We start from the raw sequence: 71,405 nt of genomic DNA, 5'->3' as shown, positions 1-71,405 counted from the left end.
ATAAATGTTGTTATAAGCACATGCTGTACCTATGTAGACCGATGCTGAAATATTAAATTTAACTAAGGGCAATGTGCAAATACTGCAACAATTTGTTGTTTTGTTAAATTAAATGTTTGTGATATAATTATCCAAGTAAAATAATTACGCAGCAAAATTACGAAAATATTTATTTCTAACACGTTTTTTTTTTCACTTACTACAGAAAATCTGATAGTTCTGAGAGTTATACATAGTACTGCGGATATCCTGTTAATTTATTATCTTTGGAGCGAATGAAATTGATAGTGTGGTTAAAGGAAATATTTATTTAAAATGTAATGCACTACAGAGTTTTCTCTACTATAATATGTTAAATTTATTGTTATAAAGAAAAAAAAATTCTTTCTTCACAGTAACTTTATATGTTTGCCATTCGATATGATTAATACCCCCCCCTTTCCCCCTAAATCGGTTACTTAGACAGTACTGTATTTCCAGAATATTTTAATTAACATTTTTTAAAAAAAAAAGTTAAGGTCTTTTTTAGAACAATAATGTTAGTCTCAAAAACAAACATGCATCTAAAAAAGTCACAAAACAATAGTAGTTCAATATGTACACGTGTCGGCGGTGGTATTTGAAATTGGCAGAGAGTATGTTTCAAATTCAAGTGTTAATGCCCAATGTATTTTATTCATTTATTATTTAAATGTTGGAATCAAATCTAGAAATGATAAAAATAAATGTTATAACTTGTTGGAAATACTCGCACTTCGCCTTCGATGTGACGAAACTTTCACACCTGCACAGTGTCGAATGATTTTGATTGACAGGACAAGCACGTGGACTTCTCGTGTGAACTTGAAGCAGGAAAATAAAAACGAGTATGACTGTCAAACAAATGGATATGATTTGTTGATTAAAAAAAAAGTTACTTTCACTGTCTGATATATTTAGAAAAAAAAAATCAGAGTTTTTGTTTGATATAGGTACAAACATTTAGTGAAACCTGAAAGGAGGGGGGGGGGGGGCTAAAACGGAATCTCTCTCTTGCTCTCTCTCTCATTTGTCTGTTTAATAAACACTATAACAGCATATTACTTAAATATCAAGTTCTGAAAATTGAATTTATAACAAATAATATGAATATGCATCTTTGTATTATCTTGTCCGAGTATAATCACGGCCATCTACAGATACATGTAGAAGTCTGCTCAATGAATCATTATGAAAAATAGAAATGACACAATATATTATTGTATTAAACATTTAAAATACGAGCGTATAAAAGCAAAACGTCCACTGACCTTTGTAATTATTTTTTTTTTCATTACTTTACACGAAATCGCCTTGACACGGAGATATATGAATGGACGTTACAACCGCTTTAATTCATTCTGTAAGTCAGAAGTTTTCTCTGATTTATCAAATAAGAATAAACATTTTTATTTTCCAACTAAAAAACACATCTTTTATACTTCAGCGTTCGGCAACAATTACAATGTTTTAATGCGATAAAAATCGTGTGATTAAAAACTTAATGTGCATGCATCGTCTTTCAATTTTGGAGAATTTATTTTATTGACTTATTTATTCATTCATTTATTGGTGTACTTATTTATTATTTATTTATTTATTTATTTATTTTTTGGGGGCACCTAACATTATAATACAATAAAATAGTTTCAATGCAAGGAAAACATCAGAGGCATTCCGAATATATCGTTCATCTTGCGTTCACCGTTCGTTCACCGTTCACTTTGCGTTCGCGTTTGCGCTCCGTTCGCGTTCTGCGTTCGCTCGATCACCGTTCACCGTTCACACATCGTTCACCAAGTTGCGTTCAGCGTTCACACATCGTTCACTCACCGTTCGCTCTGCGTTCGTTCACCGTTCGTTCAGCGTTCGCTCACCGTTCAAGTGGGTAAGTAGAACGTTTCAGGGACTGTAATACTTTACAGAATACTTATGTTTCAAATACATGTACAGACTTCTACCGTAAAGGCAAAAAGCGTGGGGGTCCAGAATTGGCGGGTACTACGTTTATATATTTGGTGCAGAAATTAAAACATGCATATTAATAAGATAAAACAGTCGGTTATTGGTCAGCTGTAAGGTCACATTAGGTCACCTAACCGGAAACACGTGGAAATACAAAAATAAACAATGTCACATGATCTCCCAAAACAATCACACAAGACACACGACACAAACAAACGCAGCAAACGCATTCGATTGGCAATGCGCGCCAATTTTATGTACAAATTAAAACATAACATCTGTGACATTCTCCCCTGCTTGGGAAAATGGCTCCTGACATTTTATAAATATCAGATTAACGTTAATAAAACACAAAAATATACAAATTTCTATATATACAAAAGAATCGTCATAAAAACCAAAATGAAGACTATCATCGTATATACTCAAGAAACATCATAAAAACAAATTGAAGAATATCATTTCATGTGACATTCTCCCCTGAACAATGGAAAAGTTACTCACACAAAATAGACCACTGGATTAATCTAATGTGAAATCCACTCGCCATACTTGTCTGCGGGTCTTACCTGTCTGGTTGATCTACGAGGGGGTACATTGGAAGCTGGACTATTTACAAAGGAACTAGTATCACTAAATGTTGCATTACGATTCAAAGTTGAATTACCTGTAAATGCAGCACTGGGATCAGATGTAGACATAGTGTCCTGAAAATCATGAGAACCCTTTATTAGTCCCCTTCCGGTGAAACCAGAGGGGACTATAGGTTTCCTCTGAGTCTGTCCGTCCGTCTGTCTGTCTGTCTGTCCGTCTGTCTGTCCGTCCCTCTGTCTGTCTGTCAGTCTGTCCCACTTGGTTTTCTGCTCTTATTTCCTAAACGCTTGCAGATATTGAGCTGATTTTTGGTATGTGAGTGTATCTTGATGAGTTACAGATCAAGTTTGCATTTCGTTCCGCTTCATTGATTTTTGACGGAATTACGGCCTTTTCAATTTTTACGGGTTTTCCGCAATTTTCTTCTAAACGCTTGTAGATATTGAACTGATTTTTGGTATGTGGCTTTACCTTGATTAGTTATAGATCAAGTTTGCATTTCGTCCCGCTTCATTAATTTTTGACGGAATTATGGCATTTTCAATTCTTAACGGGAACCAGATTACACTTGCCGGTATTGGACTAGTATTGCTAATGCAATACTCTCAGAATGCTTGTTGTACTAGGAGTTTTCAAACGAACAATGCCAGGCCTTACCCTCCTCTGAGGAATCACATATACCTGGGAACTATCTGATGATTCTGAATCAGAAGTTGACGAGTCAGACAATGTATCAACAATATCAGAAGTGGGACTCACCTTGGGGAGTGTCATATAAGGGGTAGTCTTAAAACCTTGATCAGGAATGATCTGATTAGGGGTGGTCTGCTCAGGGGCAGGGGTAGTCCTATAACTACTCTTAGGAATGGTTTGCTCAGGGGCAGGAGTAGTCCTACTCTTAGGAATGGTTTGCTCTGTATCAGCTACCCTGGGGAGATATGAGATCGGTAATAACATGTTTCTATGCAATGTTTTCACCTTTTCTGACCCAAACTCTTTTTTAACTCTGTAAACTGGAATATCAATGTTGGGTTGACCTACTACAATGTAAGTGTCTTTGGCCCACTTATCTGCCAGTTTGTTCTTTCCTTTCAACCCAACATTTCTTACCAAAATACGGTCACCGACCTGTATTTTTGAATGTCTTACTCTTGTATCATAGTTACTAGATTTATATCGTGCATTACTCTTTTCAGCTTCCCGAAAAGCAATTTTGTATGCATATTCTAATCGTTTCTGAAGCTTCTTAGAATAATTGTCATGACTGTTAGGCTTCTCGGTAGAATCGGTATCCAAGCCTAAATATGCGTCAATAGACAGGCGCGGATGTCGCCCAAACATGAGGAAAAATGGCGAAAAACCCGTACTGTCATGTTTGCTTACATTGTACGCGTGAACTAAGGTACTTACATATGACTTCCAGTCCTCTTTCTGTTTGTCGTTCAGCGTACCGAGCATTTTAAGTAGGGTTTGGTTGAACCGTTCTACCATCCCATTACCCATAGGGTGGTAGGGCGTGGTACGTGACTGTTGTACTCCAGCTAGTTTACACAGCTCCCTGATGACATGGCTGGTAAAATTCCGACCCTGGTCGCTGTGAAGTCTGTTGGGAAAGCCATAGTGTACAATAAAATTTTCAAATAGAATTCTAGCAGTGGTCTTAGCAGTTTGATTACGAGTGGGAAAAGCTTGGGCATATCTGGTAAAATGATCAGTGATTACTAGGATGTTTTCGTAACCACCTTTGCTTTTTTCAAGAGTTAAATAGTCAATACATAATAGATCTAAAGGTTGGTATGATTTGATGTTGACAAGTTCTGTTGAGACTTTCTCTGGGGTTTTAAATTTTATACACCTGTCACAGGTTTTGATGCTTTCCATAATGTCGTGCTCGAGACCAGGCCAGTAAAATCTTTCTCTCATCAGTTGCAGAGTTCTGTCTCGGCCATGGTGCCCTAAATTGCTATGTAGTAGATGGAATACTATTTCTCTGAAAGAAGCTGGTAATACTAGTTGTTTTACATTTTCATTATTTAATATAGTGTTTCGGTATAAAATACCCTTAATTAGACACAATTTTCTTTATTCTCTCATAAATTTACTCACTTCTGGAGATTCTGCTTTTAAGGCGGTACTTGATGGAACAAAGTCACCTTGCAATAATTCTATAACTCTTTTAATGACCTTGTCACATGACTGTTCTTTTGCCCAGTCAACATTACTGAATACACATGAATCTTCTATCTGAATGGAGTCAGGGATAGGGGTGAGGGGTTCTGATATATTTGAAATGTTACCTGCTTCCCCAATGTCTTGTAAACTCACTGACATACATGTTGGAATGTTGACGGGTAGAAGTACATTTTCCACCAGTGGACAATTGTCTCTCTGGATAGTGTAGGAATTACAAATTGTCTTCACCATTTCTGGAACTATCTCTTCAGTGTCCTGCGGTCTTCTCGATAAACCATCTGCATCACTGTTATTGGCTCCTTTTCGATAGTGTAAAGAAAGGTTGTAGTTGTTCAATGCAGCTAGCCATCTATGACCTGTTGCATCCAGCTTTGCAGAGGTAAGAATATAAGTAAGGGGATTATTGTCCGTTATAACTTGGAAGGTATTTCCATAAAGGTAATCGTGGAACTTTTCTGTAACTGCCCACTTCAAGGAGAGAAATTCCAACTTGTGGGCTGGGTAATGTCTTTCGCTGTTTTTGAGTCCCCTGCTGGCGTATGCAATCACTCTCTTCTGTCCATTCTGGTCTTGGTAGAGGACAGCTCCAAGTCCTGTTGTTGATGCGTCATTGTGCAAAATGAATGGTGACTGAAAATCTGCAAATGCAAGGATCGGTGGGGATGTTAACTTACCTTTAATGTCCTGAAAAGCTCTCTCTTCCTGGTCTTTCCATTTCCATGGAGTTGGTTTGTTCTTTGTCTTACCTTTAATCTGTTTATTTGTAGGATGTCCTTTCAGTAAGTCGTTTAATGGTTTCACCACTTTGGAATAGTTCTGGACATATCTCCTGTAGTAACCTGCAAAATCGAGGAATGTCCTGAGAGTCTTGATGTTGTGAGGTCTTGGCCAGGTTGAAATTGCCTTGGTCTTCTCAGGATCAGTGGCTACACCTTCCTCACTTACCACATGGCCTAAATATGTCACGCTGTGCTTAAAGAACTCACACTTTTTAGCCTTAAGTTTTAAACAATTTTTTTCCAGTCTTTAGAACACTGCAGTCAGTCTGTCAAGATGTTCGTCAAAAGTTTGTGAGAAAACACTAAACAGTCTCTTAAATTTAACTCACCCATACAGCGTTCCATCAGCCGTTGGAATGTGTCTCAATCCAGACCAAAATTTTGATCTTAACATTGAATCTTTTGCTATTACATATACAAGTCCAAGTCTAACAGCTTTTGAAACAGTTTGTTCTAATCTTGAACCATAAGCAACAATGCTCTCACCTTCTTTTTGATGATCACTGTAGAAGTTTTGCATGATGTTCTCTGCAGTGCTGACATTTCCGTAAAAGTCTTCCAGCTTCATTAGGATGTTGTCGACACTAGCAAACTCTCCGAGAGGAATTAGCATCTCTCTGGCTAACCCTTTTAAAGAACTTCTAACAGAATGTAACAGAACATGTTCAGGTAATTGATTTTTCAAACACCTAACTTCATAAGACCATACATCAAAACTTGCTTCACCTTTTTGCAGTGGTTCACTTCCACTAAATGTGGGAAGTTTAACAGAGTTAGGGTTGGGAATTTGACACAGAGTAGAATTTGGGTTCTGATACAGAGCAGATGGGCTAAAATACCTTGGTGAAAGTAAAGATTCTTTGGATCTAAATTTAGGAATAGCTCCTTCACCAAAGTTGAGTTGGACCTTAGGTGTACTAGTGGGGAGATGTTGAAATGTAACACCTGTAGGGGGTTCCTTATTGAGTAATCTGTCATACTCTTCTTTTGTCAAAACTCTCAAATGTTGCTCACTGTTAATTTGATCAATGAGATCTTGCAATTCCTTCTTACCCTTATCATCTTTTGCTCCTGCAGTATTTGACATTTTGATTTCAATTTGCAAATAATGAAAACTAATTTCCAGCAAAATAAAAGCAAATAGCACGTTGCGCATTTATCAACATTAGATGCACATACACACTATCACCCACATGCAGACTCAAAATATATACACAGTGACATTGATAACTGAGAATACAAATACCTGATTCAGTCCAAGCTTAGTCTCCAAGAGTCCATGTCGTGCAGTTGATGGATTAGTAATACCTGTAAAGTGATTGTCGCTATGCGCAGGGGAAAAAATGGGATGGGGAGAGGGAGGCACGTTGAACACAAACATGTACAACATTCAACAAAAAATCGGAAAATACATTGACAGTACACAACACATAGAAATGAACACCACAATGCACGATGAAATCGACAGCGCGTTCAAAATGACAGCCAACAAAAAAACATCTATTAGGTAATCACAGATTACGAAGCTCACCTCGACGAAGGTTATCTATAAGTAAGGCAAATCTCACATCATATTTTTTCTAGTTAGTGTACATCCCAAGATCAATATCTATACAAGTTTGGTTTAGGAAGGACTTATAATTGCTTGGAAATAAACCTGCTCAAAAAACTTTTAACCTGTTTACTAATCAAGAAAATTTTGGTCAGTTCCAACATCCAAAGCAAATCTGGAAGTTTTCATCCTTAGATGCACCATCCATGCAAGTTTAATCAAAACATGCCATAATCTTATATAGCTACTCCAAAAACATTACCCTGGTCACTCATCTGGAAAATGTAGGTCAGATTCAGAATCCAAAACCAAGTCTGAACGTGTCCATCCTAAGATAAATCGTCCATGCTAATTTGATTAAAATATGGCTAAAATTCACTCATCTGGAAAATCTAGGTCAGATTCAGCATCCGAAGCAAGTGTGGTAGTGTCCATCCCTAGATGCATCATCCATGCAAGTTTGGTTCAGGTAGGGCTTATAGTTTCTTTGGAATGGATCTGCTCCAAAAACTTTAACCTGGTCACTCCTAGGTCAGATCCAGCATCCGAAGCAAGTGTGGTAGTGTTCATCCCTAGATGCATCATCCATGCAAGTTTGGTCCAGGTAGGGCTTATAATTACTTGGGAATGGATCTGCTCCAAAAACTTTAACCTGGTCACTCATCTGGAAAATCTAGGTCAGATTCAGCATCCGAAGCAATTGTGGTAGTGTTCATCCCTAGATGCATCATCCATGCAAGTTTGGTTCAGGTAGGGCTTAAAGTTACTTGGGGATGGACCTGCTCCAAAAACTTTAACCTGGTCACTCATCTGGAAAATCTAGGTCAGATCATGCATCCGAAGCAAGTGTGGTAGTGTCCATCCCTAGATGCATCATCCATGCAAGTTTGGTTCAGGTAGGGCTTATAGTTACTTGGGAATGGACCTGCTCCAAAAACTTTAACCTGGTTACTCATCTGGAAAATCTAGGTCAGATTCAGCATCCGATGCAAGTGTGGTAGTGTCCATCCCTATATGCATCATCCATGCAAGTTTGGTTCAGGTAGGGCTTAAAGTTACTTGGGGATGGACCTGCTCCAAAAACTTTAACCTGGTCACTCATCTGGAAAATCTAGGTTAGATTCAGCATCCGAAGCAAGTGTGGTAGTGTCCATCCCTAGATGCATCATCCATGCAAGTTTGGTCCAGGTAGGGCTTATAGTTACTTGGGAATGGACCTGCTCCAAAAACTTTAACCTGGTCACTCATCTGGAAAATCTAGGTCAGATCATGCATCCGAAGCAAGTGTGGTAGTGTCCATCCCTAGATGCATCATTCATGCAAGTTTGGTTCAGGTAGGGCTTATAGTTACTTGGGAATGGATCTGCTCCAAAAACTTTAACCTGGTTACTCATCTGGAAAATCTAGGTCAGATTCAGCATCCGATGCAAGTGTGGTAGTGTCCATCCCTATATGCATCATCCATGCAAGTTTGGTTCAGGTAGGGCTTATAGTTACTTGGGAATGGATCTGCTCCAAAAACTTTAACCTGGTTACTCATCTGGAAAATCTAGGTCAGATTCAGCATCCAAAGCAAGTGTGGTAGTGTCCATCCCTAGATGCATCATCCATGCAAGTTTGGTTCAGGTAGGGCTTATAGTTACTTGGGAATGGACCTGCTCTAAAAACATTTAACCTGGTCACTCATCTGGAAAATCTAGGTTAGATTCAGTATCCGAAGCAAGTGTGGTAGTGTCCATCCCTAGATGCATCATTCATGCAAGTTTGGTTCAGGTAGGGCTTATAGTTACTTGGGAATGGATCTGCTCCAAAAACTTTAACCTGGTTACTCATCTGGAAAATCTAGGTCAGATTCAGCATCCGATGCAAGTGTGGTAGTGTCCATCCCTATATGCATCATCCATGCAAGTTTGGTTCAGGTAGGGCTTATAGTTACTTGGGAATGGATCTGCTCCAAAAACTTTAACCTGGTTACTCATCTGGAAAATCTAGGTCAGATTCAGCATCCAAAGCAAGTGTGGTAGTGTCCATCCCTAGATGCATCATCCATGCAAGTTTGGTTCAGGTAGGGCTTATAGTTACTTGGGAATGGACCTGCTCTAAAAACATTTAACCTGGTCACTCATCTGGAAAATCTAGGTTAGATTCAGTATCCGAAGCAAGTCTGGTAGTGTCCATCCCTAGATGCATCATCCATGCAAGTTTGGTTCAGGTAGGGCTTATAATTACTTGGGAATGGATCTGCTCCAAAAACTTTAACCTGGTCACTCATCTGGAAAAACTAGGTCAGATCCAGCATCCGAAGCAAGTGTGGTAGTGTCCATCCCTAGATGCATCATCCATGCAAGTTTGGTCCAGGTAGGGCTTATAGTTACTTGGGAATGGACCTGCTCCTAAAACTTTAACCTGGTCACTCATCTGGAAAATCTAGGTCAGATCATGCATCCGAAGCAAGTCTGGTAGTGTCCATCCCTAGATGCATCATCCATGCAAGTTTGGTCCAGGTAGGGCTTTTAGTAACTTGGGAATGGGACTTGCTCCTAAAACTTTAACCGGGACGCCGACGCTAACGCCGACGCCAACGCCGGGGGTATAGCATAAGCTCATCTCGACTTCGTCGAGGTGAGCTAAAAATGGATCAAACAGAAACACCTGACAAAAACACGTTTTTCTGTATTACGAAAGTACAAAACGAAACAACCCGTGACGTCACAATTACAGGAATATCGAGCCCGATCTCTTTCACACTTCAATTCTCGCACCTTGCGCACTAGCACCGGCCGGTATACTCACACGCATTACAAAACAGAACAAATACAAATACATAAAGACAAACATATGAACAAGCACATAGACAAACACAAAACAATGATGTGCACACTTGATTTTGTTTTGTTTTCTTTTTTTTTTTTATTAAATGTTGACGTTGATGAGCTCAAATGACAATCGATCTGCAGAGATAATGGTCCACCGCACTAACGTCCACAGGAGATATACATGCGCTGCGCTTCACAGTATAGGTCAAAACAATGGACAGGCAGTATTGTTCGGTTAGCTGACTGAGTACAGTTCACCACACACGCATATTACGATTCCCACCAATTTAGTGAATGGTTTTCTCCGCACTGTTTAACAAGCGGTATTCACTTCTAATAATTAAAGTACTCTAGTGAAGAGCGAGAAAAAAATATGTAGGCCTACTTGAATTGGACGGAATTCCATTCTTGAAGAGTGTAGCTGTTTCAAAACGTCACAGAAACACTGGCTTGGCCCTGGGCGTTGGCAGCTAGTCCTGGACCCTGGTTTATTTCAGCACAAACCAACGTTGGGCGTCATTGTCACCGGGTCTTTTGTAGGAAAAATCCAACACTGGATTCGGCACAACTATATTTATTACTGTGCTTATAACAAAAAACATACAGAGTATAAATTAAACACTCTCACAACACAATACACACACAAAACGAATACTTTACATTTAACATCAGACATTAACAACACATAAATTATATGATTGTTCGCTGTCGGGATTAATTAATAAAAGTAAATTATAAAATACATTTATATAATAATTATAATAAAGGTAAACAGAAAGCTTACCAGGAATCCAGTTAAATTAACTCCAAGTAATACTTTACAGAATACTTATGTTTCAAATACATGTACAGACTTCTACCGTAAAGGCAAAAAGCGTGGGGGTCCAGAATTGGCGGGTACTACGTTTATATATTTGGTGCAGAAATTAAAACATGCATATTAATAAGATAAAACAGTCGGTTATTGGTCAGCTGTAAGGTCACATTAGGTCACCTAACCGGAAACACGTGGAAATACAAAAATAAACAATGTCACATGATCTCCCAAAACAATCACACAAGACACACGACACAAACAAACGCAGCAAACGCATTCGATTGGCAATGCGCGCCAATTTTATGTACAAATTAAAACATAACATCTGTGACAGTCGGATACCCACGGGTTATGATGAGTAAAAGACGAGGTCACCCGTGGGTATCCGATTATGGTCCCCTGTTCAAATGACAATAGACATTATCCAGAACAATTTGTTATAATATACAAGTTATGACCTTGAACTTTGACTCCACCTCAAAATCAGCGTTATTTTTGGTAATAGATTGTATGGAACAGGAAATGAATCGGGAGTCATTTCATACCGTAAAGGAACTTGTGACATTGACCTTTATGATAGGGTCTATCTTATTTTAAAGAGAGTCTTCGCCTTAATTTTCATTGTCAAAGCTTGAAGATAACTAGTTATCTGAAAACCAGTTTATGTAATATACGTATGAACTGACCATGGTCTCTCACCATTCGACCTCGATATCAGTATGTAGGTATTTTCTTTAAGTAATAGGAAATAATGACATTTCATTGCAAAAGCTAAATCATTGAGCAACTAAATTAAGCTGTTACCTGTATATACTGTTCAAAGTATAAATTTGTGACTTTTACCTTTGGTCTCATTATCAAAATAAGGCTTTCTTATCCGGAGTAGAAAAAAATTCATCAGCTTAGATTTCATTTACAAAGGCTGTATGAGAATTGAAGTTATTATCAAGAAATCATTTTAGGCAAATATGGATTTGACCTTAAATCAATAGGGGTCTTGATTCATCACCATAGGTAAGTTTCATTGCAAACGCTAAACCAAACTAAAGTTATCTGGAAACCATTAGTGTATAGGTTATTCAAACAGAGTTGTATAGGTTATTCACACAGGGTTACAGTGTATATGTTATTCAAACAGGGTTTTAGTGTATAGATTATTCAAACAGGGTTATAGTGTACATATAGGTTATTTAAACAGGGTTTTAGTATATAGGTTATTAAAAAACAAAACTGTTTTGGGTTAGTTAGTATACAATGCATGGAATGTCTTAATTGTAAATTCTGACAGGGGAGAAAATATTAGCCGATGCGAATTTTCATCCAAACATTGCCATACACTAAATTCTAATTGTGCTCACAAAATTTTCTCTGAATTCACATACAATATAAATAAATAACAGTGATTGTCAAACATGTAAAATACAATACACTGTGTATTGAGCAAATTTGATAATGTTTGTACGTATATGACCTTTTATGACAGATGTACAATAAACTGTAATTGCATCAAAACAGGATCTCTTTCCAATGACCGCATTTCTTTAACCTTTGTCTAATCGTTCATGTCCGCAAGTCCTTTGATCATACTTATATTCTATAAAAATATGAATATGTAGTAGTGTTTTGTGAAATTATTTTTTTTTCAGCCTTATAAAACTATACAGTAACTTCGGGACGAAGCTTCTGCACGTGGTGCTGGTGGTGGTGGTGGTGGGGGGGGGGGGGCTGTAGTGACAGTATAAACTTAAAATAACTCGTTAGAGAACTATAGCTTTTTCTATAGTGATGCGGTATAGATTGTATACTCCGCTTCAGACAGGTCAAGCTGCAGCGAGCCTGTATAGCCCCTGAATGGGTGTTTTCTTTACGTCCTATTCTTTTGCACATTATTTTTATATATTTTTTAGGGGGAGGGGGATGGCACTTTTGCATCCTTTTCCCCTGGCATTGCAATTTCTGATTTTCAGAAACAGTAATAATTATTTATCTTGAAAGTTATTGAATTTCTAGCATCAGTTAATATTGCATAATTTATAATTATTACAGTCCTTTAAGAACAGTTTAAATAAGTGTTTATGAAGAATAAAAAATACAGGGTGTACATATATTTTATCGTAATGAACTATGGAGATAACGAACCGTATTCAAGCTCAAAAGTCCATTGAAACAATACAAATCGGGAGCAGAGCAAACACGGACTTCTAAAAAACATCAGAGGTGGGATCGGGTGCCATGGAGGAGTAATTAGCATCCCCTGTCGACCGGTCACACCCGCCGTGTGCTTATTGTCATGATCGGGCAAGCGAAAAAATCTCTAGACAATTCGGTGTTTAATTAAATAATGGCCTAACAATTAGTATGAAAAACGTCAGTCAGCATTCGACTTAACGATCGATAGATTGTATTTGCTGACAAGGTCATTGTATCGACCATAGAACTTCCGAAATGATGACTTTAAATGAATGTTGATATCCTTGTTTCATCAACTTTAAATAGCTTGCCTCGTTTTAGAAATTGTTCGACCGTGGAGCATGCTCTTGCGTATCGAATCAACTGGGAGATATAATCCCCATATGTAGGTGATAAGGGTATATTGCTACGTAAGTAAGGGAACTTGATGATAGAAAAGTTGCAGTGCTCAGTTTACTTTAAAGTTTTGTTGTAGGTTACCATCAACGTCATTTTCTAGAAAAATATCCAAATATGAAACAGATGTGACATACTCTCTGGTATCCTTTAATTTCAAGTTCACTGGGATAGATCGAGTCGAAATATGAATGGAAGTAACTATTGTTTATTGATAATCTACATGTCGAGTTGAAGGCCACAGCAAGTGTCTTCTTCTCATGTACAAGTTTTTGAATAAATTCTGCTTCATATTATCGAATACAAAAATAGGTCTGCTAATAACGGGGCGCAATTGGTACCCATGGGTATTGCGAGAGATTGTTAGAAGACCTCTGATCTCCAAAAACTATACATAGATATTGTCAAACTCTAGCATCTTTTTTAAGGAAGCGATTGCATGGCGTCACGTGATCGACTCATGTGATGTTTAAAAAAAGAAGATTTACGGTAACCATTTCCGGAATAAGGAGCGTGATTATGATTACGCCCATGACAAAAGGTCTTCGTGGCAATATTTTTAAAACGGAGAAAGAATAAGATAGGCCCTAAAGATGTGATGTTGCAGGGTGTTGGTGAGCGTCGACGCAGATTTTTTTTTTATCCATGTGTTTGTTCGTTTTGACACGTCTAGCCTTTGTCGTAGTTCTGAACGCTGTAATCTATTTCATAAATAAATTCAATTCATACCTGGATCTTTACGTCCTCTAGTTTTAATTAAAATACTAGAATTTTATTTGAGATCGGTTTTTTTACTATAGGATTTACATCTATGAATAGATAATCATTTCCTAGAGGCTTCAGACGGCGTGATTTTCTCAGTGATTATAATGAATATAGGCCTATATGGAAGCATAAACGAATGCGATTTTCATATATACGTGTATACACCAGTTTCAGGTTGCATGCTGGACATGAACGTATTTTAAAAAAATATCGCAGAGAAAATCGTTTTCCTTTGTAAAATCTTCTCAAGCATTTTCAACGCTTACATCGACCATGTACATTGTAAACATTGAATCATCGGCACATATATTGCGTAAACATTTGTTGTAGTAAATTGTTTTATGCGTCGTATTTGGTAAAAAAAAATAGAAACTCAACACACTTCTTCTGAAAAGAAAAGAAAGGTTTCTTTTTGCAAGTTTTCACAAATCTATTAAAAAATACGCTTGTAAGAATGACAGACGAAATTAAGAGAGGTTAACTCTGACAATCGAGGAACTGTGGAGGTACCAGGTATACCAGAGAAAGAAAATTATTTTGAGCATAACGTTATACATTTTTAAAAAAATCAACTCATCATGCTCACGGAAATATATTTGAAAAATTAATTTAATTTTTGAAAATTCACGAGGACATGAACAAAGACGCTTCACCTCAGCATATTTCTTGAACCGCGTGATCATGAAGCGCAAATTTATAAATGTCATTCAACCATTATTTTGGAAACAAAACAGTTTGCACTAGGCCTATAGTTTTGACGTCAAGTGTGGCATTATGACGTCACAATGGAGATATGTAGGCTTACCTAGTTCATGAGAAAATGAACTGTTTTCTAACTTGCAATGAATGTGTAGGAAAAATATTTGCAAATGTAAATATTACATAGCAAATCAATAAAATTTGTCAAATAAGATAATAGCTAGGATTTATTTTATATACGGTATATGTCACAGCCGTAATTTATTTGTTACTCCTTTTTAATAATAACAATGAAAACAGCTGTTGGGTTCGATTTATATATTTTTCAATTTCATGGTAAGACTAAAAAGGTGACCTGTAACAATAAAAGTAATGAAACTAAATGAATACACTCTCATACCTATACATTCACACATTAAATTACTTTAATATATTTTAGCTTTTCTGTTCTAATTATCTTCAAGTGGATAATTACTTTATAATATATTTAATTTATCTAGAGCAACGGTGGTAAAATTTCTTACCGAATAGACAGTTGATTTGTCCACATTATAAAATGATAGACTTAGTGGAGTAGGAGAGGAATTCTTCCTTACTCCTGGCTGTCCTAGGGTGGAGTGAATTAGTTGGGGTATTTGGCGCCAAGCATGCGCACCTAATACCAAACTAGTAAAACCACTCACACACTTCTCACTCTAAAATATCAACCAATCATACAACTCCAAGCCTCACCCATTCTGACACAAACACCTTTGACCTTTCACACTCCTAAATCCACCAATGAGCATTCAACCCCATGAATATGAATGAGATATTTTATGAATGAACACATAGTAAATTCCAGAGGACTGTAACTTACTATGATTTATAGATGAAAATGATGATGAAGATAATGAAATGATGATTAGTGATTAGGTCATTAAATATTCAATCATACATATAATATTTATTAGAATAATAATTTATTCACCCTGTGACAGTATAGATTGCAGATACAAGTTTTCTGAAATAATCTACTCATTCAATGTGTTCAAATGACTACCCCCCCCCCTCCCTTTCCGATTCCACGTCACAGTGCAGCGACCTCAATGAGTGTTCAGAGCATGAACAATTTGGCCCTTGGACCATTGTGCACTGGTTTAGAATGTATATATTTATATTGAAATAATAACAGAATGAATATTTTGGAGATGGAAAAATAAAAAAAATGTGCATATTGTTGTTTTTGTGTACATGATACTTATATCATTCTGCTATCATTCTGCTCTACGTATAAAATGAGCAACCACTACAAGATTTTCAGAAAAAAAATATTTAATTAATCTGTACGTATTGTTTTTTTTTTTTTTTTTTTTTTTTTTTTTTTTTAATAATCTTTCAATTAACAGATTATGCATATTAAAGGTTCAGCAACAAACCATCAGATTAAAATTTATGAAGTTTTTAAATATTTTAGGAAGGGGGGGTATTGAAATGCATGTAGCTTAAAAAAGAATGTGATGACCCCACTTCATATTTTAACCGTAAGTCACTTATAATATTTGTTACGAAATATATCAATTTTAGGAAAATTCATTGGGCAATTTTTTGCCAAGACGTTGAAAACTGCTCTTGGGGGTGAAAATATTACTGCAAATTTACAATGACTACTCCCCAAAGCAACTGTGGCATTACTATATCTATCAATAGTTTCCGATACAATTTTTATTTTCAATGAATATATAGCATATTATTTAACATCTGGTGAAAATTATTTAATTTGTTTCAATTTTGATACCTGTATGGCATACTTAAAATTTCACTACATAAATATCAAAATATTGAAATACGGTGGTTACCATTGCAACCATATCTTCTTTATAACCCTGATGACCATGGTTGACATTTTCATATTATGATACCATTAACGTAAGGCAAATTATATGTAAAAATGAGAAAAATTCATAGAGCGGATTTTTTTCATGGACCCTTGCAATCTCTTCCTTAATATCTACCTCAGAGTACTTGTGTGTACAATCAGAATGTTTGTTAACAAAATAATTTAGCAAATAACCAATGAAAAAAATAAGTAAATTTACGGGTTCCACTTTTATTGAAAAGCAGCTTTCTATGAGGCCAAAAAGCATGGACTATAATCTATTGTGGGGAATGGTTGTATAAAGTTTTGAAAAGTCGTACGTTTTGACGTTATTGATTTTGGTAAAATTTTATTTCAAATTTTCTAAAAGTTCCTTGGAGTTTTTAAGTATCCACATCTGATTGACACCTCTTCTTGAATATATTGTTGTACTGTAATCCTAAAGTTTCTCCTTCCATGCTGTTAATATTTTAGCGAGGAGTCAAGAAAGAGGCTTGGTAGAAAGTTTACTGGAACCCTCTACGTATCTTTGTAGGGATTTTTATCAAGTGTAGGAATGCAGTATAGGTATGGTAATTCAAATACATTTTGATTGTTGGGAATACTAAAATGTTTAAAACTGAAATGTGATTTTGAAGAATTTCCTCCTTAGAAAGGGTACTATGTGTATTAGTTGGATTACCACTTGTAGAATTAAATCACATTTCCTCTAAAATACAATTAAAATGATTATAAGCCTTACAAACAAAGACAATGTTGTTATACTTTCTTTGACAGCGGGAACCAGTACATACTGATCGTATAATCTATTTAATTCTTTTTCCACTTCTGAATTACTGAAGACAGAGGGATAGATTGTTTTCATATTGCTCCTCAGTCGCTTATTGCGAGATTTCAACATCCATTTGATAGTTTTAATCCTTTTTGACAAAGTGTCGATTCAAGGTCTTCTTTTTCATAGGGGCTTGTCTTTCTGATTGTTAAATATAAAATAAATTGATAAAATTTTGAATCGACTTTCAATACACTTAAAAAGTTGTTACAATAAAGATTCTGACACTTTCAGACAAGAAACACTATCTTAAAAAAACGTACCACACCTATACACATAAACCATACAAGGGACGAAAGCTGTCATGTTGGAAAAATACCACACCCAATTCAGCACCTATTTTTGGATTCTAAAGCATTAATTTATTTCTTTTTTATGGTTTTATCCCCTATAGTGATGATTTTCCTAAATGTTGATGTGTCTGTCAGTCATCACCACGCGTTCAATCAATAGAAAACGGACACAACTTCTTCGATTTGGAGGCTCATCTCTCCAAATCGACTTAGAAAGAATGTTTAACTCCGGACACGACATCAGTCCGGACTTTTGCTAACCACTTTTTTGAAGATACGTGTAAACCATGTATGTCATCTGGTGGGATTTTTTTTTAATCTTTAGACATGGACCAAAGTTTACACCTGATTATCTTCTAGGTAAAAAGATATTATACCTGCAATCATGAAATCCCATAGGATAATGGTGGGATTTCTTCTCGTAACCAATACCTCATCAATATCCTATGGAAGAAAATGTATCCTATGGGATTTTTCCCATACTTACTACTTACTTATGCCTGCTACCCCTTTTGGGGCATAGGCCGCTAACAAGATTCCTCCAGGCCCCTCTATCCTGAGCAATGCTTTCTACCTCCTTCCATGCAGTTCTTGTCCATTCTTTTAACGTCTGCCTCCAGATTTTTTCCCATAGAAGCTAAAAAATCCCATTAATTATTCAGAATGGGGATAAATCTCCCATATACTCAATACAGTAGATAATCTCCCATATTTTTTTAATGTGAAATTTATCCCTTATTCATAAAAAATGGGCAAATTTTGTCCATGGGATTAAGAAACAACACTTTTACACTGAATAAAGATTTTACTGGTATTTTTTTTTTTTTAGGTTATTTAGTTTTGTGGTTCCTCTACAATTCAGGACTGATGTTGTCCGGAGTTAAATGTTGCACTATGCTTTCAACAAATAACAACATTTACAAACAACTTTATTATTTTTTTACATACAATACAAAAGCATCTGTTACAGAACGGCTTGTGGACAATTATGCATTACTATATAAACACTGCAGTATACATCAATTTTCGCACTATATATATGGATAGAGTTTTGGTATACACTGTACCAATAATTACCCATATGCCACTAATGATAACATGTGCTGTTGAAGGAAGGATTGTAGATATAAATCATTAACCCCCCACCCCTAAAAAAAGATTGACCGTCTTCACCTTTGCTCCCCTTTTTACTTTCAGACTACATATTCCATTTCTTATGCGTAAAAATCTTCGTATTAAACGTACATTTTACACGTGAATACTTCTTAATGCAACACAAGTACAAAATGCGACTAATATCACAGAAGACAAGAAGTCTGTGAGCGGTGAGTTATTGGAAACTTGTGACGGTTTAGATTTGGACGGATTGAAAGGAATAAGTTCATACGATGCCAGAGACAGAATGTCATTGAGGAATGAACTGTTTTTACGAACAAACACGGGAGGTAATCCAACAGGCGCATTCACAGTTACTGCCCCTGGATTCACATCCGTTTTATTCCATAAATAAATCCACTTATCGTTTGGAAGATAAACATTTTGTTTTTGAACATTAGGTTGAATCACTGGAGCCACTAAGATGTCTGAACCGAACATATATTGATATTTCAGATCATATGTTTTCACATCATCCGGGTACATTAGAAATAAGGGTCTTTGGACGGCTACACCGGAACTGACGTACTCATCCATGGCGGCAGATGTGTAGTTAGACAGGGCCTTATGCATGTCAACAAGGCGTTTAAACTGGCGGAGAATTATATCCGAACTATACATCTGAACGTTGTACGCTGGCTGGTTTCCTGACAACAAATTAAAAATTCATGTATAGCAAAGTTTCGTCCAAATTTCAATAATAAAGTGAAATATTAAGATAACGAACGGCAATCAAGCTCAAAAGTCCATTGAAACACTACATATTTGGAGCAGAGGAAACACGGACTTCTAAAAATTCAGAGGTTGGATGAGGTGCCATGGAGGAGTAAGCATTCCCTGCCGACCGGTCACACCCGCCGTGTACTACTTGTCATGATTTGGCAAACGAAACAGACAATTCAGTGTTTAAATATCGGCCTAACAATTTGTATGCAAAATCAGTAAGCATTCGACTTAATGATAGATTGTATTTGCTGACAAGGTCATTGTATCGACTATAGAATTTGCGAAATATTAACCTTAAACAAAACTGTTGATATTTTTGTTTTATCAACTTGTCAATTGATTGCCTCGTTTTAGAAATTGTTCCTACGTAGATTATGCTCTTGCGTATCGAATCATCTGAGAGATATATATAAACTCCATATGCAGGTGACAATGGTTTATTATTAAATAAGGGAAAAGTTGGTTATCACGTTTATCATAAAATTTTGTTGTAAGGTTACCATTAACATCTTTTTCTAGTAAAATATCCAAATATGAAACAGATGTGACAGAATCTGATATATCTTTTAAGGGAAGTTGACGATTAAGAAGTTGAAGTCATCACGTTTTCATAAAGTTTTGTTGTTAGGTTACCATTAACGTCTTTTTCTGGTAAAATTACTAAATATGAAACAGATGTGTTAGACTCTGTGGTATCTTTTATTTCGAGTTCAAAGGGATATACCGAATCAACATAAGAATGAAAATTAATAATTTTATTGTAAATTGATAAAACTTCGGAGACATATCTAAATTTTGAACTGAAGGCCACAGTAAGAGACCTTCTTTTCATGTAGAAGTTTCTTAATAAATTCTGCCTCATATGAATACAAAAATAGGTCTGCTAATAAGGGCGCAATTAGTACCTTTAGGAATTCCTACAGATTGATTTTGTTATTGGAATGATTCATTACACAACTCTATATAATAGCTCTTTACTTTCTATTTAATTCATCATGTTAAAATATCTGCATGATACAAAGTGTAAGTTTCAAAAAATACGTTAGTTAAATGTTATTTAATCACGATGCCATAAATATAGTCATACTACTAGAAGATTGTCTGCAAGAATGTCCCACAACAACAGATTCAAAACAGAAAGATGCTACACTTAAATATATAAATACCTTCGTGTGTCCTCATCACAGGGGAGAAGACGGCCATCTCTGCAGACCTTAGAAGCAGCTCTGCAGATCGCCTTAACCCCAACGCTCCAAACGTGGTATACAGACCAATGTCCATGTGAGTCATACCAATGCCACACAACCCAGAGGACAAAGCAGAGGGAATAACAGACGGAAGGCCGTCTCCTGTGCTCCAGTCAACGTTTTGGTCCCCAACCCACATTAGAGTAGTGTAGTTAGAAGTACCTTGATAATAACAGTTATAATAGAGTAAACTTGATACATTATCCAAAATACAAATTAACTATTGCAGAAGGAATTAATTGAATGCTACTTGATTATGGTGATCATGGTTATGTTCTTATGGTCAGCATGAAAATTATCATTTCAATATTTCCGTTTACCAGTATGACCAGCCCTCATCCAGAATACCACATCTTCTTCTTTTCCAGATTCTTGGACCGCTTCACGGTTTAACTTGGCCCAAAGAACAGGCCACTGGTTGTGGAATAATTCACCCGACCCTCCCTTTAATTTTGCATCGACAGGAAGATATTCTCCAAAGTCTGCCATCCATCCGCCAATCCCGAGCTGTATTATGTTTTTCTTGATAATACCTAACAGGGCAAATGGAATTGCAATCTCAATTTATCATGTGATATGTGAATTGACAGTATAAAATTAGAAATAATCCATGTGTATTTACAAAGCTGTTTGTATGGTTTCACATCTATTCATGCTTATTTAAAACATATATCATTTAAAATTTACTAATTAAAACGCATTAGTAAAGTTTAACTAATAATTGCACAAGAAGCATATGTCATGAAAGTTAAGTTCAATTTTTTTCAGAGACATCCTTACCTTTATACCAGTTGTATGCGTCAGGATTAGTTAAATCCACAATCCCACAGAAAAATTCTCCAAAATTGAACAAATATGTCTGGTCGGTCTTATTCTTCACAAGGTAACCATTGCTCTCCGCTGCCTTGAAAAGTGGGCCTTGGTTGTTAAGATTGGGATTCATGTAAACTGTTATTCGTACGCCGTCTTTTTTCAGTTCTTTGATCGTTTCGTCCAAACCTATAATTTCAACATAGTTTTTAACCTCTAGCTAAGAACTTGCCATTATTTCTTTGTCATACCATTCACTTAGTAAAACATACTAATCAACACATGTACTGGCACGTGGAATTGGCACATGCAATGGTGTAAAGCGTTCTGATTTTTTGGGAATACGCGATCAAGTGAATGTGAAAGTAATGATACTTAAATTTACTATTAAAAGTAACTGATCATCAAATATTTTGATCAGTGTAGAAGGTACCTCCTTAAATCTCTAATGAAGAGTCATTATCTATACATATCGGCCGAAAGTGTGAAATTTACCCGGTTAAATTCGATTGTTCCTCAGCTGAAGCTTCATTATGTTGTGTGTTATTGATGTAAGTTTGATTACCTGGATATCTTGTGGCGTTCCATTGCCAGTTCCAGAATACTCTTTGACCGAACGACGTGTTGATAATTCCAGACCAGTCTTGAATCCATAGACCACGGACATTCACTCCTTGAGCTTTTGCTTGCTGGTACCTTTCCATCATCTGTCAAAAAGGACAGTAAAAAAACAATCCTCAAACAGTTCCTTCATGTTCTTCCTTAAATGACGATTTTGAAACGTTCTAAAGAGAAAATAAATTGTACAGTACGAGAGAAGTCATTTGGCTTTTCAGGGATGAATTAAGTTCATAAAAACTTGCAATTTTTGTTCCTCCTTGTACGCCCATTATAATTCCATCATAAATCCAAAGGGGTAATTTTGGCATTCGTCCAAATACTGATGAAAGACTTCCAACCAAAGGTTTAAAAGAGGATGCAGATTTGAAGTAAATGTCACCAAAGTCTCCATTGATAAAGACTTCATGAGAAGTGGGGACACTGAAGTCGAACACTATGTATCTGGTAGAAGTGAAGTGAAAGTAATATTTCTTGGAGGTTATAAAGGTGGGCTGAGGAAAGTAAGTGGTGGCAAAGTTTCCCCCACCGCCGGACTGGAGGTCAGCGAAGAAGGTTGTGTTAGTGCTTTTGTCTCTTCCTACACCTGATGATATAGAACAGGAAAAATTAATATTCTGGGAAGATAGCTTTTGCATAACAAAAACTTAATAAGATATCTATATTAAATTTTCACATTAATCATAAATTGTTACATTCATTGAACATACGTGCACGTGTAAAGATTATATATCCTTGCTCAAAGATATAGCTATTCTTGTTTTTATACGTACAATGTTTTGCATTTTTGTTATTATACTTTTTAAAACACTTCATTTGTAATAGATAAGTAATCTTCAATAATTTTATATTTACGTGATAATTTTGTTTACTAAATCATTTATATTTACACCAAAATTGATTACAGTGTAAGATATGAAATATGCATCTATCATATATGATTATACTTGTAAAATCGTTGCATCTTTTGACTGATAATTTCATATAGCCTAAAATACATAAGTTCATTATGACACACTTATTGATTGGACAGTGGTTTATCTTAGATGGGAATTTCAGTTCAGTGTTTGATCCGTAAACCGAGATCGTGTTAACTCGAACTTATGAAGTTAAGTACACAGTTGTGTTTGTACTTAGAGATAAGTTATTTAGCTGCTGATTTGTAGTTAATCAATCTGTTTTTATCTCGTACAACTCCCACAATATTATTGTCAATTAGGACATCAGAATTAACTTGTATCAACGGAAAATAAATACTGTAATAGGTTAATCTGAGTAACATAAATTAAACGAGTAAGCATATCTATATTATATTATAATAAGAAATACAGATTTGGACTATAATGAAAATATTTTCAAGTTTCTTTATTCAATGAGCGAGTTAATTTAACAGACTGTTTGCATTTTTTTTCCCGATTTTTTTCTTTTTTTTTTTAGTTGCATGTTCTTAACTTTGTGTATATTTCGACAGAATAAAATATTTGACGAACAATGTGTTTTTCTTATTTTCGAAAGATTTGGCAAATATGGTAATGATAAAATTTAAAACCTCAAACAATTGTGCTTTTTTCTTCTTTTAAAATTTTTTGGCAATTCTGATAATTACAAAATTTAAAATCACAAACCTCCTATGGAACAATATAGTTAATTAACACTTTAAACTTGACATACTTTAAAAACATTTATTCCAAATACATATTCATTTAACATGTTTAAATATTTCAAATATATCAGATTAGTTTTTCTTGTTTTTCCATAATCAAAATTATACCCACCCCAACTCCCGAATTGTGGGCGGGTTAATGGGTGAAAAGCCACCTTATTTAAATGAAAATACTTTTCATCAATATACCTTGCTCTCTTGTCCATATTGGGTATGTCAGGTCATCCGATCTGAGTACTGTGAACAACTCTAGGGAGTTGTACGTCCTTTCTCTAAGATTAAGGTGAGTAAACTGCTCCCCTCCCCCATAAATTTTGTCAGTCGGAGAAGCTGCTAGTACGACCCAACTGTGTGTGTAAGTCTGTCCAGTGTTTTTGAACGATACAACCACATCCTGGTTAAGCTTGGTTTCGAACGTCACTTGAACCTGAATTGAAGTATATAGAGTTTAGTACAACGGAACCACAATTTTTACTAAATCTTTTCTTCAAAGAACTTTTACCAGAGATTTTGGTTGAATTTATTGCATTCATAATGATATAGCTACAATGGTTAATTTAATATAATGTAGACATATAGCAATGTTGATTATGCATTTATCATCAGTTAGCAAGATTTGATAATGGTACAAGTGAAAGAGTATATATAATTAATGTTACAGAATAGATCCCTCCATCCGTGAAGTTGTAGACGTCGGAGGTGGTAGTGTTTTGTATTTTGGAGAATCTCCTGAGAGCTATTCTTTCCTTTATATAGTTTCTGACATGGAAATTTCCTAGAGCTTCCAGAAATATAGTCTTTCCTTGTCCAACGTAAAACGAAGGAGATAACAATGTATGGTTCAAAACCTGGAAAGGAGAAATTAACACGTTATGGTGTATCAAAACTATATGTACTATTAACTATAAAATAAAACCAATGCTGTTGCAAACATGAACAATTAAGTTGCGAACATTTTTTCCGATATTTTTGACTGACATACTAATGTGATAGCACACGCTCTGAAAGACCAAAAAAAAAAAAAATTTTTCTGACTTTTCTATACAGGGGTCCACTGTATATACAATTGCTGGAGCAAGTAAACTGCTTATAACTGGCATACTTAACCAGGGGTGGTGCATGAAAGTTTCTTTTCCTTGCTTTGCTTTCATATTTAACTACCAAAAAATTAAAACATTCTCTCTGGTGACCTTTGAATTTTAGAAAATAGAAAATGAAGTTTTACTGTGTTTTTATCGCATTGCCAAAATTGGTCAAATAGTGCATTTTCTTTCACCAGTTACAAATCATACACTGTATGATAACATTATCACTACACACATTTATTTACACTAGGTTATATACGATCAAATCAGATTTCCTTAACCTTGAGACACATTCACAATTACAAGTTCACCTATATTTAAAACTGATTGCCTTGTCCGTCCAGGTAAAAGTTTGTTTTGCTCTCCAAATCACTTGATGTTAAATTGTTAGGTAGAAGGAATCGCCCAGGATATTTCGATTTCTATAATTTTTCTTATCCCTATAAGATTGTTTCCCCAGTACCGCTATAATTGACTATTACTTTTAAAGATGAGCATATCTTTACTATTGAAATGGGTCTCAAAGTAAAGTCTCAAAGTATCAAATATCAAAGAAAATTCTGAAGTATTTAAGTAAAATAAGCATATACAACTACCTTAACAATCTATACTTAAATTTAGTGAATTATTGTTGACTATAGTAATTTATGCTATGTTACAAATGCACTTTACGCAAAATTATGTTTGTTGAAGTCGAGTTAAACAAGTTGCAGTATTGCTTGAAAATTGCCGCAAATTTTAAATTAAGTCAATAATATTAAGGATTTGCAAAAACGCACATTGCTTCCTTCACGATGTACATTTATTCACTAATATTCTCCTACCGTGATTCTGTTGATTTGGATCTGCAGTGATCCTCCGCTGTCCGTAATTATGTACTGCTTTGCAGCAGACGACACCGACGTCACATACAGAAGGCTACATAATAGAACCCCAAGATCTGAAAAAGACCACTACCCAATAAGTCATACTCATAATTATATCAAATATTGTTGAACATTGACAAGACTTCAAAAGGAAATAAGGAGGTGGGCCCCTGAAGAAAACATATTAGTATTACATGAAATATATACAATGAAAGGATAGATTTAGATAGCAATCGCCTTTTTCCATACATTATGTTAAAAATGTTTTACTTACCCAAACGACGGGCCATGATTAGTCACCGGTTTGTCAATGGACCAATGTGTGTCTCCTGTTATCCAGCGTTATCAATCACATAGTCAAGGCTCCAATATTTACTTTCTTTGATTATTTTTGTTCTTTATCGTCGTTTAGATACAGAAATAACGTAAAGTGTTTTATTTATTCATTAATGGATTTGATTTGGAGAAATATTTAAGCTTTAATTTAAAAAAGGACATACACATGTACACTTGAAAGACTGTCTATAGGTGACCTTGTTCACTTTACTACTATTTCTTAACTTTACCTGTGCAACATATTATTAGAAGGCTTGAAACTAACATTCAAACTAACATTCATAGAAAGTTTTGTATTTATTGAATAAAATAATTTTGTTATGATATGTGTATAGTCCACACAGTTTGTCTTTCAAATCAAATGTTGTAGATGTAAGAGATATGTATATATATATATATATATATATATATATATATATATATATATATATATATATATATATATATATATATATATATATATATATATATATATATATATATATATATATATATATATACCTTATAACTGAAGAAATAACCATGGGAAATAAATAAACTTATATACACATTGAAGAAAGAAACCAGTGAACTTTTCTGTGTTCTGACATATGGCAAAGTACGAAAGACTTATGTTTGGAAAGGCAGAAGAAAAGTCGTATGTTAGCCGGACTTGGTGATAGCAGTATACTCAGTGCTAACTCATTTAAAATATAACTGTACACATATTTTGTTTGCACAGAACAAGAGAGATGGTGTAATCGTAATCAGTAATTATAATCAGCTCTAATCAATTACATTTTCCCGTGTAATCACGAGTATTAAGTATTCCTTTGTGTTTTTAGTAGAATTAATTCTAATTTTATCAAGTATTTTAAAAATTATGTAATCATGATAACTTTTCGATTACATTTCTTATCATTACAATGGTAAAAGAAATACAAAACCTATTTTCAATGAATAAATATATGCTTAAAGCCATATTTTCTTTCGTATTACATAGTAAAGTATGTCTACTTTTATAAAATAAATATAGCACTAAATTTACAGGTGTAGCTCTTAATTAATTTTAATTTAGTTGAATGAATATGGTGTATGTACCAATTTAGGTTGAACTTCATAAACATTGAAGAAGTAATACATTGCTATAACTTTTACCTTTATGAATAAAGTTTTATTTCGATGTACCTTACTGATGTGTAACAAGTATGAATCACAATTTAGTTTTATATGTACTTACATAATAAGCTTTGGATTATCCTTGGGCCATAACATTACTGAACTTTCAAGTCTGTCCAGTCAAGCAAAGTAATAATTGTGGTAAAAAATCTATCAATTTGTAGTTTAAAATGTTTATCAAAAAGGTATGTCAACATAATCAATTTCATGCATGGCATTGCATAACAATTTTGTGAATCTTTATAAAACTAATTTACTAAATTGTTAAATTTTTGTTTCTTTTATTTATATGAAACAGGGTGATATATGAAGATAACGAATAGTAATCAAGCTCAAAGGTCCATTGAAACAATACAAATTTGGAGCAGAGCAAAACACAGACCTCTACAAGCATCAGAAGTGGGATCAGGTGCCATGGAGGAGTAAGTATCTTCTATGGATTGGTCATGCCCGTCGTGTACCCCTTGTTATATGATTTGGCAATCGGAAAAAAATCCGTAGACAACTCAGTGTGAAAATATTTGCCTAACAATTTCTCTGATAAACATCAGTCAACATTCGACTTAATATTAGATTGTATTTGCTGACAAGGCCATTGTGTCGACCAAAGGATTTGCGAAATGTCGACTTTAAATGAGACTGTTGATATTCTTCTTTCATCCACTTATTAGTCAATAGCTTGCCTCGTTTTAGAAATTGTCGATCGTACGTAGAGCATGCTCTTGCATATCAAATCAACTGGGAGACATCAACTCCGCATACATGTGATAATGGTATATTGCTACAAAATAAAGGAATTTGACGATAGGAAAGTTGAAGTCACGTTTATCATAAAGTTTTGTTGTTCGGTTACCATTTGCGTCTTTTTCTAGTAAAATATCCAAATATGAAACAGATGTGTCAGACTATGTGGTATTTTTTTATTTCTAAATCAAAGGGATCTATCGAATCAAAGAAGGAATGCAAAGGATAGTTATTAATTAATAAAACCTCGTCGATATATCTAAATGTTGGATCGAAGGCCACATCGAGAGACTTTTTCTTTTCATTAAGAAGTTTAAAAAATTCTGCTTCATAGGACTACAAAAAAAAAATATCTGCCAATAATAGGTCGCAATAAGTACACCTGGGAATTCCAACAGATTGTTGGAAGATTTGATCTCCGAAAACTACATAGATATTGTCAATAAGGAACTCAAAGAATCTGTTTTAAATTTCTATTTCGGATTATTTGTGTGTACAATCAAAATTCTTTTAACAAAATAATTTTGCAAATAACAAACGACAAGGTAAGTAAATTAACGAGTTCCATTTTTATTGAAAAAACGGAACAGCTTTCTGTGAGTTTTTTAGTATCCACATCTGATCTATATCACTTCTCGAATATTGTTGTACAGTACTCCTGAAGTTTCTCCTTCACAGCTGTTAATATTTATTACTAACATCTTTTATTGAGGAGTAAAGAAAGAAGCTTAGTAGAACTTGACAAAAACCACTTCATAAGTATAAGTATGTTAATGTAAAATCGATTTGATTGTTGGGAATATTGAAATTATTTAAAACTGACTTATGATTTTGAAGAATTTCCTCCTTGGAAAGGGAATTATGAATATAAAATGGATAACATGATTAGATAAAGTACTTAACTTAAACATATACAGACATGTACACCAAAACTTTGTCCCAATTATACATTTCAAATGTTAATGATGAAAATTAAATATTAATAAAAATGTGTAAATGAAATCTGATTATAGAACTTGTCCTCTAAAAAAATATTCTTAAAAATTCCTATAATTTAACTATTAAGTAGATTTTCTAAAATTTTAAAATTTTTAAAATTTTATGCTATCGAGAGTAATTACAAGTTACCATGATTACAAAATAGAAAATTATTCTTATGTAGAATACATTACATAAAAATGGATGCAATCAGCTTGTAATCACTTTCTTTTAAAACCCAAAGTTATAAAATGTTGTACGTTAATCGATTACATTTGAAGGTAATTCACCAAATCCCTTATCCTGTTAGTTTATTTAACAAATGTTATTGTTTCAAGTTTAGATTAATGAAAAGCAAGTATTTTTACAAAGCTCTCCCTCTTTTATTTTTCTTAAAATTAGATTTTCTATATCGAGGACGTTAAATGATGAACAGGGTTTCGTTTAAGATCTTAGTGGCTGATCTAGCAGGAAGGTGGTAGACATCCAGCTCTATTGAACGCGGACAGTTGGCCTAACAGCTAAGTGCAAGCTTTAATATACAAGAATAATCACTGTTGCAAATTCTTTTTAACAAACTGAACTGAATTTGTCAATTTTAGAACACCTGCATATGTCACTTGCGGTTTTTCTTAATATTTTCACTATCTTGCCAATAATCGATACTTAAGATATCAAACAAATGACGACTGACACTTTATTTGAGACACATTGAATTTTTTTTGTTAAACTTTAACTTGTTTTATGCTGAAAATTATTATACCTAGTCAGCAAATACAATCTATCATTAAGTCAAATGCTGACTGACTTTTTTCATATTAATTGTTAGGCAATTATTTACACACTGAATTGTCGACGGATCTTTCCGTTATTTCCCGATCATGACAAGGATCACACGGCGGGTGTGACCGGTCGGCAGGGGATGCTCACTCCTCCATGGCACGTGATCCCACCTCTGATGTCTTATAGATCCGTGTTTGCTCTGCTCCTATTTTGTAATGTTTAATGGACTTTTGAGCTCGAATACTGTTCGTTATCTTCACATACATGTATTTCATTACTAGTATTTTAATCCGAAAACTCTATTCTAAAGTTTAAAGTAATTTAACTCTGGGCCGCGCACACTATCTGCGATCTTTAGAGACCTCAATTTTTTTTCTTCAAATTTATGAGTTCAAATAATTAAAATCAAACTATTCTGACCTGTATTTTCTTGACAAATATTATGGTATAAGTATATCTAGGACCATTTAGTTTGACAAAAAAGTCATTGTCCACGAACTTTATGAACATCCGTCGTACATGTACATGTATATATTCCATGTCATTTGAAACATTTAAACACATCCGAAAAAAATAAAAGCTTGTAACTTGTTGATATATATAGCCATCGTAGTGATTGTTATATACCTTCGAGGGTTGTTAGACACATTGATTTACAGAAAATTTATTGTGTACTTTGAAGAATGACGCATGTCTGATTGAATTCTTACCTTTTGATAATAAATATGTAAAAAAAAAAAAAATCATGTCAATGTACAAAAATTTTGAAAATGTACAATGATTTTCAATTTGCGGTCATAAGATTCAGGGAGTAATCACTTGACGTTTTTTGACGTTAGATGAGGTGACAACCTGATTTCAGCTTTCTAAAATTCAAAATATTTTTCAGTTATAGACTTTTCACGTCTTTTTCCTGCTAAAGAATTGAGTAACTATAGAAAGACATATTACTTTTTTCCTAAAATATGTCTTTTGTAGCGTATTGGATATTAGTGAGATCTGAAAAATCAATTTCTACGCAATTCACCAATCATGTGTCGAAACGGTGCAAAATTCATAGCTAGGTTCAAAGTCCTTGCGATAAGCGGAGTATTAGGGTATTGCAGAATCTGATCATCAAAAGTGTCTATCCTTCCATTCTAAGAAAGCTACTTCCATTCGGACACTGTTCGTTGATACGTGTAGGTAATCCTCAGCAGCACCTATAAACAATTTAGTCTCTTTTGTGCATGTTCCTGTCTCCAAACACAATTTTTTTAATCGCTCGGTGCTCCAAGATGTTTAATGACGTTGCAATTTTGGGCTTTGTTTTTAAGCATTAATCGGCTATGATTAGCGATAAAACAGTCATGACCCTTCCTATTAAATTGAAAATTTTGTCAAATGACGTTTCATAAATAATGTAGCGAAAGTTGAAATATTATGTATCTTCATGTGCTATAACAGTGAAATTATTAATTTCACAAAAATGTATATGCAATGTTAACTTGCGAAAAAGTGACATGCTCCGTGAAGCATGTTTTATCTAAATGATATACTGAATATTTTTTTTTTAAATCATCGTCGAACACCAAATCTTTGCATATTTATTCGATAGTACATATTGTTATTATTTCCAAAATTTTAGTGGATTCATGGAAATAGCGTGCTCACAATAGATGGAACTTGTCCGCGAACTTTTCTAACAACTCTAGTAGATACATGTATTAACAGTATTACAATCCAACAAAATCATGGCCGTAAAAGAATTAAATTATACTTATGTATATTAGAATGCTTTATGCAAATCAAATGCACTGAATTTTTGATAAAAGAAAAACAAGGCAAACAAACAATATGCGGATGTCCAAAACTTTATCAGTGATTCGAAATTCGTTAGTACAATGCTTAAAGTTTAAAGTTAATAGGGATTGCTATATGTTTTCGAGAAATGAAGATGAAGGTAAACATTTATTTTGATAAGCAGAATTCTCTGTAAATATTAATGCTGAAAGTTACAAAAAAAATGAACAAAATTTAATTTTTTTCCAGAACAAAGTAATTTTCACGTGATTTATTTTCAGTGTTATCCACCACATCAAACCTCTCTCTCTGTAATACAGAGTAGTTTCCAGTAATTTCTTCTCTATCTAGTTTTCCATAGTGATTCGGATCTGCATCTTGTTCATTTCCAGAAAAGTGAGCGTGGTCGTAATTTCCATTGTCGTTATTCACAGGAGACTCTTCATGCAAATGATTATAAACACCACATTTATTGGAATCCAAACTCGATTGGCCAATACCTCTTACTATTGGCATCACTTGCAAAATCCTCGATTTATGCTTAAATGTCAAGTTGGAGATGTTAAAACTCTATGGTTGTACAAATCAGTATGTATACAAATTTTGTTTATTTATAACCTTTTACATACTTAAGACACAATATTTCTTAGATAAAACTGACATTTCGAATATTGCTTCAAACTAGAAAACTATCTACCACTTCAAATCGGAAAATTACGATTAATTCACACGAGTTAAAATTTCAATGATCCTCCATTACCACTATTTACTTACGTTTTCGTCGCTTATTTCATTGTAGATATCAGTCTTTTGAACATTCTGCCTCGTTGATACAGGTTGATTCTGAACAGAATCCATTTCATACATGACCTGAGACACAGCTGTTATGTTTTCCCTTTGAATGAAAATGATTTAATGAAGCAAAGATACATTAAATTTGGGAAATTGATTTAAAAAGACGACGCAATTTGAATTCTACAATATGAAATATGCTTTACTTTTTAGCCCTCCAATGCATTCTGTGTTGGACCACACAGACAGCGGAAGTGACTATTATACCAAAGATTAGACCAGCAAACGCAGCTCCAACAGAAGACCCATACGAGGCTTCTAAACGTATTGTATAGAAATATCTCATGTAGCAGTTTGATATACAATATTATATACCATACTATCGTAATTATAATTCTTTTCATTGAATGAATGACAGCAACTCTCTGATAAACTGAATGACAGTCAGAGAAAGTATAAGTCCACCAATATTATCATTAATATCTTAATCAAATTTCTTTTCCCATGTTACATGTATTATTTTTGTGAGTACAATTGTAATGTTTCCTATCTGAATAAAATTACTTTTCACATATAAAAAGCAATCCTCATATGTACGTTTTATTTGCTGTTTCTGCAAATATATTTTTCTCACTGCAACCCTTAGTACACAGTTTGCAAAACCTGAATCATATTTCGAAGATATCTTGCAATCAGCTTTTATGGGTAAAAAGGGTTCCTGCATCTAATCGACTCTCTCTCTCTCTCTCTTCTTTATCCTCACTTCACAATGTCCAGGTCTGATCATTTGTTATATATTGAGATAAAACACACATGCAATGCAAGTTTAGATAGAAAGGTCTTTAAATCAAAATTTAAGAGCTTATCTTTCGAAATTGGTATTGATGACGTTGTCGTATCTAAATAGTTACTAGTAAGTTAGTTCATAAAATATCTATTAATTTTATGTTTTCCTAAGTAATTACAGAGTATTAAGTTATAATTTTATGTTCTCTTATTTGTGATCATAGCATATCTGATGCATGTTCAAATTTTTCATAAATTCTTGAGTATAAAGGACAAAAAAAGATGGAGAGAGAGTTAAAGAAATTAAAACAGACCATCCCCAATTTATGCTTACCCATTCACCTATAATACAACAATAAAATACATTCCAATTCTGTGTAAAATACTTAGGGTCAGACGTTCCTCAATAATATTTTTCTCAAGAATTTGTCACTGAAGTTTTACTACTTTAACAAGTTTTCTCACCAGAAATTGAGGTACCTTACCAGACATTTGTGCAAAATACCAGAGGATTGTGTTTCCTATGCATGCATAACTCTTTTGGAAATCACTGGAATTGTCATTATCACAATTTTTTGAGTATTTATTTTTTAAAAAACATTTTGAAAACAGTTTAGAAATCACAAGATAATGATAATTATATTAATATAATATTATATATTAAAAAAGATAATCAAGGAACGTGTCGTCAGACCTAAATAAAATAAATTTGAAAATGTTCACCCAAATATTCACTCAAGATGTATAAGAAATGTCAGCATTCAGATCAGCATACCCGATAGTCAGTCAATGCTGATTCTTTTCAAATATTACGTCTTAATACCATTCTGACAAAATATGACAGGAACACTTTTTCTTTACTCAGAAATAGATAAATTTGAACTCGACGTAAAGTTAGAAATAAATTAAAGATTCACAAATTAAGAAATGCACTTTGCACAATTTCATTTCTATTACGTTTTCTCTTGTCGGCTATTTTAGATACCGTGTCAATTTAGAACAGTCGCCCGCGTGGCGCAGTGGTTAGAGCGTCTGCTCTAGAGTCGTGAAGTAAGGAGTTGATCCTTACGTCGCGGGTTCGAATCCCACTGTGGGACGTGGAGACCGGTCCTTCGGATGAGACTGTATAAACCGAGGTCCCGTGTCGCAGTAGGTGCTGGCACGAAAAAGATCCCTCACTGCTATGGCCGTAAGTGCCGAGTATAGGACAAAATTTGCAGCTCTCCACCGGCAAGTGGTGGCGTCTCCATATGAGTGAAAAATTCTCGAGAGGGACGTTAAACAACATACAATCAATCAATCAATCAATTTAGAACAACTAGATATAATTCACAATGGAAAATTACATTATTTGTGGTAAATTATTTGAATACCTGATAATTACTACTTTATTCATGTTAAATTTTTCAGTTCCTCCAACAAGAGCATAAATTGCCAGAAATATGAATTATTTGATAATACAAGTAATATGGAAATTTTATAGTAAAACTAGCAAAAATTGATAATGGCATTTTTTTTTCATATTCCTGTTTCACAAACAATGTCTACTCAATGTTGTATGAATTTTAGGATCTTGGTAATTTATCAAATGATAAGGTGATAAGGTATAAATAAAGAGAGACATATTTTTTTCTACAAAATATCTGTTAACTATATTGTTATTGCATCAAATAATGAATGTCTCTATATGAGTGAAAAATTCTCGAACGGAACGTTAAACAGCATACAATCAATCAGAGAAAGACGAAGTACATGTCCCAAGTAGTAAATACGGTTCTAGAAAAACACCTACCTATCGACTTAGCATATCCACAGTGAGTCGATATTGTCAAATCGGGCGTAGTAAATTGCACTGCAGTTGAAGACAATGTCGTGTTAGCTTGTGGAGATGCTGATGATATTGTCAAATCAGGTGAGGTATGAAGGGTTGCTGATGAAGATATTGTCATGTAAAGCGTAGTGTTTTGGACATCAGAAGACGTCCTATATGGCGCTGTGTGTACAGAAATGGGAAATACTGTCAAATCAGACGTAGGCTGCAGATTTGCAGATGGAGAAAGCATCATATCAGGGTTAATTTGCGAGGTTTCAAAGGAAGAAATTGTTGTATGAAATGTCATATGCAGGACTTCCGATGAATAAACTGTTGTCGTTCTTAGAGTCTCAAATGAATTTGTGGCATATTCATCTGAAAGTGGAATTTCATTAGTTTTTCTTGTTCTACAACTTTTTTTTCTTACGTTTGTTTCCATTTTTTTCCATTAACGATCTTATTATTGTTGTTATTTTTATTAGAATTATCTATCTGTTTATTATTTGGGGGATGATGAGAGATTATCTAATAGAAAAAACCACCAATTTAACTCTTCTTGAAGGTATATAGTATGAACAAACAATATGGGGTTCTAAAAATAAAAACAATATCATTTCTACGGAACGTTATAGAATATGTTTTGTTTGTTTTTTCTGATAAAAAATAATTTCCGCTATGTATTGTTACCAGCAGGCCACAACAGTAATGAAACATTGCATGTTATTCTAAGAATGGTTTGCAAAGAATTTCCAGCGTCTCCAATAATAGCTTTGCTATTTTTGGTTGTGATATTAAGGACTAGATGTTCTTTTTCGGTGCCCTTTGAACAGTTCACGGGATTGACAATGCTGCACACATCGCTGCATTTTTTCCCAAAAAGATCTACAAAAATGTTTAGTTTTTATTTTTTTATTTTTTATTTTGGATATTTTCTGGAAACCTATATAAATATGAGGAAATGAAACGTGAATTTCATTACACAATGTGTGATAATATTATCATGATACAATTTGTTCCTTTTTTCTCATTGGGTGGAAATTTACCAAGACACTGCGAATATATTTCAAAGTAAATCCATATTACTTACCTATTTTGGAATGGTTTAACTGACCACACTTGCTGGCATTATTATAAGTGGTGTACAAATTGAACGCTTCTTCCAAGCAAAAATGCCTAGCGAAAAAAGATTACTGTTACTTTAGGTTTTTTTTAATCAAATTTTATTAAGAAGCTAGGCCTTAAAAGACAAAGAACAGAATAAAGTTCCAGAACAAAAATGACTTTATATTTTTGAAATAGCATTCTTTAGAATATCCATATGCTGTTGAAAGTATGCTCCTCACAATATGTACCACCATAGACGTCACCTTTTATAATATTGAAATAGGACACAACTACTTATTTCTGTAGCGCTTTTTAAAACAATAGGCCCGAGGGCCTTAACAGTCACTTGAGTATAATACAACAATTTTGAAGTTCCATAGAGTATAAAAAAAAAATGATAGATAAAGATTTGTTGCTCAGTAGCAAAAGAAATATTACTATCAGGATCAATGAAATAATTAGTCTAGTATTTCGTAACAACTCATAAATTAAGTTCTTATCTGTCCCTCATTTATCACTTTCACCATGCAGACTATTAACAAACTATAAGTGATTCTGTACTATTTTAACCCCACACATTGTAACTTCTCACATTGGCCTTTATTGGTCGTTGAAGAACATTTAATAAGATAAGTTATTTTTGTCTCATTTTTATTCATCTATTATTTACAAGTCTATCTGATCATTAAAACTATGAAAGTACTTTTTTACTATACAACAAAATTTCTTGCATAATTCTCTTATTCCATTAATTTTTCAAATACATTATTTACACCGATTAATTATCAAAAGTGAATGGCAAAGGGGGATAACTTCCCTCAGAAGAATACAAATCAATAGAGCCTGGTCAGGATCCCAACACTTGACCAAATGGTCCGTATGTTAAAAAATCTGGTAAAAATATCCATTCTTATGAAAACTTTTACACTGTTTCCCTTCGATATGCCAAGGAGCAGAGAAGAGTTTCAAAGAAATAATGCATTTTCACTAAAGTTTCAACACAGCACTACCCTAACACCAAATCCCATGACCCAGGGTAATGAATTTCACTAATTTGGAAGAGGTACCCTCATCATCATAACTATGCACTTAGTTGAAGATTTTCAAAGAATTAACACATTTTCACTATATTATCAATAGGCCGCCCAACCCCAACTCCCCCTAAACACCCACCAAAACCTCTGACCCTGGGACCACAAGTTTTAAAATTTTGTAAGAAGCACCCTTGTTCATCATAACTATGAACTTTATTTATCTGTTAAACACTTAGGAGCAGACAGGATTATTTAACAGAATTAATGCATTTTCACTATATTATCAATAGAGCCCTCCCTCTCCTTTCACCAGAACCCCTAAGCCTGGGACCATGATTTTCACAATTTTTGAAAGAGGCATCCTTACTTATCATAACCATGCACTTAGTTTATTTAAGTAAAACCCAGGAGCAGAGGAGAACATTTTCAAAGAATGAATGCATTTTCACTATATAATCAATAGAGCCCCGTCCATACCTAGAACCCCTGACCCAGGGGCCATGATATTCACAATTTTGGTACAGGCACACTTCTTCATCATAACTATGTACTTAATTTATCGGCTTAATACCCAGGAACAGAGGAGAAGATTTTTAAAGTTTTAATGCATTTTCAATATATAATCATTAGAACCCCACCCTAAGTCAAGAATCCCTGACCCAGGGGCTATGAAACTCACAATTCTGGAAGAAGCACTCTTGCTTATTCTTACTGTACACGTATTGTTTCTTTGCTTTTTAACCAGGAGCAGAAAAGAATATTTTCAAAGAAATTATGTTTTTCAGTATTTGATCAATAGACCCCCACCTCATTCACCAGAACTTAAAACCCCGGGGCCACAAATTTCATAATTACGGAAAAAGCATCCTTGCTGACCATAACGTACCCTGCACTTAGTTTGTTTAAATAAAACCCAGGAGCAGAGTAGAAGATTTTCCAAAGAATTAACGCACTTTCACTTTATAATCAATAGAGGCCCAGCTCTAACACTAGAATTCCTGACCCAGCTAGGGCCATGAAATTCACAATTTTGGAAGAGGCACCCTTCCTCATCATATAACTATGTGCTTAAGTTATCGGCGTAATACCCAGGAGCAGATAAGAAGATTTTCAAAGAATTAATGCATTTTCACTATATAATCATTAGAGCCCTACCCTAACACCAGAACCCCTAGCCCAGGGGCCACGAAATTCACACTTTTGGAAGAAGCACCCTTCCTCATCATAACTTTGTATTTGTTTAAAACCCAGGAGAAGAAAAGAAAATTTTCAATGAAATATTGCACTTTCACTATATGATCTATATAGCCCAGCCCTAGCACCAAAACCCCTGATCCTGGGGTCATGAATTTCACAATTTTGGTAGAAGGCTCAATGCTTATTACAATCATTCTAACAGTTTGACTGTTTGATTCCAGGTGTAAAGAAGAAGATTTTTAAAGATTGCATCAATCATAGTGGTTTTAGCCCCACCCCTCAGGCCCCAGGGGGACAGGGACCATGAAATTCATAATTTTTGTTCCCCTTTACCCATAGATGCTATATGCCCAAATTGTTGAAATTGATTTAGCGGTTCTAGAAAAGAAGTTGAAAAAGTTCAAATGTTAACGCACGACAGACAAAAACGTATAGCAATAGGTCACCTGAGTCACTCAGGTGACCTAAAATTTGTCGCATTTTTTTCGTTTGTTTGTTTGTTTTTAAATTAAGAAAATGGTGTTGGAATGCATGAAAATATACATGTTAAATTAAAATGAAATCATTATCACTCAGATGTTTCGCATAACGTACACTTTCTGTGCTTTAGACAAATCAAATTCTGTTAGGACGACTGCAGAAACTGTAAAAATAAGAATATAAACAAAGCTTACATTATAAAACACATGCACAAGTGTATATATTACATTGCTAGGAAATATAAAAAATAAGGTATGAATGTTAAAAATAACAAAGAATGTAAACTGATTTTAATTTTACTTCCTTATGTGGAAAGAGTGATTTGACACTACTTTTTTGACGTCGTGATTAAAAACATTTAAATGTGTTCGTCAAGAGCTACATGTACTTTTTTAACAAGTTGACCTGCTTGGAAAAAACAAAAGGCCCATGAGCCTTTATCATCTGAGTGAATAGTTCTAGATAGAATGAATAATTCTAAAAAAGTCTTGGAAGATAAAAAACACTTTTAAGTACAGTAATAGATGTAAAGGTTTCCACATTGCTCATCTTTTAATCAATGCCCAAAACAATTTTTCTCTTTTTCTCAAAAACATTTTTTTTATTTTTGCTAATTTGCAGCCCAAAGAGGAAGTTCATTCCCCACTGCTGAACCACTATTGAACGCTGCAACATTGTACCGTAAAATTGTGGCAACCTGAAGTTTGATGGACGGGGTATGGATGCCAAAGATTTAATTGACTACTCATTGATATGTTAGACATTTTGCTTGATACTATTTGATAAATAAGGCCACCATCGCTGCCTGTTGCAATCTCTCTGACCAGTATCGGTAACAATCAACCTTATTTAAGAGCACAAAAGATGCGCAGTCGGCTTCGGGAAATTTGTGAGCGCGCAAGAGGGCTATTTGAGGGTGTGTATTGAAATAAAGACATCTACAAATTCGACTACAATAGGCAACACGGAAATTTAGATTTACTCGTGTCGCTTAGGCAGATGTATTTGCAGATAAAATTTCTGAGTGGCGCATTGGCAATTTTATCTCTAGTATATATCAGGAATCTGAGATTTTGCCAGTTATGAACATTTTCAATGTCAGCGTTATGATTTGGCATAGACACATTTTTATAGACTGGGAACTTGATGCTCAATATTCTTTAAACATAATTCATGTGGTTAATGATTTTTTTTAAATGAATGATTTACTGCAGAAAGGGGATAAAAAGACATAGATAAAAGTTATGCCTTTTAAAACATAAACTTAATTTATATATAATACAAACTTATACTTACAAACTAATACAGTCCATACAGCTATGTAAAACGCCGATGCAATTTTAATATGCATCTTTTAAAACTTACTTCGTCTTGTGCAATTATTTACATGTGCATAGAACAGAAGAGGGATAATAACTATATGGTGTAATGGCCCACAGCATGGCTTAAAGTGCTCAATTATTTCCTTAAACATTTTCTTCCTTATAATCTTCCATTTACTTACAATCATTCATAAATAGTTCCTTAGATATGCAACGTGATGAACATTATCCATAAACGAATAATTTTTTTGTTGGTTTTTTAAGTGAAATACAAACAGAAAAAATGGTGAATCCTTTCACGTGAAGTTCATGTGAGGCACATTTGACTTTGTATTTGTAAATAAATAACAATAAATGTGCAGCGAATAGCGGAAGTGCAACACACACACACACATACACACACCCTCCCTCACACCCTCACACACACACACACACACACCCTCACATACACACACACACACACCCTTACACACACACACATACACACACACACACACACCCTCACACACACACACACACACACACATATATATATATATATATATATATATATATATATATATATATATATATATATATATATATATATATATATATATATATATATATATATATATATATATATATGAGGGATGGCAATCGAATACAGAATTGCTAATCGGTTAACCGCAAAACGTTCCGACCGATGAACCGGTTTATCGTATCAAACTACACATTTTCTTGACTTTTTTCAAGTAGCGCTATTCCTATGCACAAGAAGTCTTTAAAAAAGATGTTAGAGGTCAAAATCATTCTATTTGTCTGTATTCTTGGTCAGAAAACTACGTGCATAAATATTTTATTTCTAAAAACAAGAAAAAATTCAGAAAACCATGAAACATGCCTGATGAGATATCGTGTATAATTTTTCAGAGCGGATATCACACAAGTTCGTGGTCTCAACCTTTGTAAATATTTCATTTTTTCTACATATACATATATATTATATATGTATACATGCAGTTCACTTTCGTATGTGTACGAGTTTCATTTCATGTAGTTATGTTATAGATACGATATTCTTTTTGTGTATTTTGTACAGTGTTCATTAATCACTGCAAAGTGGAAATAAAGTATGAATGAATAATTCAATTTGATAGATAACTGCAAAAGATACGCACACCTACTCACGGTGCTCAACGGTGATTATTATCATTAAAGAATTACAGGACAGTCGGGGTAACGACATGATGTTTTAACAGTAATTAACACATCTCAGACTGACCAATTACCCCACAATTTTAATATGGAGAGCCATAATTACCTCCCAATCAGCCTAAATAAATATATGAAAAAGCTAAATTATCAACGTTTTAGTAGGAATTTCTTTCTTTTTTAAAAAAAAAAAAAAAATATTTTTAGAAGATTTCCTTCAATTTTACATATATATTAATTTTTTTCGACTAACCGATTACAGATTTTCTAACCGATTACCATCGTTCAGACCGAGTAATCGGTTAACCGGTTAGAAATTGCCATTCCTAATATATATATATATATATATATATATATATATATATATATATATATATATATATATATATATATATATATATATATATATATATATATATATATATATATATATATATATATATATATATATATATATATATATATATATATATCTAGCTTAGTACTGGATGTGGTTAACTAGTCATATATTCAGTGAACTAGAGCATTACTTTAATATAAGATGAGAATACATGCCATTTTTCAATCACTTTTTTTTTCTACATGCATTTTGTGAACCCTTCATCCAAGGATGCTTTGATACAAGTTTGGTTGAAATTTGCCCAGTGCTTTTAGAGAAGAAGTCGATCAGGGTTCTCACTAGGATTTTGCTAACTTGAGTCCCAGGACTCAAGTTTTCTGAGAAGGTTGCGTCCCAGCTAAATTTGATGCGTCCCAGAAAAATTATGTTGAGTCCCAACTAAAATATTGCAGTATTCTTCCATCCAAACATCAATAAAAATCTTTATCATTTTATCAGTTTGTTTACGCAATATTAACATATTCAAGTATATAAACCGGTAATGCATTCAAGCCATATTCTAAAATACACGCGTAATCAATTGCCATAAAAATAACTTGGTGTTTATAAAGCTAAAATTAACTGTTGCATAATCAACTAGTACCCAAAAGTTGACTGTGTACAATCACAGGTGTCATGTGCAATGAGGCGTAACTAATCCTGTCGGTCGTCTGCACTGGGTGAAATTCACGAGATAAGCAAGCCCCATTGTGTATACAAGCAGTAATTATGGTTTCTGCATGTAGATAACACTCAAGATTCAAAAGTGTTTTTTTTTTAAAGTTTGGCATGCGACACTATTATGACTGGACTAATAAACATGAAATATCTTATGATCAATCCCTGTTTAAAAAAAGTGAAATAAGTACAAGAAAAGTTGTTTCTTGGATAAACTTTATGATAGTTACATGAAGGTTTCGATTAAATATTTCTTTGACAAATCCTAACATCTAAATTCCCCGTTTTCGAAATCTCCCGAATTTTCTCGCTAACGAGGACGCGTCCGATCACGAGTCCGCGGACGCATCGTTTTTAAGAACCTTGCGTCCCAAGGAATTTTGCTGCGTCTAGGACGCAGATTCTTGCGTTAATGAGAACCCTGTCGATAATGTGACAAATTTACAGACTGACAGATGCCGTAAAAATGTGATCCGAAACCTCAGTACGTTGAGCATAAAATGAATATATTTGAATTTAAAAGATCTATCTTATCTGCTTTATTGAAAATCCCAATTCATCTAAACAATTCAAATGCTTCAGGTGTTTCTAAGTTATACATATACTAGGTATGAATTATTTCTCTGTTTGATATTTTGTTCAGCTCGGTTTTAATATTCCAAATTCCACATTCATTCAAAAGTTAATGTCAATTTATGGTCCATAGTTATTATGGCGGTGTATAAGTAATGCTGGAGTATGAATTCCATGATTCAACCCTTACTTTATAATTTTTATTGATTATAGGACAGTTGAATAAAGATAAATTCGTTGCTTTTCTACTTTAAAACGTGTGTTTAATTAAGATATATTCTGGACAAACACCAAGCATGCAGATTTATCCACGTCAGTGCGTCCATAATAAAAATAAAGTGTCAACCATCTTAAGCGTTTTCACTTGCATTCAACATCAGTAGGACATGACCGGAGTTAAGTTTGGCTTGTTTGACAAGTCAATTATTTCTTGAGAGACTTTAAATATATTTCGGTAAGATCATTCTCTTTACTTCATGTAAATAATGGTTGATACTTCATAAGAATGACAAGTTCAATGCCTTATTTCTTCTTTTTTAACGCTATACGGGAAAAGTGGCCTGCAAGATTTTCATGCGTTTTTGTTTTGCATGAAATATATGCGAAAAGTCATACAAAAATCGTGCAAAAGTACCACATGCGGATTACAAAATTTTGATGTGAAATTCATGAGATTTTCATATGGCCATGAGTTCGAACGGTACATGCAAAGTCAATGATACCCGTTATGCAACTTATCCCACGTTTCCAACTTTCGGTGATGCTCAGACATACCCAGCAAACTAGGAAGTAATTCTTTAAACAATCGCATATCTTTTGAAGTTTCAATAGGTTGGAAGAGTTGCTTTCGCTTTATATGCAAGATATTTTAAAATTTATGATAAATCGGTAAAAAGAATTAAACTGAAAAACCACTTGATAGTTTTTATAAAAAAAAAAAGAAATAATTTAACGCTCCATGGGAGGACAGAATCAAAAACCCCTCGAGTCCTCAGTGTCTTTGACTGGTAAAACATTCTACTGAGCTATCATTCTTACACAATCAAGGGGGGAGGGGGGGGGGGGTAAAACGACAAAGAAGCACAATTTTTTCTAGAATTTTGCTCGCTTCTTCTAAACTGTGAACTTCATGGTCCCATGGTCAGGGATTCTGGTGTTAGCTTGGAACTCATTGGTCACTTAGTAAAAATGCATTATTTCTTTAAAAATCTTCTCGATTCCTGTGGCTTTCAACATAAAGCTTGCTAAGTTTTTGACTTTAATAGGGTCATAAGTATGACTTAGGCACAATCATAGAACTGCTTAATATGTATGTATTTTGCCGTAACATAAAACGAAGTAAGCGAGGTCTTAGCTAAGCCAATATGTTCACAATATTTCTTATGAATCACCCTTAGGCTAGTTTTTCTAATTTACAAAGCCTCTTTATTATCTTTCTAAGTCATCTTCTTTTAACTCACCGACAATTTCTCTGTCTCTTAAAATCTATGCCACCTCACATTTTCAATGTGAAAATTCAATTCCATGATTCCTTTGTACTTTTTACTTATAGAGAGTAGTGTTTATAAGCTAGGTCCTTCTAATATTCCAAAAGTATTCAAAAATAAAACTTTTCATATACATATATTCCATGTTGCAAGTGATATCAGAATCAGTGATCAATAAATCTGTTTACACCTCCTCCTGCAAAAACTAAAATTCATTTTCCATTACATTTATGTAGATACAATTATTTTTCTTTAATGCATATTATGAATAGAGGAATATTGTAACGTCGAGATTCAACATTTAATATATAGTTCTAAATATGTGTAAGCATGATCTTAAACTTGAGTATCCTTTATGTTTTTACACTCTGGCCTCGGCATCACGAAACATCTTTAGCTTAAGTCAAAATATTTATGTTCTATTTAATTTTTGAAAAAGTTAAGCAGGGCAAACTTAAAATATTTTTTTAATATTGCTTTACAAAGGCGTTGTTATCTGCAAATTTAGAGATTAATTCAATAATTGATAAACATTTTACAGGTGAATAAATATTTGACTTAAGTTTAAGTTTGTTTCATGATTCTGGGGCCTGGCAGGACATTAAGCATCTATGGACATGGTTATTATAAGCAAAAATGTGATATCCATGGCCACATGGGCAGAAGTTTTGGTGAGTTTGGACTCTATTGATCATGTACAAAGCAATATTTCTTTTAAAATGTTCTGTTTATTAAACACACAAACTTAGTGCACAGCTATGATAAGTAAGATGCTTCTTCTCAGGCTTTGCAATTTCATGGCCCTTGGGTCAGAGGTTTTGGTACTAGGGTTGAGCACTATTTATCATATATAGTGAAAATGCATTATTTATTTGAACATCTTCTCTGTTTTGGGGAATTAAGCTGACAAACTAAGCAAATGGTTATGATGAACAAGGGTACCTTTTCTATAATTTTGAATTTTATGACTCTTAGGTCAGGGGTTTTGGCGTTAGGGCGGGGTTTTGATCATATAGTGAAAATGCATTGATTCCTTAAAATTTTTCTATATTCCTTTTATTTGGCAAGCAAACGTAGTGTGTTGTTTTTAATGAAAAAAGTAGGGATATCAACGAATAGTCGACTCAGTCTAATGGACCGACAGTCGAATAATGAAACGACATTCGAATAAATAAATACAATATACAAGTGAAAACAAGATGGAATTCTCATCTCAACATTGAGAAACCGTCTTTCCTCAGACACAGTCGATAAGGAAAATAAATGTTCCTCAACCAAAACGTTTGATTTTAACTGTACATGCAGAAAGTACAGTAATTATAAATGCTTCACTACCGAGATACTGTATGTGTACTTAGAATAGCGGGCTTCAAATTTTAGCGGCCTTGGCGCGGACAACGATGCGCGAATTCATGATACCGCTAATATCTCATTTATAAATACAACATATGGTGCGTTTGTATGTAGCACTAATTCATCAATACGCCAACAACTCAACACCCAGCGATTGCGCTAAACTTTTAATTCGCTAATTTATGTACACGTACAGTAATTATTTGTCAATTTTTGTCTGTGTGTTGTTTTTGTAATAAATTCTGCATAACATTGCTGTTTGTAAATTTATTAATTGGACTTGATCCCATACCATGTACCAATTATATTTTGTTATTAAGAATGTTCAAATGCAGAGAACATACCGTAGCCGTGACCTAACACCGAACCTCTAGGTATCCCGACCTGCAAAGGCGCCGGTGAAGATAACAATGCAAATTTCTATACATCACTCTTTGCATTCTGTTTTCTAAATGACTTTTTAACCAGCGATACACATTTATTTCCATTAATACCATACATCTTTAGTTTAAATAAAAGCTCTTTATGCCAGACACGATCAACGGCTTTAGACAAATCACAAAATATCATACAAGATTTCCTTTCATCAATTTGTCTAACAATGTTGTCTTACGTTTCTATTAATTGATACACCGTTGAATGACCAGGTAGGAAACCAGCTTGGTATTTATAAAAAATATTATTACAATGAAAATTGTTGTATAAATGCTTACATGCAATACGTTCCATGACTTTACTAACACAACTAAGTAATAAAACCGGTCTATAGTCAGAAATATCATACAAGATTTCCTTTCATCAATTTGTCTAACAATGTTGTCTTACGTTTCTATTAATTGATACACCGTTGAATGACCAGGTAGGGAACCTGCTTGGTATTTATAAAAAAATATTATTACAATGAAAATTGTTGTATAAATGCTTACATACAATACGTTCCATGACTTTACTAACACAACTAAGTAATAAAACCGGTCTATAGTCAGAAATATCATACAAGATTTCCTTTCATCAATTTGTCTAACAATGTTGTCTTACGTTTCTATTAATTGATACACCGTTGAATGACCAGGTAGGGAACCTGCTTGGTATTTATAAAAAAATATTATTACAATGAAAATTGTTGTATAAATGCTTACATACAATACGTTCCATGACTTTACTAATACAACTAAGTAATAAAACCGGTCTATAGTCAGACAAAACAGGATCACTATGTGTAGATTGTATATTAAGCACTAATTGAGTTGTTAAGTTTGTTAAAAGTGACAAATTAGAGTTCGGTTTGCACTGGCACATACATGCTAGTAAATAGGTCTCGTTTCTGAAATTTTACTTATTAAAAGACTAACTATTTTCTTTATCCTTAATCATCCTATCTTTTTTTTAAACATATCTTCATTTCTCAGTTTATTTTGTTTGATCATGTAGTTATTAAATAGTTAGTTTTGTGAAAGATGTTTTTAACAAATAATGGGAAAAATAAAATCTTGGGAGTTAATTTCTACATAGGATAACAATCACGTCTTTTTTTATATTTTAAGCTTCTGTTGAAATCACGGCACACCAGAAATGTGCTGACAACTCATTAAAAGAATTGTTTCCTACAACTAAAAGTCCGTGGGAAGAAACTGCTGCCAAAAATTCCTTGACAGAATTGATAGTAGTGTGATTGAAAGCATTAAGAAAAATCACATGGACGATTTTGCGGATCTAATGCATGCTTTTGATACGAAAAGAACAAAAAACCCTAATGCAGACTTATTTGTTGGACTCTGTTTACCACAAGTATTCCTTGAGTTGTGTGAGTCAATGCAAGGATTCACAATTCTTTGACAAATTATTGGGAAAAAATACACTGTATAAAGATAAGATACTTCTTGTGCGTGGCCATCTAAAATTTAAAGCCAGTTTATACAGGGTTTTTTTCCCCTAGAAAGCCGTGAATAGCATTGTAAAACAAAAAGACGAATTATTCAAGGAAGAAGTAGTAAGAGATGTTAATTTCATCGTTATAGTTTTTGAAGAATTCGCCGATTGCTCGCTTTCCAAGATGCCATTAGGAAATAGTTTGAAGATAAAAAAGGATTTATTACTGACAAATGAGACATTGTTGCATTCAAGAGAGTGCAGTCTTTTTTGGTCACGGTTTTAGAAGAAATGTTTAGATCTTTGAAAAACACATATTGGTTTCAAATATGGCCAGATTTCAGTCCCAGTCATCATTCGGCGGAGAAGAAGATTAATATAAAGGGTTCCCTGTGATCTGTGACTTTCAAACGTCTTCAGAAAAGGCAAAAACGTGCCATGGTACACTAAATCCAAGGTCTTATAGATTCCGAATGATGGAGTGTCTGAAGTGCTACATTTGTTTTTACCGATGTAGAGAACATAAATTTTACTGACACACCTGCACGCAATCCCCTATTACATCTTCAACTATTAGTCACAAATATTAAAGCTTTGTATGAAATAGAAGAATCGTTTATTTTTATTGAATAGGAATTTCAAGTTACTGCTGTGTTTTTGGTTTGGAGCATTAAGCTACTTTTTATCTTTATGAAAATTTGTTATTTATAAGTAATCAGTAAAGCTACGACATTGAGTATGTGGCCCTTTTTTCATTAACAAGGGGCATTTAATTCCTTTTAGCTTATAAGAAGATGCATATTGGTGCTTTTAATTGATATATTTTCTAAACATGTAGAAATTTATTCAAACTATAGCTCTTCGCTCATTTGACGGGAGGAAGAACACAACAAAAAATGCAATAAACAAGCTTTCAATTCATATTATACAGTCGATGGCTTACATGTATAAGCAGGGTCTTTGCCGCATTTTTCTTGTGTAGTTTTTGAACCTTAATGATAAATGAGATGTTTTTCCTGCAAACAATTTTCTGATATTGTAGATCAGCAAAATTTCGCGAACCTTTGAATATTTAGAACCTTTGATTTTCACATTTGGATATTTTAAATTGTATAATTTCATTTACATACATGAATTAATAAATTGCAAGACTATGTATGCATAGAAATCCTTCATTACCGATCGTCGCTTCGGCGGTTATTTACAATCAATTTTAATTTCATTCATTCTCTGTGAATCTTTCAAAAGAAAAATAACCCTGTTTTGAATCTTTTTTAAAGTCTTTCTTTCACCAGGAACTTCGATAAATCAACAAGAAGAGGCTTTTTATTCGTTTACCCTGAGATTTATTTTAAAGCCCAATATTAATGTAAAAAGAAAGTGGGGAGCCTAAAAAAGGTACTTTCTAAAATGAGTCGTCATATTTTACTTAATTTGTCGTATGATTTACAAATACAAAATCACTCTGTTATTTTTATAGTCTCTCAGCGCCATGATTAAAAATGTAACATTAAGGATGACCTTAAAAGAAATAGGTATACAAGTAAATATTTAAAATGTTTCTGTATAAAATTAGTACGTTGTTTTATGCCAAAAAGCTATTGGAACATACTGAATCTAAAACATGGTAAATTATTTCAAGTATGAAAACATTTTTCCTATAAACACAATTGATTATTTTAAGCATACAACTATTCTGCTTTCCTTCTTTCTGTATATTATTTTTTTGAATTATTCGACCAGTTTCATTTGAATGTAAATTACGAAATACTAGCGTATATCTAATGCGTACATAATTATACAGATGTTAAGGCATGATACATTGTTATACATACTTAAAACTTGGTAAAATAAAAAAAATATGTATGCAATTTCAAGAATGCTTGAATTTTAAGAGTTTACGCATCTACGCATCACAAACAAGGTTCATTTGAATGATGACTTACAAAAAGTCTGCTTTGGTTTTCAATTTCTTTAACCGGAAATTAATCCCCCTGATTGTCATCTAAAGTCTGGTGTAAACATATTGTCGGAAACATCAGATTTTTCCCAAAACGAAATAGTTTTAACTTTCTTTATTTTCATCACTTTCTCGGGTGTTTATAATTTCCTTCTGCAACAAAGAGTAGTTGCTATTGATCACTTCATCAGTCTTTATTCTTTCCTCTGGAGGTGGATCAGTGTTGGTGGTGCCATAGCGAGTTTGGCCCGAGTCTTCTTCGATTCCCATGAAGTATGCATGGTCGTATTCGTCATCTCTGTCAGTCACTGGTGATTCATGAAGATGGTTGTAGACACCAAAGCTAGGGTTGGACTTTGTGCTGAAGTGCGGTTGTTCTCTCGCCATTGGCATCACTTCTACAACTTTGGATTTCTATTGAATATAACCATACAGTATGAATGATGAAATCACTTTAACATTGCAAATGACAATTTCATAACAAATAGAAACTCTAATGTCAATCTTTCGTCCTCCTTCGTCGGTACATTTATATTTCTGCTTTCATTTATGGACATTTTTAAAAGTTTGATATCTTTTATTCTTACCTGAATTATATTTAGGAATACTTCAAATCAAATGCAGGTCTTGCAAATTCATTTATACTAAAACAATTGCAATTCTTACTTTTTGGTAGAGAACCATGATTTTAAACAAATATTTTACACTTTAAGCCAAAACCATTTAAAAGATACTTCTTTCTTGAAACAAAACTCATGGTGTGATTATTAAAAAAAAATACTTCTAAACAAGCTATGGTATTTTATCTTCGATCCATGATCACATGAACAATTTTAAGGGCCTGGGACTTATCAGACCGTTTTCCAAAGATACAGATAGATTCAATGCTCAAAATCATGATATAGTCATGAACGAAAAAAGTCAAGCAAAACAAGAAAAGGGCTTTGCATCACGCATGTGAACCATCAAATTAACAATATTATCATAATTAATCAAAGTAGTGTAAAAAGTAAAAGATTTAGATATCAACCACACCAATTTCATGTGCCAAAGCTGAGATACACACACCTGTTTAACGTAACGAAGGGATGACGATAAAGAATTTACATTTTTTGATTCGTTTTCAATCTCAGTAGACCTATAGATTTGACCTATATAACCAAATAGATTGTTTAATATACAATTTTTTTCTCTAAACTTGAAGATTGTACGTATTCATTTATGTATAAAATTAAAAAAAAAAACAGGCTCTATAGATCAAAATCATTTTTTTGTGATAAACTTGAAAATGTACGCAACACCAATGTTTAATAAATGTTATCTCTCTAGAAATTTTAATTTATTCGGGAAAAGACAAATAAAATAATCATAACATTTCTACATATATGTCATTATTGACCCTGATTTAGGCAAGCAAAGAATGGTTTCACACAATACAGTAATCTCTTACATTTTCTTCAGTTATTTCGTTATATACATCACTCATTTGTATATCTCGGCATGGAGGATCGTTATCATTGTGAGTAGAATCTACTGTGTTTAAAACTGGTTTGGTCTTTTTTCTGCATTATATGAAGAATATAAATCAATGGCATTTGAAAATAATGAATGAATATATAAATAATCAAATTCGTTCTGCGTGATTTAAATGAAGTAAAATAACTTACTTTTGAATTCTATCACGGATCAGATAGATAATAAATGTAAGCATTATGCCGAAAATTAATCCAGCAATTGCAGCCCCAATTGAAGATCCATATAAGGTTTCTAAAAGAATTTTTTATAGAGTTAAATTCAAAAATATAAAGCGGGAATAATTAAGAGTCTTAATATATTGTTACATTGTCGTTTAGAATATTATTATCAAATATTTCAAGACATACTGTAAGACAGGTCTTTTGGATCTTTTGAGGTTGCCATGTCACTACCTAAATGCATCATAATATCTTGTTTTTAAGGAAGTACTCCTGGTAACTAAATACAATGTATTACTAATAAAGTTCATTTTTATCATTTCATCAGAAGGTTGAAGCGGATTATATTACATGAAATTAAAAAGTTAATTTAAATGTTAAAATATACCAGTAGTTGAGAGCAATGAAGATACATCGCATGACATGTTTACAAGGAAATCTCTACTGACTCCAAAAGTGGTTGCATTACTGTTGTTGAATATTAACGTAAGACGAACTTTTGTATGTCGTTCCTTTGGACGGCAACTTCTTTCTTGTACAATGTTGCATGTATCGCTGCATATTTCACTGATGGATTTACCTATCACAAACATATAGTTAATTACTTTAAAAAATACTTGATTAAATTACAATTACTTTGAAATCTTTTGTTAAAAATCAATTAAATTACTTTTTTGGGATAGTAATTGATTAAATTAAAATTACTTTCACAAAAGTAATAATCTATACTTTGGATTACTTTTGATTTTTTTATCGGATGTTTTGCTTACTGATATGAGTATCTCTAAAAACTCATTACAAAATACTGAAAACAATATCTTAGTATATACAGTTCGAAACAAATGATAATTAGGGAAAATTAATATATATATTTTAAGGGTAACAATATACGATTTCGATTTTTTTTTTTTTGGGGGGGGGGGGGCGTATGAGTGATGTGGGTTTGGATTTCATGTATAAGATTGATTCAGCATTGGATGTGCCTTTAAACAAATCAAGAAAGACTGAAAACATTAAATAATGACAATTATTCAGAACATGATAATGATAACAGAAAAATTCCTAGCTGTATTTGATTAAATAAAATTAATTTTTCATGATACATGTAGCTGATTACATCAAATTACTTAAGAAAAATGTAAATCTTATATGGTACCAATTTTGATGCACCAGATACGCATTTCGACAAATTTTGTCTCTCTTTAATGATGCTCATGCGAAAAACGTTGGAAATCCAAAATATTTGAATTAAAAAACTTAGAAGAGACGAAAGGGGGGGGGGGAGGGGGGGGTCGCCAAAGACTAGAGCCAAATACGTCAAAGGAACAGAGTTATGCCTGATGGAGATTATCCTTAATTTTGAAATAAATTTCTAAATTTTACCAGAGCAATTAAATGTATATCTGTATTTTCAAGCTAGTACCGAAGTACGTAGCTACTTGGCTATAGAGACCCTCGGGGACTGGCAGTCCAACAGCATGCGCAGAGGCCTCGTCCCAGGGGTCATAATATAAATCTTATAAAATACCAATTTTGATGCTCCAGATGCACATTTCAACAAATTAATACAGCTGATTACAATAAGTCGCCTGCGTGGCGCAGTGGTTAGAGCGTTCGCTGAGTCGCGAAGTAAAGAGTAAGGGTTCGAATTCCACTGTGGGACGTGGAGACCTGTCCGTATAAACCGAGGTCCCTTGTCGCAGTGGGTGCCGGCACGAAAAAGATCCCTTAATGCTCAACGGCCCTAAGTGCCGAGTGTAGGTAAAAAATTTGCAGCTCTCCACCGGCAAAAGGTGGCGTCTCCAAATGAGTGAAAAAAATCTTGAGAGGGACGTTAAACAATAAACAAACAAACAAACAATTACAATAAACGATTACCACATGTCTGGCCTATCATTCAGAAAGATTAATTGTTATAATTCAATGAAAATGTTGGAAATAATACTTTTTTATTACAATACAAAATTTTCTTTATTTTCTTCTCTTTGAAAAACATTTTCCTCCTTTCATTGATTGTTTATCAAATAACATATGGCCATCTTACTGTTGGATAGATTAAACTCTTGGCATGGGTGATTACGAATATTTTTGTACAATCTGAATGTGTCCCACAGGCAAAAAGATCTATGTAAACAAAGAGATAAATAATTAACAAATAATCTTAAATAAAGAATACCTAACTCCACTTTTTTGTCATATATATATATATATATATATATATATATATATATATATATATATATATATATATATATATATATATATATATATATATATATATATATATATATATATATATATATATATATATATATATATATATATATATATATATATATATATATATATATATCATCTTCACAGAATTTTGTAGACGTATTTAATTTCGTTGGGAAAAATTTCGCTGTATTTCTATAGAAATCGATTTCGTTGCGATTAATATTCATGGTTCTTCTTCGCTTCAAAAATTTTCATATTAGGAATATTACAACAGCCCAAGGGCCTTAACGGTCACCTGTGTATAGTTCAACTTTGTAAAGGATCCATAGAAGTATAAAAGTGATAAACGAAGCAATGTTGATCAAGAATTTCAAAAATCTGTTAAAAATATCCTTGCTTACTGTAACGCGCTTGACCCGAGTGATCTCCTTGGGATCAAACTTGGTTTTTCCCAAGTCTTACAGGGATGATAATGAATGCAAAATAAACAAATACAATGGACACTTGCCTATTGTGTAAGTGTTCAATATATACAGATATTTTAATGTCACTTGCATAGTGCTACAATTCAGTACTCATATACTTACATGTAGGTATACAACTGGCTATTTGCCACTTGTCATTTATTAAAGTGTCACCTGGCTCTCTGTGATTCTTTGTTCACTTTGATAAAGTATAAAACAACTTTATCCAGTCTCTTGTCAACCATGACTCTACCAGTGACAATAACTCATCTAATATCAAACAGATCACTACAGTGTAAACATACTGTGTACAATTACAACTTTTGCTAAATATATATATGATCTCTATGTCAACCTTTTATATTGCTTTCCAGGCAAAAATCTGACTTTGAGCATGCTTTGCTCATTCAAACCAAACATTTTTTTTTTTTATTTTGTTTCTATATATATATTTATATAACATTTTTTCTTGTTTTCTCATTCAACCAAATAACCTGTTAAATAAATTATATACAAGGATTTCTTGATTTAGAACATCTAGCAGAGGGGAGTAACTCTCATTTGCTCACTTATTACAATTGTGTATTCTGTTTGCCTCGTAGATACCCAGGAGCAAAGAAAAGGCACGTTTACTTATGATTATATTTAATACATTTACATTGATATTAATGCATTTAGTTTGTTTGTTCGTACTCAGGGGCAGAAAAGATTTTTAAAGCTAAGTAGTCAAAAGAGTTCCATCCAAGCACAAGAACCCCTTACCCAGGGTCATGAAATTCACAATTTTGGAAGAGTCACAATTACTCATCATAACCATGAACTTAGTTCATCGGCTAAATACCTATAGGAGCAGAGGAGAAGATTTTTAAAGAAATCATGCATTTTCACTATATAATCATAAGAGCACCATCCTAACACCAGACCCCTGACCCAGGGGCCATGAAATTCACAATTTTGGAAGAGGCAATATTCATATCATAAATTTGAGCTTAGTTCATCGGATAAATACCCAGGAGCAGAGGAGAAATTTTTTAAAGAATTAATGTATTTTCACTATATAATCATTAGAGCCCGGCACTAGCGCCAGAACCCCTGACCCAGGGGTCATGAATTTCACAATTTTGGTAGAGGTCTCAATGCTTATTACAATCATGCCAACAGTTTAATTGCTTGAAGTCCAGTAGTAAAGAAGAAAATTTTTTAAAGATTGCATTAGTTTTAGTGGTTTTGCCCCACCCATCATTTTCTAGGGGGTCATGAAATTCACAATTTTGTTCCCCTTTACCAATAGATGCTATATGCCAAAACTGGATGAAATTGGTTCAGCGGTTTCAGAGGAGAAGCTGAAAATGCTTAAATGTTTACGCACGACGAACGCCGACGGACAAAACGTATAGCAATAGGTCACCTAAATTACTCAAGTGACATAAAAAAGTTATTAAAGCGGCTTATCTATTAGTCCAAATACAATTGCGATATATTCGCTATATACCGATAACTTAAAGATAACACCTGCTTTCAAACCAAACAACTCGCGGAGAAACTGTTTTAGCTTGGCCTAATAATATTGTTTAACATTAGCCGTGTTGTTCAAAATTCAATTGGATTGACAAGTAACATGAGTAAGGAGCGTAAGTTTTTTGTTTGTAAAGCCAATATAAATTGTTTCAAGCATGTAAATGTACATAATAATTTTGGCAAAAGAGTTATAAAACTTGAAATTAAATTCTCACTTCAGATTTTAATGGAGCAATGGTCTGTGGAGATGTAATTCACGTGTGATTATGGTTTCTACATAAAACTAAGATCTTCAGAGGTGTGGAAAATTGCAGAATGTATGGCTATGGTTTGGTGCATGCGATACCAATAATATCGAACCATTTAGTTTTAACGACAAGAGGGCATTGTCTGAATTATTTTTTAATGAATTTATAAAAATGTAACAGCTTTATATTTACACAAAGTGTATGGTGACAGTGTTGTAGAGTTGTTCCCAATAGCCAGATTTCCCCCGGAATCTGAATTCTAGAGAAGGACTTCAACAAAGGGGAAATCTATATTAGAGCCAAATTTCCTCCCTTTATTTATCAGAGCATTAGGTTTTCCCCTATTTTATCAACGCTTAAATCATATGAACAATATTGTATTTAAATATTGATATGAAATTCAACTGATTTTTAAATAGAATTATGATTTTTTTTTCCGACTCAATAATTTTTCAAAGAACTCGACCCACAATATGCCTTATATGGCCTAGCAAATATGAAAAAATTAAAGAGGGCTTTAGAATAAATGTTTTTGGTAATTCGCACCCTAGAACATTGACACATTTCACACGTGTAACAATTTCGTCGAAACCGGATGTTAATGATGTCAAACTAAATTCCAAACCTCACCATGGTTCGAGGTTTTTCGGGAAAACGCCAAAATTTGCACAGTTAATCGTGATTTACACATAGGGCACATTCGTTACGGCAAAATATTAAAACAGAAAAGTAACAATCACTATTCGAGAAATGTTTTCCAATGAAAATATTTAACCGTAACGAGTGTGCTCGTGTTGAAAAAAGAAAAAAATCATTGCGTGTGAAAGAACTATCATGGCCACAATCTGTATCTCCTCGTGTTTTACACAAATTTAAAGCATCCATTCAAAAGGGGTATTATATTTATTGGGTAAGTGGACAACACACTTCTATCCCACATGTAAAAAATTTGTTATATGATGCGCCGATAAGCACATCTGACGATTAGAACATGTGATGATTTCTAAAATGCAATAAAAATGTCGATTTTTCGACAGATTTTTTTTTTCAAAGACGAGGCCACAGGCAAGAACAATTGTCATACTTACCATCTGTATAAATACCACAAATACAAATGTACATGCCCATTATTATCGTTGGTCCTGCTTGTGGCAAATACGAAATTTGACTTTATAAATATCAGTTTATTTTGATACCTTCAAGAATCAATAATTGTTGATAATCAATCCTTAATGGGTGCTTCATATTACACTTAGGATCCATAGATAACACACAAGGTGATAGAGAAGCACTCGATTGTTTGTTTCATGTGCAGACAATTAAGTGGAAAAGAATCTATGAATTTACATTTTCTGAAATCGAAATTGGAAAAAAAAACGTATTATGATCATGTATGTTGTACGTGACGTTACTCATTATATACGTCATTTGTGACGTCATAAAAGATGTAGTCATTGTGGTTTTGCTAAATTAAAAAACTTTTCTATTTCTTTTATGGACCTAGCTTGCTGTTGTTTTGTTAAATGTATGAATTAGAAAGAGGAAAAAATATCTTTAAAATAAATCATTACAAATTTTAACATTGAGATTTTCTGTAAACTGGATCCTAAATAGAACTCATATGCGGGTGCGTAAAACGCACATGTCTTTGACGAATCCCCGTGTGGAAACAAACATACAAAATTTGTATAAACATGTAGTCGCAATCAATCTTTATTTTTGTACCTATATGCCAATCAAATAATTCTTATGCACATGCATATAAAAGCGTGAAAAGTAATTTTCATCCTTTTTCAAAGGAAGGATACTTGTCTGGTTTCTGACTAAATAAAATATTCAAAGTATATTTGCTCGTATATCTTTTATTTACGTCGACAGTATTTGTTTTGATACACATATTTTCGTTTGTGCGACATACTTCAAATGTGTTTCCAGAAGCAAAATGCATATTTTAAATATATGTCCCTATCGAAATGGACATTACTAAAAATATTCAGGTATACGGGGCATCGTTTTTTTTTAAAGAGGTGGGAGTGGGTGTCATCAAGAAAAATGAATGACATGACGAGCAAAAAAAAAATGTCATACACTTTGACAAGAAAAAAGAAAAGGGGAATTGATAGATGTATGTTTCAAAAAAATCATAATTATTCAATCGTGATCGAGTACATTAATGTCAATAACGAGTAAAATCTGTAGATCTATGGTAATTACCGCAGTCTTATGTATTAATTGTTTAATTACCACAGTCTTATGTATAAATTGTTCTTATCAAGTTTTATTGACCAGTAGAACCCTGGTTACAAATGACTGTACACTGATTAATAGCGATTCTCTGTAACCACTTAAACTTCTTTGCCACGCATGGTCACCGATTTTGATGAAACTTTGCCCATTATTACAACTTGTCACCAGAAACATATATCAAATAAAATTTCGTTGCTATGTGTCTTGGTTGCCATGGTAACAGCCAGAAAAGTTGAAAAAATTGAGATTTTCAGCTACTTTGAATCTTTATTAAGCCTTAATAAAGACTAAGAATAACAAACAAACTATTCTCACAAAAACATGACACCTTGTTGCCACTTATGCTATAAAGAAACTATTTAGAATTTATCTCTAAGTAAGTGGTAACCATGGGTACATTTGCAATACATTTTAGATGCTGAAAAATGCTGAAAAACGCTCAATATTCACTAATGATAGGTGTTACATGATCAAACTCAATCAACAACCTAAGAAAAACAATAAAAATATTTGACCTTAAGTAATTAAGTATTGGCAATATTATTCTAAAAATAACTTTCATGGTTGCTATGGTAACACAGAGTTACCATGCAAAATCTGTTGCTAAGATTGGGTTAATGCTACTATCTTGAGGAAAAACAATAAAATTCATGACTGGCACATATACATCCTTAGGACCTTGCAACACCAACAACATAAGAAATATTGGGATTAATTGTTACTTTGCAGTGTAACCATGGAAACAGCGTACCAGTTGTTTAAAGTGATATTTTTTTTACTGCTTTAGGAATTTACATAGCTTTTAATCAAGGAACATATTATTTGACTCACCTTGAATAGTACTTATCTGGTAGAACAAAAGTTGAATATCATATATTGATAAAGTTTGTTGAAAAATACAATACTGTTGCTATGGTTACCAAGAAGGGAAAATGTTCGATTATGTTAATTTTATATCAATCTTAAATCCTATGTGCCAGCTTTTTGCATCCAGTTAGAGATTGCTTGGTAGTCAAAATTGAAAGTCAGGTTAGTTGTTCATATACATCAATCATAAAAGTTTTGGGAATCTACATACAAGGGTACGTATCCAAGGAAACAAAATATTTTTCAGATTTTTATGCATATTTTTTCCGCTAATTTCCATAGCAACGCTCTATTTCAAGAATTGAATTTGAATTTTTTGAAATGTGAAAATTAGGGTCACACCAGCGCCTTTAAAAATTGATCATCAGTTATATAGAAATATGCTTTTTAAAAAGATAGGATAAGATTAAAACACTAAGAAAGTAAATTTAAAATAACTTTGTGGTATTAAAACCATGGCAACCATTGCTAACCTATAAGAAATATCATATTCGTCCTTGGTATATGTTACAATGATCTCTTGTCTATTTTTTGCTTGCATTTCAACCTATAATTTTTTTTTATTCTTAAGTGTATGACTTTATAAAATTAAATAAACAAAATTATTACTTTTGAATACTTTGTTTCCATAGTAACGTATGTAATAGATGATTTACCAAACATGTTTATCATGCATTTAAGACATAAGGCCTTCAATTTTCAGAAACAGTCATTGCCACTTGTTTGCTTTGCTGCAAACGTTAACTGTGGGACTCTGAACATGTTGAAAAATGCCATTTTTCAAAATTTAGGACATGTTGCTATGGTAACCATGACACGTAGCAACCAATTTTTGCCTGATTTGAGTTTACGGTATCAAAGACTTTTATCATAGAGAGTTTGAAGAAATTCTGAGACTATGCGTGCCACAGCTCCTATGTAAAAGTTAAAGTCATTACAGAGAATGGCTCTTAACATTTAAACACAATATACATGATCGTAGGAAGTTAGGAACCGGGGGAATATGCCAATTTATATATTACTATAGAAAACCTAGCTACTATATGTTTGTGCCCCCTTAATAAAAACGTCTGATGACTTTTTTGGCTCTTTAAGGAATTTTTGGTAGTTGATAGTGCCCCCCCCCCCAACTGAAAATGTATGGCTGTGCCCCCCCCCCCCTCCAACTGAAATTGCTTCCTACGGGCCTGATATACATAGGATGGCTTAATTTTCAGGCACGTAGTATTCGAAAGGGGGCATTTTTCTTAGAAGAGTCTTTCATTCGAATTCCTATTTTTTATTTATTTGTTTATTTTTTTTTTTGGCAGTATGATTGAGGCATTTCAGTAAAATAAAAAAAAAAATATTAGAGTCAACGATGGGTCCATGGATTTTTTCAAAGGGGGTTGGAAGGTGTGGGGGAACTATACCCACTCAAAAAAATCTGACTGAAAATTTTTTTGACAAAGGAAAACAGTTTCAACGCGAAAAACCTAATCGGGGTGGGGGGTGGGTGGGTAGTTGGACACTTCTCATTGGCAAGCAGTCTTTATATACATGTACGTTTCTTCTGACCAAATGCAGATCCTTTGGGATGGGGTGGGGTGGGAATGGGGGGAGGGGTGGCAAGTTATTTTTTTTTCTTACTTTACATTTAACTACTCTGAAATCTTAACTCCCACTGAATCCGCTACTGATCATGAGATTGGTTGTTTCTCACCACACAGTGAGAAGGGGTGGGGGTGACATTAATCATAAGTGCATTACAGATGCATGCAATTTTATCAGCATTAATTTGAAGTATGGGATTTATTTAAAGCTACAATTCATGACTATATGATTATGATTATATGAGATTTTGTGTTTGTCAACTCAAATGTATAGTCAGCGCAATGTAGAATATGTATACAAGACAACCCCTGAAATATGTTCCTGAACACATGTCTGCAAGTTATTTACAGCTATTTTTGCTGCAGCGAAATAGAAGTTAGAGTATGTCTTTGTGTTTTAAAAATATTACACCTCCCCTTCCCACCTTGCATCTGCCATAATTGTTCAACACAGAAATATTCCCTATTACAGGTTTTATCCTCTTCTCTAATTCTGCCTGTAGTAGGGTCTTGTTCATGTAAAATCAATCTAGCGCCGAGTAAGTAAATTGTTCTTGCCTGTACATGTATTTCAATCACTATCTTGACATGTATATTTATAAGCTTTGGTTTACGTACGCAGCACTGCTCTATTTGTAAACATAAAAATCATAACGTGAAAATGAAATAGAAAGTAGTGAATGTTATAGTAACATATAAGAAAGCATATTAAATTAATTATATTTATAGATCTATCGATAATGATATGTTTTGAGAAAAAAGGAAACATCACTTATCTCTACAACCCGGCACGAATCACCAATTTATTTATTTTTTAAATAAATACACTATCCATGAGGTTGAGTTGCGGCCGAATCTCCCGCACACGTATGAAAGTTTGGTTTGCAATATAGATAAGAATTTATCTAAATGCCACATGTACTCTCTTTGTAAAAAAAAAACAAACAAAAAAAAACATTCAAAATGAGTATAAGCACAAATTTCTATCTTTATTAATTTCTTGCAGTAAAGATATATTTTGAACAACATATCAGATAATACTTATTATATACTCTGTTTATTCTTAGGTGGGGAATTTTCTCGTACATGTATACATATTTATATAAAATGAACATCTTATAAATTCATAAATTGATTATGATGTTGATAAGCTAAATTTCTATTCCCAATTATTTAATTTCAAGTCCTGTGTTCATATATCGGTACATTATAATCCGTTAGTCATTTCTATCGCCTTTTGACGTGACGTTACATTACAAAAAATGACGTTCCTATTGCATTTTTCCATCAAAACATTGCCATACTGCAAGATCTCCTTTTAAAAAAGTATAGAAGATATCGAAAAAAGAAAAACGCTTATGAAAAGCTTAAAGTCTACACTATCTATCATAAAAACCACGTTAATTTTTGGAATGAGGCCATTTTTGATGGTTCGTGGATTTTGCTCTTTAGTATGAAATCTTAAAATGAAAGTTAAAATAATTAAGTCTCAACCCAAAACTTAAATTCATAGGAAATTATAAAATTAGTCACTCAAAAAACCTTAAGATTAGATGTCTCAACACCTCTCCTGACACAGCGTTTGTTCATGAATTTTAAATTGTATATCCGGTCACTATAGAGATTTAATAATTTGTGTGCCCTCTTCAGGTGCAGTATTTTGTTGATGAATCTGTACTTTTTACAAAAAGTGTGTGCAAATTCTAGAATTTATATTATTGATACGTTCCACATACCATTTTTTGAGTATTTGAATAAAGTGTTCTTCAAATGTAAAAAAAAAAAAGATAAAAAATAAAACAAAAACAAACCCGTACAAGAAACTATGCTCTTGAAAGTTGTAGCATAAGTTTTTCCCCTAGACCTAAGTGGATAAAGATTGGATTTGAAAGCATAGAGCAACTAATCACTTAAAATTTTGCAAAATCTCAAATTTTTAGAAATTGACCCTATTTTAGTTCCATGGCAATGGCAGTTATTTTGGATATTTAAACCCCAGGAACTTGGAGAGACATTTACACATCGATAAGATGATGACACATAATGATAACACATTAATAAAAATAGGGTACATGTAGTTTGGAATACGATTGGAGATTATAAATTACAATTTTCTTTTCCTTTTCTCCCATTTTCTCCCTACAACTAGACTTTTCGATTATAATTTTGTAAAGTTTCATTAAGATAGGCTACTGCGAGAGCACCTGTGGGAAAATTATAGAAGGGACACTTGTAACAATATGTCGCCCCTCCCCATCATAAGTAAGTACAAAATGATATTAGGGGGATAGGCTTTGGAAGAACTCGCACCCTATAACTATTACACAGAGAATAAGACCCCCCTTCCCCTGGAAAATTGAATTTGGTGTGGAAATCCTAATTTACAGTCATTTTTTCCCTGTGGGATATTTTACTCAAGAGCAGTTTTTCCGGGGGGGGGGGTTCAGAGGGGAAAGCCTTCTTTACAAGAAGGATACAGTAAAATTTATTGTTTAGAAATGTATTACGAATAACGGAAAACATAAAAAAACAAAGTATAAATATTTGCATTGAATTTAATTTCGATGTTTTCTCCCAGGCACGAAGATGACAGAATTTGTTTCATGACAAAATTAGATACGTCTACAGTTAACAGTAGATGCAAAGATCCCGAAAAAGTTTCATGTCCTGTTTCAAATATCGATATAATTGATATATTCTTATATTTGCAATTCATGAAAACAAAGTAACAGTGAATAAAAGTAATGTTGAAGTATCTATCGATGAATTTATTTTACTGATTAGAACTAATACATTTTTAAATTGTATTTTTAAAAATTCATACTTTTGTTCAAATATGATCCTGATAAAGGGTGCATGCCTCTTTGCATCATTATTTTTACTGGATTAAAAATACATACTTAACCAATGTATAGTTTCTTGCTCTTTTCAAACATAAAAGTATTTTTTTTTCTCAATATATATTCTAAAGAAAGGTGAAAATATTTTGCACTAACACTTCCATTAAGAGGATTAATTTGGAAATGACATTGACAAACAAAACCATGTGTTACTCACAGTTTTTGTGCATTGGACATGGTTACGACTTGCTGTATTTCAGATACTGCAAAAAATGCATTTTATTAAATAATGAGTAAATTACAACCCGACTTTACTTTAAGTATTAAAATGACACAATTAATGAGCTATTCTCTGTAACCACTTTAATATTTTTGGCATTCATGGTCACCAATTTTAATTTAATTTAATCAGTATTTTATTATGTAAAGTCAGTTTACATAATTGGACATCAGGCATGGCCTATATAAGTCCTCTCCAAGAAGGTCAAGATTACAAATGTTAAGAATTGACAATGATTTACAATCATGATGAAATAATTCATAATAAGTTACATTAATTTCTTTTTTTTTTACCAGAAATGGGAAAAAAAGAGAGAGATAGATTAATAAATTCACAAGAGTTATTACTTAGCATGTATACTCACTATACAATATAATGAAAAAATAAAAGATTGCAAAGAATAAGTAAACAAATGAAGTGCAAAAGACAAATATGCAAGGAAATTAAAAAAAAGAAAAAAAAAGCAAAGAAAATAATATTAATAATAACAAATAAATAAATCTGGAACAAGCAAAAACACTGGATAATAATACAGAAGAAAGAAAAAAACAAATGAAAATGCAAAAGACAAATATCCAAGAAAAAATACAATATATATACATGGAAATGCTGAGATTTGAAATAAGACTTAGTATAAATATCAAAAATATTAGGAAATTAATATTAAAACTTAAATATGAAATAATATCAAAATCGCTTTGAAAACTTGATGTATAGTTGGACTGCTTCAAAAATTAAACAGTTAGTTTTATCAGGTAATTGCCTATCACCAAATAGCATATAAGTGACAGACAATCTGGAATATATAAATAATTCGGGAGACTCTGGTTTTTAGCACATAAAAGAAAATTAATCATGTGTATCATAAGTCACCAATTTTGATGAAAATACTTTGCCCATAATTACACATGAAACATGTTAATTAAAATATGGTTCTTATGTATCTTGGTCATCATGGTAACAACTGGAAAAGTTTTTTTTTTTTTTTTTTAAATGAGATTTTCTTATACTTTGAATCTTTATTGAGCCTATAAATAAAGACTAAGAAAATCAAACTAACCACTCTCACAAAAACATTACACCATGTTGCCACCTATTGGGATGAATTGCTACATTGTAGTTAACTATGGAAACAAAGTACCAGTGGTTAAAAGTAATAATTCTTTGCTACTTGAGAAATTTAGTTACCTTTTAATCAAAAAACATTAATTGACTCACCTTGAACTGTACTTATTTGATAGAACAAAGATAAAACAAAGACATTTTCAGGAAAAATAGAGCATCTTTTTGGGATATGCACAGCGCCTTTTGTTTTTGTATCCGTTATTTTTGGTCAACACCGTAAGTGATTTTAAATTTAGTGATTTTTTTTAAATGAACAATCTTAGATAAAGGCATGTAGAACTAATGTTTTTATGAAAAATCAAAAACAAAAATAACCCATCAGAAGTATTTCCGATGTAAACAGGAATAGTCTACAATTGAAGCTTCTTCTTTAAAACTATTAGTATAAATTAAATGGTAAATGAGATTTAAGGGGTTTTTTTCCTGGCATTTGTGACTTCCGACTTCAACTAGAAATGACGTTTTCACGGTCTTAAAATTCCTAATAGAAACCGGAAGTTTTTGAAAAATGATTTTTGTGTGTGTGTAATCCTAGGGAATTTGCCAAAATTAGGATACAAACTATAAACATATTATATACTTTCAACGTTCGTCGGAAGACCTACTCGTTGCTTTGCAACGAGCTTTGCTCCAGTTGATTTTATTTTTGAGTGTTTATCTTTAATATATTGGCGGTCCGACCGTTAGTGTGATCGCAGATACCTTTATATTCAATTTTAATTTACATGTAGATCGGGCTTTTCAAATCGCACGTGACATTTGGTACGTCTAGACTCTGACGTCAAACGTTGTTTGCGTCGAGATGCAATTCGCAAAGCTTTATTGGACCACAGGTTACTGCAGAAAAAAATAGTTTGGATTAATGTGCAAAGTCCAAATTTTCTCCTCACCCAGGCATTGCTTTAAGAGCTTGCAGTTACGAGTGACTCTTTACGCCGCTCGCAGTGCTCGCTAATAAAATGAATGATCAAAATTATTTTTTAACTTTTAATACTTTGTTTCAATATTCTGAGACTATATATGTGCTAGAGATCCTATATAAAAGTTCAAGTCGACTCTTGAAACATTAAGTATCTTCTAATGTCAAAATTGACTGATTTCTCTTTGCACTGAAGCTACCATTCACAAGTAATTGCTTAAAACAAAACTTAGTGAATGACCCCTCTTAATTACTTAGTTGCAATGCGTGTGTCATTTGACCGTGTTCGGTCTGTTTTGAATATACCTGGCACTACAATATCAACACGTAAGAGGTCGTAAACCTAAATTTCTCCTACATATTCGACTGCTTAACTGTTATAAAAACGACTTTTATGTTTATTGTAATCCCTCAATCAGAAAAACTAATTTTAGATTATAAACACTACTTCCAGCTTCCACATGTTCCTATTTCTAAAGATGAATTACGGCAAAAGAATTCAGTCATACCTAATACAAATAAGATTAGAAATTGACAGAAAATTCATACCTTTAAAAGTGGACAATGGTATTATTTTTGGGTATAAAATATGTCACAAAATAAACATTTACTTTTTTAAATGCATGTTTTGTTTTGTCTTCAGCTTCACATTACAAGCAAATTGGTGAAATTTTAGACACATAGAAATTTGAAGGTAATTCACACCAAAGATTAACATGAGCTTTTCGAATACTTTTTAACAATTTCACTTTGTTTGTTCATTTTTCTTTCGAAAAACTATCTTTTCAATTATACAGAATCCGCAATTGGAGAAAATAAACTGTTGAACTTACGTCAGATTTACTCAGGACCTTTTAATCGTAAATATATTTCACACATGTTTCCAGTAAAATCATGCACAACGCGTTTTTATTTAAGAATGAATGTTCGAACTAAGCTGAAGTTCTCAGCAAATGTTCAGTTACTAAAAGTACATCTTCAATTTGTTGACAAAATTTAGACAAAAATAAGGATTTTATTATACTAGTACTTGAATGTTGGCAGGGTATGGTCAGCAATAAGAAAATACACGAATATTATTTCGCAATTAACGTATTAAAAAGATAAGTTTGAGGTGAACATTATCATGTTTTTCGATTACTTTTTATTATGTGGGCATCTGCAAAAATTTAGGTTATCTGCTTCATTTTCGTCAGTTTCCCGAGCATTTAAAATTGTAAATACAACACACGAAAATTGGTGACGTTTGATGACGTTACGGCGCACCGGAGAGCAGTTGTGTTACGTAAATTAGTAATGACGCCTATACAAATTTTAAATAACAGCAAATGAAAGATTTTAAAATATCAATTTATCTTTAGTATGCAAGTTGAATGGACTTTTTTAAACAGAAACTTTTTCATGAAGTCTTCGGGTTGAACAAAACAAACGGACGAACAGTTCCTGACAATAGTGAAAGACACTATAACTGCAGACTGTCGAAAAAGTGCCTTTTCAGTTGAAGGTAATGAGAGTACTGTCCTAAACTTACTACTACTTATCTTCTGAAGGTCCCTCGTGTTTGAGATTGGTAATTCACACGTTTATGGAGGGAAAAAAAGGGAATTCGAGTGTTATTTCCGAATTTAAGTGAGATTTTCCAACCCATTTTTTGCAAAGATGAAACCTGACGTTGCTTAATAAGACGCTTTGATGTTATCACCTTTGCGCCATAAGGCGATCCCCCAAAAATTCCATATTTGTTTATTTATTAATATCCATAGGAAATCCGGTACTATATCAATAAAAATGTACTGAAGAGTATTCAAAATTTTAGAAGGCCATGTTGATAATTTTTCACTCTAAACAACTTGTTCACGATTGAACCGGACAACCCTCGTACAAATTGTTAGCAGAGCAGGCAAGGCCCTCTGAAAACATCAGAGGTGGGATCAAGTACCACGGAGGAGAAAGAGTCCCCTGTCGACACCTGCCGTTGGCCCTTGTCATGATCGGGTAAACGAAAACATCTCTAGACAAATCAGTTTGAAAATAATGGCCAAACAATTTGTATGAAAAACTTCCGACAACATTCGACTTAACGATAGATTGTATTGGCTAACAATATCGTCGTTTCGACCATAGAATTTGCGAAATGGTGACTTATGTTTGTATATAAGTTTGTCTGTTAATGTATTTTTTCTAGCAGATATCCAAATATGACACAGATGTATCAGACTGTGGTATATTTTATTTTGAGGTCAAGAGGATACATTGAATCAACGTAGGAATGAAAATGATTATTGTTTATTGATAAAACAATGTTGATTAGGGATGGCAATTTGTAACCGGTTAACCGATTACTCGGTCGGAACGATGGCAATCGATTAGAAAATCTGTAATCGGTTAATCGGAAGAAATGAAATATTTGTTAAACACATTTTAAATAAAGTTATATAAAAAAAGAAATCTCTGCACAAAGGATGATCATTTAGGATTTAACGGATCTAATTTGGACGTACATGTAATTATGAATCTCCGGATTGAGACCGTAGCGTAATTGGTAAGTTTATATACACTTTTAATTGCTGTGAAAACACCATGTCGTTACCCCGACTGTCCTGTAATTCTTTAATGATAATAATTGAATCACTGAGCACCGTGAATTGGCGTGTTTGTCGTTTTCAGTTTTCAATCCAATTTAATTATTAAACAAACATTGTAAATTAAGGGTCATAGATTCACATGTAGTTTTGATTATCATAGTGAAAATGCAAAAAGAACTTATAAATGTGACATCTGCTCTGGAAAATTATCAAAGATTCTTTAGGCTTTTTTCATGGTTTTCTCATTTTTTTTTTCTTGTCTACTGAAATTTAAATAAAAAATATGTACCAGTAGTTTTCTGATCCAGAATCAAGACTAATGGAATGTTTTAACTTCTATCGTCTTATTTGGGTCTATTTGTGTATATGGACAGAGCTACTTGAAAAACAATTTTCAAGAAAACGTGCATTTTGATGCGATTAACCGGTTAATCGGTCGGAACGTCTTGCGGTTAACCGATTAGCAATTCTGTAATCGATTGCCATCCCTAATGTTGATATAACTAAATGTTGCATTGAAGGCAACAGCAAGAGAGGTCTTCTTTTCTTGTAATAGATTTTTAAAAAAAAAATATTCTCCAGGACTTCTAATAACGAGGTAAATTAATACCCAATAAAAAAAAAATTGTTGGAGATTCGGTCTCCAAAAACTACAAAAATATTGTCAATCAGAAACTCGAGCATCTTTGTTTTATCTACTTCGGAGTACTTTTGTGTAGAATAAGAATGTTTTTAACGGAAAAAGCTTGCATGGATGAGATGGAATGTAGATTTACGAATTCCATTCCTACTGAAAAAACAGTTGAATTTGATGTCAAGAAGCCTGTTCTTCACTTTATCGTGGGAAAATGGTTGCACAAAGTGTGAAATCTTACAATTTGATGCTACTGATTTTGGTTAAGTTTTCTAAAAGTTCTTCGGAGTTTTCCAAGTATCAACATCGGGTACTTGAACCCACTATGTATCTTTGATTTTAAGAATTTTTGCTAAAATTTATGTGTTGTTTAATTGTCTCTCAGCCGCTTTACGTATATACTTTTGTTTCTTTATATAATAATTGAAATTTATATAAAATTTTAGTGGAGTTTAAGATACGATCTAGGAAGTGACCACAGCATGACAGTACCATTGTATTCAGTTAATAATTTGAAAGAGTGAATTCTATCATCAAAATATAATTCTCTTTAACGAGGTTCGCTCCTGAGCTTTTGAGCAGATTTATATCTTAACCTATATTTCAAAAATTCTGCATAAAGTTTTAATTCTTACAATAATTTTGGATTCTACAATGCCAATTAAATTATATTCAGTTAAAACTCCATGATTAAATTCCATACCAAAAGAATAAAGCGAGGAACTATATTTTGTGGCGGAAGGTTTCTTAGAAGAAAATGATCATTTTTTCTCTTTCCAAGTATTTAAAGTATGTTAAGTTTGAATTCCTATTTTTCCATGCAGTCTGCACACAGAGTTATTTTGTGCAGTGAGCTATTTTATACTGGTCCTAAATTATATATTAAATAAACTGTCATGAATTCTATCATCATATTTGATAAATATAGCAAATATATTGTGAAAGTCAAGAAAAAAAAATCCCCATTTTCAGCTTAAAATTAGCACTATTTTAGTAATATCTAAATATTAACATCACAGACCCCCACTTTTTATTTTATTTTCTGAATGTATAAGATACTTTTAACTATTCTTCTTAAATTCAGTAAAATGTCATTACTTTCAAATGATATTTTTGCTTGTTAAATTTTTAATACCAGAAAAATGAAATTTTTTGAGTGCAAAAGGGTCAAATAATTGAACATGCGGAGTAATTAGAAAAAAAAAATTTCGTTGTCACAAATTTTAATGTGTCTATTCGAGATGAAATAAGACTGTGTTTGTTCCAATAATTTATTTGAATAAAAAATATTGGAGGAAAAACTTTAAAAATTGATTTATGTGTAAGACGTATTTACAGTGCAAAAAGGTCAAACTAAATGCTCTGTAGCTCCAAAAGAAGCGCATTGACCCCCGTTTTTTGTTTTGATTTTTAATTAAGCTATGTGTATAAATTCTAAAAATATACTTGATAAAAAATTCTCATTACTTTTGATGGCAGGATCCAACCTCCTTAAGACTTAAATAACTTTGTTGTGACCGGTCAACAGGGATGCTTATTCTCCCTAGGCCCTGATCCTACCTCTGGAATTTCCAGGGGTTCGCGTTTTATGCCCTGTTCATAAATTTATATTGTTTGTAGATTATAGGAGATCGATCACTTCGATATCTTCATTTTTATTTGTTCATAAACTTTTACCAGGTTTTAAAAGAAATCCCGATGTTAACGATCGATACCAGATCTAAGCAGCAACCAGGCTATACATGACCCATTGTCTGGCGAAATCTTCGACAGAATTCATTATATTTATGAAATTTTGATGTCTTTTAAAAAAAAATAGGGATTGCCGAAATATTTGCCTTTTTAAAATAAATGTCCTCATTATTAACTTTTTTCACGATTCTTCTGATTGGCCACCCAAAGGTGTTAAAGTTAACGATAGACAATAAGTATGATGGTAATTTGATTTTAAGAATTTTAATTTTATTCTATCAGGTAAATTAAATTGCTTGTAGAGAAGCTTTGGGCCCACGTTATTAAATTGAAATCTATGCCCAAATATTCTTATATAAAATAAAATAAATACAGAATTTTCCTTTTGACTAAGGTACTAACACATACTATAAATTGATTAAGATATGTTTAACGATGTATGACTTTCCTTCAGTTTGAGGAAGATTTTTCAACGTTAAAAAGACAGAAAAGAAATTCTTTCTGCTGTTGAAAACATTTTAACAAGGTAATCTCAAATTCCTAGTAAGATTTTTCTTTCCGCGGATACGTTAAGGCAGTACACAGATCATATTTCGGCGAATTTAGACTTTTTTCGTAAAATTTAAAATTGACAAATCGGAAAAGCCATAGATAAAACATTTACTATTATTATCCATTGTACATGTATAGACGTCACTGAGTCTGAGGCTAAAAGAAGCACTCCACTACGACGACTTCACG

The 71,405-nt window shown here is 33.2% G+C and overlaps 2 protein-coding genes and 1 long non-coding RNA gene across 3 annotated transcripts; all 3 read right to left on the bottom strand.

Moving 5' to 3' along the window:
- Positions 1-18,903: 18,903 nt before the first annotated feature.
- LOC133195292 (sulfoquinovosidase-like) lies at positions 18,904-26,227 on the bottom strand. Its single transcript, XM_061331142.1, has 10 exons — positions 26,212-26,227; positions 25,896-26,011; positions 24,646-24,834; positions 24,176-24,413; positions 22,569-22,909; positions 22,271-22,412; positions 21,676-21,894; positions 21,216-21,428; positions 20,815-21,057; positions 18,904-19,569 (listed from the first exon to the last, which is right to left on the bottom strand). The coding sequence occupies exons 1-10, from the start codon at positions 26,225-26,227 to the stop codon at positions 19,016-19,018; spliced, it is 2,271 nt and encodes a 756-aa protein (XP_061187126.1). The 3' UTR covers positions 18,904-19,015.
- Positions 26,228-31,952: 5,725 nt separating this feature from the next.
- On the bottom strand, positions 31,953-35,541 carry LOC133195291 (uncharacterized). Its single transcript, XM_061331141.1, has 4 exons — positions 35,089-35,541; positions 32,717-32,828; positions 32,493-32,613; positions 31,953-32,258 (listed from the first exon to the last, which is right to left on the bottom strand). Exons 1-4 carry the CDS (start codon positions 35,414-35,416, stop codon positions 31,953-31,955), a joined length of 867 nt encoding a protein of 288 aa, XP_061187125.1. The 5' UTR covers positions 35,417-35,541.
- A 676-nt stretch (positions 35,542-36,217) lies between these two features.
- LOC133194813 (uncharacterized) lies at positions 36,218-40,275 on the bottom strand. The gene is made up of 3 exons (XR_009722182.1): positions 40,221-40,275; positions 39,039-39,087; positions 36,218-36,282 (listed from the first exon to the last, which is right to left on the bottom strand). It is a non-coding gene; the product is annotated as an uncharacterized LOC133194813 (long non-coding RNA).
- Between the last annotated feature and the right edge of the window lie 31,130 nt (positions 40,276-71,405).

This window comes from Saccostrea echinata, unplaced genomic scaffold, assembly GCF_033153115.1.
Source record: "Saccostrea echinata isolate AGI-Se365-2 ecotype Australia unplaced genomic scaffold, CSIRO_AGI_Sech_v1 ptg000029l, whole genome shotgun sequence".
In the NCBI taxonomy this organism is placed as follows: Eukaryota; Metazoa; Mollusca; class Bivalvia; order Ostreida; family Ostreidae; genus Saccostrea; species Saccostrea echinata.
Note: the sequence above shows the minus strand (reverse complement) of the source record. Positions and strands in the feature narration are given on the sequence as shown.

Excerpts from the sequence above, each read along its gene's own strand:
- LOC133195292 (XM_061331142.1), bottom strand. Across the intron at positions 22,413-22,568 it reads TACAAGGAGGAACAAAAATT|ATGATGGAAAGGTACCAGCA; the intron begins GCAAGTTTTTAT and ends CCTTTTTGACAG. Across the intron at positions 19,570-20,814 it reads TGTGATGAGGACACACGAAG|GAAACCAGCCAGCGTACAAC; the intron begins GTATTTATATAT and ends ATTTGTTGTCAG.
- LOC133195291 (XM_061331141.1), bottom strand. The coding sequence starts at position 35,416 with ATGACATTTCATACAACAATTTCTTCCTTTGAAACCTCGCAAATTAAC. Across the intron at positions 32,829-35,088 it reads TGGATATGCTAAGTCGATAG|AAGCCTCGTATGGGTCTTCT; the intron begins GTAGGTGTTTTT and ends CAATACGTTTAG. Across the intron at positions 32,614-32,716 it reads ATGCATTGGAGGGCTAAAAA|GGAAAACATAACAGCTGTGT; the intron begins GTAAAGCATATT and ends TTTCATTCAAAG.